This window comes from Akebia trifoliata, chromosome 15, assembly GCF_017979445.1.
Source record: "Akebia trifoliata isolate Shusen 1 chromosome 15, ASM1797944v1, whole genome shotgun sequence".
NCBI classification, from domain to species: domain Eukaryota; kingdom Viridiplantae; phylum Streptophyta; class Magnoliopsida; order Ranunculales; family Lardizabalaceae; genus Akebia; species Akebia trifoliata.
In genome coordinates, this window is record NC_141389.1 from 9609546 (window position 1) to 9680389 (window position 70844).

The 70844-nt window shown below is 35.8% G+C and overlaps 5 protein-coding genes across 62 annotated transcripts; 3 read left to right on the forward strand and 2 right to left on the reverse strand.

Moving 5' to 3' along the window:
• Positions 1 to 18699: 18699 nt before the first annotated feature.
• On the reverse strand, positions 18700 to 29248 carry LOC147384264 (uncharacterized). 8 transcript variants are annotated; one of them, XM_086426361.1, is made up of 9 exons: positions 28593 to 29248; positions 28341 to 28452; positions 26492 to 26644; positions 22946 to 22995; positions 22237 to 22539; positions 22025 to 22105; positions 20385 to 20525; positions 19947 to 20151; positions 18700 to 19215 (listed from the first exon to the last, which is right to left on the reverse strand). In XM_086426361.1, exons 5-9 carry the CDS (start codon positions 22285 to 22287, stop codon positions 19130 to 19132), a joined length of 564 nt encoding a protein of 187 aa, XP_086282487.1. In that variant the 5' UTR covers positions 22288 to 22539; positions 22946 to 22995; positions 26492 to 26644; positions 28341 to 28452; positions 28593 to 29248; the 3' UTR covers positions 18700 to 19129. The 8 variants fall into 8 exon arrangements, 2 of the variants coding, with proteins under 2 accessions (XP_086282487.1, XP_086282486.1); XR_015172958.1 differs by lacking the exons at positions 19947 to 20151; positions 20385 to 20525 and adding an exon at positions 19508 to 19642; XM_086426360.1 differs by lacking the exon at positions 22946 to 22995 and having other exon boundaries at positions 19947 to 20259.
• Positions 29249 to 35364: 6116 nt separating this feature from the next.
• Positions 35365 to 43354, forward strand: LOC147384265 (putative galactinol--sucrose galactosyltransferase 2). Of its 15 annotated transcripts, none has more exons than XM_086425874.1 (12): positions 35365 to 35876; positions 37199 to 37250; positions 37390 to 37422; positions 37562 to 37751; positions 39833 to 39858; positions 39932 to 39980; positions 40081 to 40172; positions 40418 to 40528; positions 40680 to 40802; positions 42053 to 42247; positions 42540 to 42865; positions 43014 to 43354. In XM_086425874.1, exons 2-6 carry the CDS (start codon positions 37235 to 37237, stop codon positions 39937 to 39939), a joined length of 273 nt encoding a protein of 90 aa, XP_086282000.1. In that variant the 5' UTR covers positions 35365 to 35876; positions 37199 to 37234; the 3' UTR covers positions 39940 to 39980; positions 40081 to 40172; positions 40418 to 40528; positions 40680 to 40802; positions 42053 to 42247; positions 42540 to 42865; positions 43014 to 43354. The 15 variants fall into 15 exon arrangements, 11 of the variants coding, with proteins under 11 accessions (XP_086282000.1, XP_086282003.1, XP_086282004.1 ...); XM_086425877.1 differs by adding an exon at positions 39321 to 39385 and having other exon boundaries at positions 35368 to 35876; positions 39833 to 39980; XM_086425878.1 differs by lacking the exon at positions 39833 to 39858 and adding an exon at positions 39321 to 39385 and having other exon boundaries at positions 35368 to 35876.
• Positions 43355 to 46531: 3177 nt separating this feature from the next.
• LOC147384266 (receptor kinase-like protein Xa21) lies at positions 46532 to 49847 on the forward strand. 2 transcript variants are annotated; one of them, XR_015172519.1, is made up of 2 exons: positions 46532 to 49340; positions 49437 to 49847. XR_015172519.1 is itself a non-coding variant. In XM_086425230.1 (2 exons), exons 1-2 carry the CDS (start codon positions 48932 to 48934, stop codon positions 49826 to 49828), a joined length of 801 nt encoding a protein of 266 aa, XP_086281356.1. In that variant the 5' UTR covers positions 46671 to 48931; the 3' UTR covers positions 49829 to 49843. The 2 variants fall into 2 exon arrangements, 1 of the variants encoding a protein (XP_086281356.1); XM_086425230.1 differs by having other exon boundaries at positions 46671 to 49340; positions 49437 to 49843.
• A 1034-nt stretch (positions 49848 to 50881) lies between these two features.
• Positions 50882 to 58896, reverse strand: LOC147384267 (70 kDa peptidyl-prolyl isomerase-like). 24 transcript variants are annotated; one of them, XM_086425232.1, is made up of 11 exons: positions 58383 to 58891; positions 58099 to 58168; positions 57364 to 57413; positions 57146 to 57232; positions 56142 to 56375; positions 54216 to 54372; positions 54000 to 54127; positions 53527 to 53647; positions 53368 to 53400; positions 52449 to 53136; positions 50882 to 51457 (listed from the first exon to the last, which is right to left on the reverse strand). In XM_086425232.1, the coding sequence occupies exon 10, from the start codon at positions 52883 to 52885 to the stop codon at positions 52454 to 52456; it is 432 nt and encodes a 143-aa protein (XP_086281358.1). In that variant the 5' UTR covers positions 52886 to 53136; positions 53368 to 53400; positions 53527 to 53647; positions 54000 to 54127; positions 54216 to 54372; positions 56142 to 56375; positions 57146 to 57232; positions 57364 to 57413; positions 58099 to 58168; positions 58383 to 58891; the 3' UTR covers positions 50882 to 51457; positions 52449 to 52453. The 24 variants fall into 24 exon arrangements, 23 of the variants coding, with proteins under 23 accessions (XP_086281358.1, XP_086281367.1, XP_086281372.1 ...); XM_086425241.1 differs by lacking the exon at positions 50882 to 51457 and having other exon boundaries at positions 51901 to 53136; positions 58383 to 58466; positions 58719 to 58891; XM_086425246.1 differs by lacking the exon at positions 50882 to 51457 and having other exon boundaries at positions 51901 to 53136; positions 58099 to 58177; positions 58383 to 58466; positions 58719 to 58891.
• A 2394-nt stretch (positions 58897 to 61290) lies between these two features.
• Positions 61291 to 66787, forward strand: LOC147384268 (uncharacterized). Of its 13 annotated transcripts, none has more exons than XM_086426661.1 (10): positions 61292 to 61868; positions 62355 to 62468; positions 62949 to 63146; positions 63493 to 63557; positions 63904 to 63963; positions 64076 to 64111; positions 64283 to 64323; positions 64822 to 64943; positions 65039 to 65098; positions 66304 to 66787. In XM_086426661.1, the coding sequence occupies exons 3-10, from the start codon at positions 63015 to 63017 to the stop codon at positions 66376 to 66378; spliced, it is 591 nt and encodes a 196-aa protein (XP_086282787.1). In that variant the 5' UTR covers positions 61292 to 61868; positions 62355 to 62468; positions 62949 to 63014; the 3' UTR covers positions 66379 to 66787. The 13 variants fall into 13 exon arrangements, 7 of the variants coding, with proteins under 7 accessions (XP_086282786.1, XP_086282787.1, XP_086282788.1 ...); XM_086426662.1 differs by lacking the exon at positions 66304 to 66787 and adding an exon at positions 65521 to 65670 and having other exon boundaries at positions 64280 to 64323; XM_086426659.1 differs by having other exon boundaries at positions 61293 to 61868; positions 63001 to 63146; positions 64280 to 64323.
• The last annotated feature ends 4057 nt before the right edge of the window (positions 66788 to 70844 follow it).

A 70844-nucleotide genomic window follows, 5' to 3' on the forward strand; every position in this document is an offset into this window, starting at 1 on the left:
ATCAGCTATTGTTGAGAAAGGTAAGAAAATCAGTTCTTCTAACATTGAATCTACTCAAGTTATCAGTCACGATCATCATGTAACATGAACAATAACGAAAACTGGTGGATCCAAACTAGTAGAGCCTCTCCAACATCACTCCAAGAAACGTGCCACAAAAATGACACTTGCAACAAAGAGTGGACATTGTAGAAGATGATTTGTCAGATTCTGGATCTAATTCAAAATCAAGCGAAGGATCGTCTAGATCTCTATCGATCACTTCTCCGTTGTAAACTCACACCTCTATCGAAGCAGTGATGACAGTTGGAGTGCTAACAATGGAAGAACAAGTTGCTTAGATAGCAGACACCATCAATAAATTGACAAAGGTGATGGAAGATAAAAACATCCAAATTGCAATCCTTGTCAACTGTTTGGAGCAGAAAGACAAGGAGAATAAATCAAATGATGGACCTTCGCATCCTCCAGGATTCACTCCTGAAGCGTATACGCTCCCGCACGAAGAAAAACGAGAAGACTATACTAACTCAAGTAAAGCTACGTGAGACCCACCATAAGGGTTTGTTGCCACACTTTCCGTTCAACAACTGCAAGCAATGATTACTGACATCATTCGTGCTTAGTATGGGGGCATGCCACAGTCCTCATTGGTTTACTCCAAACCCTACACTCAACGCATCGAACAAATACGTCTTCTAGCTGGATATCAATCGTCAAAATTCCAACAGTTCGAGGGAAAAACAATCCAAAATAGCATATTGCCTATTTCATCTAAACTTGCAATAATGCTGATACATTCGGTGACTTCATGGTGAAATAGTCCGTTCGCTCCCTCCGTGGCAATGCGTTCGATTGGTACACCGACTTGGAACCTAACTCAATAAATAGTTGGGATTAACTTGAAAGAGTGTTCATCGACCGCTTCTACAATACTAGAAGAACGGTGAGTATGGTGGAGCTCTCTACCATCAAACAAGTGAAGGATGAACCGGTCATCAAGTACATCGAGTATTGGAGAAATCTTTCCCTCAACTGCATGGATCGACTCTCTCAATCTTCTGTTATCGAGATGTGTGTTTAAGGGATGCACTGGCAACTCCTTTACATCCTAAAAGGAATTAAACCATACACTTTCGAAGAGCTAGCTACTCGAGCCCACGACATGGAGCAAAGTATAGTTGTGCATCAAACTTCACGACCAAGCAAGTCTCGAAGGCAAGAAAAGAAGGATGACAAGTCTTTTAAAACTAAAGAAGTATTGTCTACCACCACCAGCAAACCTGTCAAGATCACAGGTAAAAGAAGAGAATATCAGCTAAGAGCTGATTCAACACAAGAAAAAGGAAAAACTTGGAAAATTCTCAAAGAGCTTGAAGCGAAAGAGTACCCTTTTCCTGATGCTGATGTCTTGGGAATATTTGAAGAGCTGTTGAAATTAAAGCTCATTGAACTTCCAATACCCAAACGACCCGAGAAAGCAGGTTGCGACAATGACCCAAAGTATTGTCACTATCACAAGGTGATTAGTCACCCGATTGAAAAATACTTTATTTTTAAGGAAAAAATCATAGATTTAGTACGTCAAGGAAAAAATTGAACTTGACTGCGTCGAAAATGTTGATAATTCCAACATGACCTCTGTCACCTTTGGATCTTTTGATCTAATACTCTTGTCAAGTCAATATGCAACACAGTCTCCATCTTTCCAAATCCCAAAAGTTCTAACTCAACTACCACCACCCATGTCCATACATTCTGACATTGAAAAGGCCCATCCCACGTTGGGGGCAAGGCCAAATCAAAGAAAGATCGTTACATTTCCTGCTTCACCTCAACAAGGACCACAATCTCATTCGACTTCAAATTCAAAGTTGAACATCTCAAAGTTTGCTTCAATAGACGACGAGGGGTGGATAGTTGTTACTCATCGAAAAAGATGCTCTACACATGTGCCGACTCCTCCTACTCCAAAGCCAAAGGGAAAGAAGAAAGTCAAAACTAAGTACAGGGTTAAAGAAACAAAATAAAGCAACAAAAAATAAGACTTTCTGAGTTCCGCCCGCAGACGCCGATGACATCCTTTAGCAACCTCCTCGTGTGCCGGTTACTCTTCTAGAATTCTTACCCAAGAAGCTCTTGAAGAAAAAATACACGATTTCAATTTATTAAGTGGAAGCGGAAGTGCTAGAAGATGATATCGGTGATAAGTCCGAAGAACATCCTACTACTTCCAGTGATGAAAATCAGAAACTAGAGGAAGACAATATCACCTTGAAAATAGAAGATTCACAGGTCGACTTGAATTTCTCCAGTAAACTCCAAAAAGTGTAGCATATTTCAAAGCAAAGCTCAACTAAATCAAAATAGGAAGTTCAACTCGACATAGATCTACAATAAGACGGTATATGCATGGCCACAATCACCTTTACTGATGAGGATCTCCAATTGGGGTCTCAACCTCATAATAGGCCTCTTTACATCATAGGTTATGTGAAGGAGAATAAAGTTTAAAGTATCCTCCTGGATTGTGGTTCTGCAGTCAACATCATGCCAATTCGTACAGGAAACAAGTTGGCATCTCATCGGATCAACTTACTCGCAGTAAGCTGATGATTCAAGGCTTCAACTTAGGGGGTCAAAGAGCTATTGGTATGATAAGAGTCAAGCTCTCTATCGCAAATTTGGAGTTAACGGAGCTCTTCCACGTGATTGATTATAAAACTTCATATCACTTGCTTATTGATTGACCGTGGCTACATGAAACTAGAGTAGTACCATCCACGTTACATCAATGCTTCAAGTATTACCAAGATGGTGTGTAGAAACGTGTAGTAGACGAAGATCAATCGTTTGACAAGGTAAAAACGTATTTTGCTGATGCAAAATTTTATTTTGGAATCGACGTCATTCAAGAAGCACTTCTAGTTTCGATACCTCCTTCTAGTAAATAAAAACTTGACAAATGAAAGCATACTATGAATGATGCCGAGAAGATTTTTCATGGTCCTCATTTTCAAAAAGAACGAGTAAAAAAGCAAAAACTAGAAATTCAACGAATCAAGGTGAGTCAATCAATGGTGGACGCGTCATCTACAGTTGTTTTACCAACCCCAATGCTTCGTTACGTGCTACAATCTCGACGGAAGTCGGGACAATCACCTTTCGAAGAGATTTCTTCAAAGACCAAGCCTTCTGTCTCTAAAGTCGAATTGGAGATATTGAAAAAAGAGTTAACCATGCCTGTTACACTTTTCCAAAAATCTTAGATAGTAAAGACACCCGTGAAAAATGTTATCCCAATTACGTCAATCACGAAGAACCATGAAGACAATATTGCAAAAGTAGACTTTAAAAATTGGTTCGGTCCTAAGATTTCAAAATTATTCGAGATTGTCGATTATGAGAAAGGTGAACCTGTGCGATTAAGTGAACTACTACAAGCTGATCAAATTCATGGCTTAACTGCAATACAAGTCAAACTTGGTCGAGCTGGAAAAAAAGTTTCATTCACACGAGTAGAGCTAGGGTATATGCCGGAGGCTCCAATCAAAATTTTTAAGATGAAGACGGCTTCTTCACAACATACTACAATAGAAGTTATTGATGAGTCTGTAAAAGAAACACCAGCTCCACGGACATCGATCTTTGATCGATTGGGTGTTTTAGATGATTATCAAGATGTACAAATTCATAAACCTCGTGCGTCTATATTATCTAGACTTGGTTAGAATGTTAAAGTAAAAATGTGAAAAGAATCAAGACGCCGACCTAACGAAGAAATAAACATGTTGAGCATAAAGATAGTAGTGACTTGCATAGCACTATTCCATCTCCCATGAAACGACAAGCAGCTTTAGAGGTCTCTATATCAGATGCATTAGTTGTGAAACGACGCACCATCATCCTAACAAAGCAAACAAATGACAATCAAGATTTAACTATTGGAACAAATAATTCTGAAGATGTCGTTTCTATAAATCACATTACCATTGAGGAATTCCCTAAGGAGGATTCTACGTTGTCGGATGAAGAACTGAAAAATACTTCAACGATCTTTGAAGAAGACAGACAAGCCATTGTCGACTACTTGAAAGAAATAAATTTGGGGTCAATTGAAGAGCCGCGACCCACGTTCGTTAGCACTCTTCTAAACCAACATAAGAGTCCGAGTACTTCAAGTTGCTACAAGAATACACAAATATCTTTGCTTGAACTTATAAAGAAATGCCAGTACTTAACCCGAAAATCATTATTCATCAGCTCATAGTCAAACATGGAGTTCACCCAATAAAATAGGTACAACATCGTTTTCGACCAGAGTTGGTACCACATATTGAGGCAGAGATCAATAAGTTGATAGAAGCTAGCTTCATTCGAGAAGTAAAGTATCCAACCTGGATTTTCAACGTAGTTCCGGTAAGAAAGAAGAATGGACAAATTCAAGTGTGTGTAGATTTTCACGACTTGAATAATACTTGTCTAAAAGATGATTTTCTACTTTCAATCATAGAATTTAAGGTTGATGCAATTACAGGATATGAAGATTTGTCTTTCATAGATGGATCTTCTAACTATAATCAAATTCGAATGTTGTCAAAAGATGAGGAATTCACGACCTTCCGTACCCCAAGAGGTATATATTGTTATAAAGTTATGCCTTTTGGACTTAAGAACGCTGGTGCCACTTACCAAGATCGAATGTTACGTTGACGACCTAGTAGTAAAGTCCAAGAAAAGAGAAGATCACTTACAACATCTACGTGTGAAAGCGCCCTCGATCCGTGGGGTGTGCGGATCCACTTTTGACCCTTGAGGTTTGGGAGTCGCCACCTAGTTGTGAAGGTCTAGGAACCAAACTGACTCTAAAAAAGGTAAACTAATCTACGAAAGAGAAAAAGAGTCCGGGGATCACGTTACGGGGTTGGAAGGTGTTAGGCACCAACCCCGCCTGGCCAAAGTCGGTCTCTATTAACGTCCCAAATAAATCACATTGCTAAAAACCTAGATAAAAATAAAAATAAAAAATTTTATACCTTTCCAATAGCAAGGATTTTGTTCCCTCAGATCTGACAAAAATAGCTCCTTGTACCGTACTCCCTTACTTCGTTCTGTCTCCGGATTTGATTTCGGATCTTCAAGGCAAGGTATCTTCTTATTTTTGGATTTGAACTCTTCAAGTTTGTTGCGGATTTTGGGATATTTTTGGAAGGCTTTTAGGCATTCTTTAGGCTAAAATCGAAGGAGGGATGTTAGGTAAGGAGTTGGGGCTCCAAACTAGGGTTTATGGGAGGCTAAGGGGGCTTCTAGACCTACTTCTCTTAGGGTTTATGATTTGATACGAAAATAGGGTGTGAGCACCTCTATTTATAGATGTTTTTAGGGGTTGATTTGGATAGAGTTAGTATTTAATTAGAGTTCTTTTAATTAGAGTTGTGTTTTAGTTAGACTTGTTTTAGGTAGAATTGTGTTTTAATTAGAATTATTTTAGGTAGAATTGTTTTTAAGTTAGAACTTTATTAGATTGAGTTATTATTTAATTAGAACTCTATTATGACTTTTGGTCTTATTTGATTGACTTTTAATGTTTTGACTTTAGTCTTAATTGATTGACTTTTAATATCTTGACTTCAGTCTTGCTTAATTGACTTTAATTTTGACTTTAGTCTCACTTGATTGACTTTAATACCTTGACCTTAGTCTTTCTTGATTGACTTTTAATTTTGGGAGAACCCCCTTCTAAAATATCTTTAATTCTTTGGACCCCCAAATGGAGGGGTCCTTAAAGAAATATCTCACAAACCCTCAACAATTTTACTTGAAAACCCGATTGATCGATTTCTTCGGTTCAAAAATTTAAATTAATTTCATTAATGTTTCACTTTAATTATTTAATGTTTTATTTATTAATTTCGAATTTTTTAATTATGAAAATTATGAAATTACCGTTTTGCCCCCGGAGAGGACTTTTCACGTTTTAAGTCGGTTTTTAATGTTTTAGGATGTTTTAGAATCGATTTTTCGTAAAAAATTCAATGGAAATATTAGTTTGTGTCGTTTATGAAAATTTTTGTGTGAAATGATCACGAACTTTATGAGGGGCGTTTTCGTAATTTTGTCAAATTCTATTAAAATTGGTGAAATGATTTATTTGGTTCCGATTTGTTATTTTATGTGTTTGAGAGAGTTTTCCTAAGCGTAACGTAGGCTCTAGGGTTGTTTTGAGATTAGGGGTATTTTGGTAATTTGATCAATTTTTAGTGATTTTTATCGTGAAACTTCTTTTTGGTCTGCAAGATGATGATTTTTATGTTTCTGGAGTCGTATTTTCCTAGCGTAGCGTGGTTTCTAAGGTTTTGTCAATTCGAGATACCTCATCTGGATTTCTGAAACATATCAAGTAACAAAATAAAGCAATGGAATACACATCCATCATTGGGAATCATTGCGATCGGGTTGACGAGTTGATTAATTAGGCGGATGCAAAAATGGGGTGTCTACAGATGCCCCTCTTTGGCAGAGGGTTGAAGCAAATTAAATAGCAAATCTATTTCGGTAGATAGCGCGATATCCGAATGTCAAAGCTAGTGACTGTTCATTTTGCAGCCTGATTTAGCAATTCGTCGGGGTGTTCAGATCCTTGAGAATTAAACTCTCCCCGAACAAAAATGTTGTCAGGTCCTCAAGCGCGAGCTTTCACTGACAGTGTCAGATCCTTGAATTTTAAAGAATTCTCCTTAACTAAAAAGTGCAAGTGTGAGTGTGTGTACTATGTGAAACTGATTAAAAATGTGTCAGGTCCCAGAGATCATCTCTCACTGACAATAATGATTCAAAATTGAAATGTGCTTATGCAACGAAAGCAATCATGGCAAGGTTGAACAATAAAGTAATTGGAGTCATAACACTGTAGGAACTTCGTTAAATCCTATTTGAAATTCTTTTTTAGAGTTCGAAAAAGTATGAGTCTGTTTATCAGACTTGAGCCTATTGTAGCCAAGCTTCTCGGGCTAAAGAACTTAAACAACCCTGTTAATTCAATATGATTCAAACAAAGCTGGAGTCTCGTTTCTCGGACTCTGGCTAAGGTTTACAGGAACTTAAACAATCCTATTAAACATGGAGTCTTGTTTCTCGGACTCAAGCTAAGGTTTGTATGCACTACAAAAAGCCTATTCATTCTATGATTCAAAAAGTTGGAGTCTACCTTCTCGGACTCGAACCTAGGTTTGTAGGCACTTCAAAAAACCTACTCCTTCTATGATTCAAAAAGTTGGAGTCTTGTTTCTCGGATTCGAACTTAAGTTTGTAGGCACTTCAAAAAGCATATTCATTCTATGATTCAAGAAGTTGGAGTCTCATTTCTCGGACTCGAACTTAGGTTTATGGGCACTTCAAAAAGCCTATTCATTATATGATTCAAAAAGTTTGAGTCTCTTTTCTCGGACTTGAACTTAGGTTTATAGGCACTTCAAAAAGCCTATTCATTCTATGATTCAAAAAGTTGGAGTCTCGTTTCGTGGACTCGAACTCAGGTTTGTAGGCACTTCAAAAAGCCCACTCATTCTATGATTCAAAAAGTTGGAGTCTCGTTTCTCGGACTCGAACTTAGGTTTGTAGGTATTTCAAAAAGCCCACTCATTCTATGATTCAAAAAGTTGGAGTCTCGTTTCTCGGACTCGAACTTTGGTTTATAGGCACTTCAAAAAGCCTATTCATTCTATGATTCAAAAAGTTGGAGTCTCGTTTCTTGGACTCGAACTTAGGTTTATAGGCACTTCAAAAAACATATTCATTCTATGATTCAAAAAGTTGGAGTCTCGTTTCTTAGACTCGAACTTAGGTTTGTAGGCACTTCAAAAAGCCTATTCATTCTATGATTCAAAAAGTTGGAGTCTCGTTTCTCGGACTCGAACTTACTAAGTCACGTTTCTCGGGCTTAGATTTATAGGATTTAAACAATCCTATTAATTCATTCTATGATTCAAAATCGAGCTCAAAGTTTAAAAGATCAGGCCTTTATTGGCTTATCATGCTTCTGGATTCATAATTATCATTGGGCTTCGCCAGACTTTTAAGCTTTTGTAAGATTTTCTTTTTATCATGTGATTAAGAATAAAAACTTTGGAATTAAACTGACCTTCAAAAATGCCCCTAGTTTCAAGACTGACTTTAACTAGGACTTGACTACGAGACTGATGGAATGGATTACGCTTGAAAAATACGGACTCTGATGTATGACAGATAAAAGAACTGACATTCTCTTAAATTTAAGACTCTTAAGATTATCATATGTACAATAAAGAATTGATCATTATTTTTGAGAAATGCTTGAGCTGGACTTAAAAAATCTTGATAAATATTAGAATAGAATATCTTTCTCTTCGAAGTGGTCGATGATTCTACATCTTCCATTAGCGAACACTTGAACAAGTAAACATACTTTTGAAGATCCTACAATGTTCAAGATGACTTCTGATTTTTTTGACTTCAACATTGTCTTCATCGGATGTGAGCTTTTGGCTGAAACATGAATATTGTGGCTTGAATGGTTCTGCATTTTCTAATTTCTGCACAAACTTCCTTCTGAATTTTTCTTCTTGATGGGACCTTTCCTTCCATTTGATGATGCCCTAATTTTTGCCTAGATCGCCTCTTCAGGTTTTCAATCTAGCGGATTTCGTTTTTCTTTTTCTGATGATGTCTTGATTTTTGCCTAAGTCGTCTTTTCAGGTTTTCAACCTAGCAGGCTTTCTTTTTTATAGTTATGTCCTAAATTTTGCCTAAATCGCTTTTTCGGATTTTCGACTTATCGGGCTTTTTTTTTTCTTGATGATCTTGAATAACTAACTCGACAACTTCTTGGTTCCCTACACCTTAACCGAGTCAATAAGCATTCAGGAGGACTTAATAGGTGGGCTTAGGACATGGTTTAAAAAGAAAAGGTAAAAGGCTCGACTTCCCAAAATACCCCTAGTCTAATATTCTTTTTTTTTGTAATTATTTTCTGTAAATTCTTTTGACTCTTTTTTTTATGCCCCTAGTTTGGCATTCTTTTTTTTTTTTTTTTTTTTTTTTTTTTTTTTACTAATGCCCCTAATTTGGCATTATCTTCTTTTGAACATTTTAATATGGGATTTTCCTTTTGGATGATACTTTCCTTAAGAGAATATATTTTTTTCATGACCGGGCCTGAAGTAACTTCTCAGGTTGCCTACGTACCCCAAATATATTTATTTTTTCTTTTGGGATCAGGTCAAAACGTAGTTCATACTAAGATTCCCTCTCAAGGTTGGTCGGTATGGTTTAGAAAGAAGAGGCTATTGCTTTTATTTTTTCTTTTAAAAAGTTACGAGGAGCTAAAGAAGGTTGTCTTCTTCTTGGTAAGACAGGAAAATGGTTCGACCAATGAAGGCCTCCTTTTGTGAAATACTACTCGATTTGGTCAAGGTTTTAGAAACTCGATGTCTTGATTGCTCTATCGAGTAAGGTCTTCTTTTGAGAATGAGTAATCTTCAATCTTCTTTTGAGAATGAATAATCTTCAGTCTTTTTCTGATAAAGAGAAATCTTCGGTCATTTTTTACAAAGTTGAGTGTAATTGACTTCTTTGTATTTGACATTGACTCGTTCAATCCTTTCCAAATTTCGAAAAAAAATCTTATATTTTTTCGCGAATGAGAACTCTTCTTTCTTAAGTGAAAAACATGATGAATCCCTTATTTGCAGATCTTAACACCTTTGTTGATGGTTTCAACTACATAATTCTTGATAATCTTTGATTTTGAAGTTCACCCTCAACTTTAGGATTTGATCTATTTTGGTGCAATCTATTCATGTATTCTCACGAGACCATGCAGGAACGTTGTTGAATTTCTCAACTAAATTTCTTATTCTTTCATGTTCTTCTAGGAAAAATGTAGTACCCATTTGCACTTTTTAAGTGTACTCTTTAATTCAAATATTTATCGAGCTTGATTAGTGAGCTTTAAGTCAATCCTCATGTTAGATATTATGCTCAAATCATTATTACACGCATGATAATAAAAAACTTTCTATATTTTATTGGAATTGAAAAACATTGATTGACAAACTCGACTACTAGATTGAAACTCAAAGAAAACTCAGGGACAATTATCTACAAAGAGAGAAGGTCCTTCTGAGTGGATGGACTACTTGAACTTAACATTGGTACTTTGACTAGACGACTCTTTTGACGGATCCAAAATGACATAGATGAGGGTTTAAAACATTTGGGACCAATTATCATCCGATTGGAAGTAAACCAAGGTTAACCATTGTCTCTAGAGGTTTGACTCTTAACCACATGATTAAAGTTTCGATATAGAAGAGCCCAAGTTCGATGGAAAATATCGAATCCAAATGCACTATAAGTCTATGGTGACCAAGAAAGTGAGAAAGATTAGGCACGGGTCTATCCCTGATTGGGATTGAACCTTTGATCAGACAAATTAATTTGATCCTAAGATCGAATCTTTCTATACGAAGTGGTCTGAATCTTTAAAAGTGAAATCAATTAGTCCAACTGATTTGGTATTGATCAGTTTGATCCATTTGTCAATTGGGCCAACTGGTTTAATTGGTTCAAATTGATCGGTACATTTCACCGATTGGGTCGGACCGATATTGCGGGTTTTGTTTGATTATTCTGGATCGGTCTGCCCACCTACCTGTTGGTTGGATTGAATAAAGCAACCTGGGAACACCCATAGTCAGTTCGGGTCGTGACCTATAGGAAAGCTTCTAGACTCTAGGTTTACTACGTGCAATGCATTTTTATCTAGCCACCCTTGCCCAAGTACACCTATATACCTCTCGATACGTGGTGACTTGGTTTGATATACCGTATAGGTGATAATCTAAAACCTCAACTCACTTCTCTGAAGTCAAAAACAGCCAGTTTGATCTCCAGTTGAGAGGTGGCGCACAATGCTGAGCAAGGGCCCACTTAAATACCTCTCGTCTAGAATAGACATAGTCTATCCCCCTCGTACAGTAGGGTACATTGGGGCAAGATCTTGCTTAGGCACCGGTTTTGACCAAGAAGTGCAATTGATATGCTTAGATTATCTTTTACATACCTATGGGTACGAGTCAAGAGTTGTAGCTTTCATAAATGGTTTGGCATCTCACGAGGGGACCGACCACGTACTAGTATGACGTTGACAATCGGGACATGTGACTGTGTGGCTCTCAATAGGTAAAAAGCTCAGGTCGCTCCAGCCTGGGTGCATCAATATATCTCTCAGAATCACCTGATCAGACGGTATTAATGCCCTCAGTTTGATATATCCTAAGGTACGTAACTGGAGTTGTGGGTTTCATGAATGACGTCGCATCTCCGAAGAGACAGGGCCACGCACTAGTGCCACGTTGGCTAAATGGGACGTGTAAGTTAGTAAAGCAGTAAACGTGCATGTGGTGTGTGCAAAATAGGGTGGGGTGTGCCCGGGGCCTTTTTCAAACACATGGGCCCATGGGCTAGATTATGTCATCACATATGGATATCAAATGAATATTGATCAAGAAAATAATACAAAACCCATCACATCGAAATTAAGATGAAAGCAAACACATCACAAATATATCTGTAGAGATCATGACACATTATATGGGCATATAACACAAATAATAATTAATCTTATCCAACATTAAAAAGGCCCACAAATTTGTTGTCTATGGTCCAATCAAGGGTTACTTTTGGGTGATCCAAAATAAATCGAGATTCCAATAGATGTTACATTGATGATAGAATGACAATGGTTGAGATGAGCTCACTCTCAGGAACATTAATTGTGCTAACATGAGATAAATTCGGATTTTCTGTGAATTAAGAAAATACAATCCCAACTTGCATCGATGATATCTAAGGCTCCCGATAACGAAATCGAGTGAACTCAAGTTCTAAATTAATTTACCCGATGAGATCTACATTTTATTAAAGGTGCCTAGACTTAATTCTCACCAGAATGTTCTGTAAAAATGTTTTAACGTTGCTGTCCCAACCTTCATTCAGAAACAATTCCAGATTTACAGATTGAACTTGCATCGATGATATCTAAGGCTTCTGATAACGAAATTGAGTAAACTCAGGTTCTAAATTAAACTACTCGATGAGATTTACGTTTTACTAAGAGGTTCCCAGACTTAATTCTCACTAGAATATTCTGTGAAAACGTTTTAACATTGCTGTCCCAACCTTCATTCAGCAATAATTCCAGATTTATAGATTGAACTTGCATCGATGATATCTAAGGCTTTCGATAATGAAATTGAGTGAACTCAGGTTCTAAATTAATCTACTCGATGAGATCTACATTTTATTAAGAGGTTCTCAGACTTCATTCTCAATAAAATATTCTGTAAAAAAGCTTTAACATTGCTGTCCCAACTTTCATTCAACAACAATTCCAGATTTACAGATTGAACTTGCATCGATGATATCTAAGCCTTCCGATAACGAAATTGAGTGAACTCAAGTTCTAAATTAATCTACTCGATGAGATCTACGTTTTATTAAGAGGTTTCCAGACTTAATTCTCATTAAAATATTTTGTAAAAACGTTTGAACATTACTGTCCCAACCTTTATCATTCCATCATTTTCATATGTCAATTTGAATCTTTCATTATTTAAGGGTCATCAAAAAGTGATCCTTAATTGGAAAAAAATATACAATACCCAAAATCATCTACAATCAAGATAAAAAAAATAAATAAACAGAAAAAATAAATAAAATAAATCCAACTAAATAATAAAATAAAAAAAACTAGGTCATCTTGGCAATGCTCCCATACTTGGGGTTTTTCAAGTTTGATCCTCAATAGTCCCCAGCGGAGTCGCCACTGAAAGCGCCCTCGATCCGCGGGGTGTGCGGATCCGCTTTTGACCCTTGAGGTTCGGGAGTCGCCACCTAGTTGTTAAGGTCTAGGAACCAAACTGACTCTAAAAAAGGTAAACTAATCTACGAAAGAGAAAAAGAGTCCGGGGATCACGTTACGGGGTTGGAAGGTGTTAGGCACCAACCCCGCCCGGCCAAAGCCGGTCTCTACTAACGTCCCAAATAAATCACATTGCTAAAAACCTAGATAAAAATAAAAATAAAAAATTTTATACCTTTCCGATAGCAAGGATTTTGTTCCCTCAGATCTAACAAAAATAGCTCCTTGTACCGTACTCCCTTGCTTCGTTCTGTCTCCGGAGGTGATTTCGGATCTCCAAGGCAAGGTATCTCCTTATTTTTGGATCTGAACTCTTCAAGTTTATTGCGGATTTTGGGATATTTTTGGAAGGCTTTTAGGCATTCTTTAGGCTAAAATCGAAGGAAGGATGTTAGGTAAGGAGTTGGGACTCCAAAACTAGGGTTTATGGGAGGCTAAGGGGGCTTCTAGACCTACTTCTCTTAGGGTTTATGATTTGATACGAAAATAGGGTGTGAGCACCTCTATTTATAGATGTTTTTAGGGGTTGATTTGGATAGAGTTAGTATTTAATTAGAGTTCTTTTAATTAGAGTTGTGTTTTAGTTAGACTTGTTTTAGGTAGAATTGTGTTTTAATTAGAATTGTTTTAGGTAGAATTGTTTTTAAGTTAGAACTTTATTAGATTGAGTTATTATTTAATTAGAACTCTATTATGACTTTTGGTCTTATTTGATTGACTTTTAATGTTTTGACTTTAGTCTTAATTGATTGACTTTTAATATCTTGACTTCAGTCTTGCTTAATTGACTTTTAATTTTGACTTTAGTCTCATTTGATTGACTTTAATACCTTGACCTTAGTCTTGCTTGATTGACTTTTAATTTTGGGAGAACCCCCCTCTAAAATATCTTTAATTCTTTGGACCCCCAAATGGAGGGGTCCTTAAAGAAATATCTCACGAACCCTCAACAATTTTACTTGAAAACCCGATTCATTGGGAATCATTGCGATCGGGTTGACGAGTTGATTAATCAGGCGGATGCAAAAATGGGTGTCTACAACTTGATACCTTCAATAGATTACGACGATACCAGTTCAAGATGAATCTATTAAAATGTGCTTTTGAAGGTACCTCGACTAAATTTTTGGAATTTGTGGTTCGATATCGTGGTATTGAAATCGATCGAAATAAGACTGAAGCCATCCAAAATATATCGACACCAAAGAACATTCATGAACTCAAAAGTTTACAAGGTTGACTTGCTTACATTCGTAGATTCATCTCAAACTTAACTGAACATTGTCATCCTTCAGTCGATTGGTAAAGAAAGATACATCATTTGAATGGGATGAAACTTGTGAGAACGCTCTTAAAAGTATCAAAGAATATCTTCTCAAGCCTCTTGTACTTTCTGTACCAATGCCTGAAAAGTCATTGATTCTCTATATTAGTACGTAAGAAATGTCATTGGGAGCATTATTAGCTCAAGAAAATGATGAAGGAAAATAAGGTGCACTCTACTACTTGCGTCGAACTCTTGTTGGAGTAGAAGTAAACTATTCACCCATCGAGAAGACATGTTTAGCGCTCATCTTTACTACAAAGAAACTTCGGCATTACATGTTATCGCACACAATCGACTCACTGTGCGAGCTGATCCACTCAAGTACATCATGACAAGATTAATTTTGTCAGGAAGAATAGCTAAATGGACCCTCTCTTATCAAAATTTGAGATTATTTAAATCCCTCAAAAAACTGTAACCGGCTGAATGAGAATTATCTCACGACTTGCCTGACGAAGAAGTATTCTCTATTGATGTGCTTCCAGCTTGGAGAATGTTCTTTGACAACGCAGCTAGAAGAAATGGAACGAGGGCAGGTGTAATTTTTATCACCCCATAAAATAAGGTATTGCCATTCTCGTTTACCTTGACGAAACTATGTTCAAACAATATTACAGAATACCAATCTCTAATCATTGGTTTAGAACTCGGGTTAGAGATGAAGTTACACCAGCTCTATATGTATAGGGACTCGCAACTTGTTATTAACCAACTCTCAACAGAGTATGACGTTCGAAAATATAAGTTGATATCTTATCATTACTATGCTATACAACTTATAAGTCAGTTTGAAGACGTCATCATTAGGCATATATCAAGAGCTAAAAACAAGCAGGTTGACGCTTTAGCTAGTCTTGCTGCAAGTTTGGCTAAGCCAAAAGGAGAAACAATGAGTATCCCTATCTGTCATAGGTGGGTATTACCTCCTTTAATAGATGAAAATTGTGAACCACGCAAAGCAAACACCATTGAAATAGCTAAAGTCAAAGATTGAAGACAGTCGCTTATTGACTATCTACAACATGGGAAGTTGCCAGACGATTTAAAACACAAAATCGAAATACGCTGTAGGGCACCTCGATTTTTATATTTCTACGATAAGTTATATCGTCGCTCATTCGATGACAAATTAATGAGATGTCTCGGGGATGATGAAGTCCAAGATGTTTTAGAAGAAGTACACTTTGGGGTGTGCGGTTCGCATCAGTCAGGGTCGAAACTCCATCATAGTCTGAAGATGATGGGATTCTACTGGCCTACAATGGTAAAAGATTCTTTAGATTATGCAAAAAAGTGTAAAGCTTGCCAATTTCATGGGGATTACATCCATCAACCACCAGAGCCATTGCATCTTATAATCACATCTTAGCCCTTTGATGGATGGGGACTTGATGTCATTGGACCACTCATAAAATCTTCAAGGCAACATCTCTATATCCTCGTCGCAATAGATTATTTTTCTAAGTGGGCTGAAGCAGTTCCCTTTCGAGAGGTCAAGAAAGAAATGGTAGTTGACTTCATCAAAAATAATATCGTCTTCCGTTATGCATTCCATGATACATCATGACAGATAATGGGAAATTTTTTAGTAATACGTTGATAGATCAATTCTGCATGAAGTTTAACATTAAGTAGAGATATTCTACAATGTACAACGCTACAGCAAATGGACTCGCCGAAGCCTTCAGCAAAATTTTTTGTAAGCTTCTTAAAAATATTGTCTCAAAATTGAAAAAAAATTGGCATGCACGAATTGGGGAAGCACTATGGGCATACAGAACCTCATACCGCACCCCCACGCAAGCAACACCTTACTCATTGGTTTATGGAGTTGAAGCTGCTCTCCCTTTGAAACGTCAGATACCTTCACTAAGGATCTCGATCCAAGAAGGTCTAACTTACGACGAGAATGACAATTTATGTCTAGTTGAATTTGATGCATTTGACGAAAAGAGATTGGAGTACAATAACGACTAGAGTGTTACCAAGCCCGTCTATCACGTACATTCAATAAGAAAGTTCGATCACGTTCTTTTCAAGTTGGTGATTTAGTTATCGCCGTACAATAACCAATCATTATCTCATACTGTTCTGGAAAGAAGTTTGATCCAAAATGGGATGGACTTCACGTAGTGAAAGATGTATACACTAATGGTGTGTATCTGCTTGTAACACCGGAAGGGTTACGTCTTAGTCCAATCAATGGAAAATTCTTTAGACAATATTATGCCTAAAAGAATGTTGCTCCTCGGCACAAGCCTAAATTATTTGACAAGGCTCCTCAACACGAGCCTCAATGGTTTGACAAGACTTCTCGGCGTAAGCCTAAACTGTTTGACAATGCTCCTTAACACAAGCCTAAACTATTTGACAAGGCTCCTCAACACGAGCCTAAACTGTTTAACAATGCTCCTTGGCACAAGCCTAAACTATTTGACAACGCTCCTTAGCACTAGCCTAAACTGCTTGACAATGCTCCTCAACATGAGCCTAAACCGTTTGACAAGGCTCCTCGGCATGAGCCTAAATTGTTTGACAAGGCTCCTCAATACGAGCCTAAACCGTTTAACAAGGCTCCTCAACACGAGCCTAAACCGTTTGATAATGTTCCTTGGCACGAACCTAAAATATTTGATAATGCTTCTTAGCACGAGCCTAAATTATTTGATAATGCTCCTCGACACAAGCCTAAACTGTTTGACAATACTCATTATCATACGAGTTTAAACTACATGATACTCCTGACCCGTATGAGTTAAAACTGTGAACAATGCAAAAAAAAAAATTGAAAAAAACTCGTTAGATTAAAAATCTGAGCATTATCCATCTGAATTACGTTATGGTTTGATCCCATGTTGGGTACGTAGGCAGCTTGTAAAATTACTTCAGGTTCAACTACATCAATCTAAAAAAAAAACATCATGCTCAATAATAATCTGACGCTAGAGACTGGCAAACTGGCATGTATAAATATTTCGTCACATAGTTCTTTTAGTCAGTTGACGTTGTCTACTCCTAAGCATTACTGATGAACAGTTACTTTAGAGATTGGCCAACTGACTGGACAAATTGTTCATCGCATGGTTCTTTTACGTGTACAAATCTTGCATCATGTGATTCTTCTAGCCAGTTGATGTTGTTTACTCCTAAGCACTACTGATGAATAGTTACTTTAGAGATTGGCCAACTGACTGGATAAATTGTTCGTCGGATGATTCTTTTACGTGTACAAATCTTGCATCATGTAGTTCTTCTAGCCAGTTGATGTTTCTTAGACAATTGACATTGTCTACTCCTAAGCATTACTGATGAACAGTTGCTTTAGAGATTTGTCAACTAACTGGACAAATTGTTCGTCACATGATTCTTCTACATGTACAAATCTTACATCATGTGATTTTTCTAGCCAGTTGACATTGTCTACTCCTAAGCGCTATTAATGAATAGTTACTTTAAAGATTGGCCAACTGACTGGACAAATTGTTCGTCGCATGGTTCTTCTACGTGTGCAAATCTTGCATCATGTAATTCTTCTAAACAGTTGACGTTTGTCAGATAGTTGACGTTATCCACTCCTAAGCATTACTGATGAGCAGTTGCTTTAGAGATTGGCCAACTGACTGGACAAATTGTTCGTCGCATGGTTCTTCTGCTTGTACAAATCTTGCATTATGTGGTTCTTTTAGCCAGTTGATATTTGTCAGACAGTTGACGTTGTCCACTCCTAAGCATTACTTATGAACATTTGCTTTAGAGATTGGCCAACTGACTGGACAAATTGTTCGTCGCATGGTTCTTCTGCATGTGCCAATCTTGCGTCCCGTGATTTTTCTAGCCAGTTGACGTTGTCCACTCTAAGCACTACTGATGAATAGTTGCTTTAGAGATTGGCTAACTAGCTGTACAAATATATCGTCGCATGACTCTTCTACGTGTACATCTCTCATCACGCAACTCTTCTGACAAATCAACAATGTTCACCCCATGTATGATTAACAAATACAATCATTATAAAAATTAGCAGACAAGCATGGCTTCCTAATATTTTGATATATGCTTCCTATTACAAGGCATCATGTAAAAAAAAAAAAAAACAAACAATATACCAAGATGATCAAGTTAAAAAAAAAATTGGGTGATGATGGTGGTGCTGTCTCAAATGCTAAGAATTTTAACGTCCATGGGCAACAAATCAGGGAAGAAAGTTCAGATGCAAAGTTCAGTTGCAATACCCTCTCCTACGTCAAAAAACTTGTGTACCTCTACTGAAAAAAACTATTCTCACGATCCCATTGAAGTTCCTACCGCTTCGAAGGAATTTGTTGATCTGAATGATATGGAGACACTATCTGAGGAGTCAGTGGAAACTACGTCATCTCTTGATCATTTAGAAAAAAAAAAAGCTTTGGGTGTTATTAAATCTTTAAGAAAGAGATCTAGAGACAAGCCACTTCAAAGCTATGTTCCACAGAAAAGGGTCTCAATTCGAAGGTCTACAAGTACATCAATAGTTAACCCTGGTGGCTCAATCTCTAATGTAATGCAGGAAGAATCCATAAGCAGGAATAAACAAATCAGGAAATCCCCAGATACTTTGTTTGGCATGATCTGGAGTCACTTGGATATTCTGCTACTTTTGTTTCTAATGTCAGCATTGAAGACAATGGCTCTAAAATAGTTGCAACAAACTCCGATACAATTAGTTTGAACGAGGGTAACACACTAGAGTTTAGTTGTCACCATGACAACAGAGTTGTCGACACCATAAGCACCACAAACTAGATTTGAAGCAGTGATCTTTACGTGAAACAACTTAGAAGGAAATCAAAATCAGAACCAAATTAGTGCCTTTGAAACCTTATCCAAGGGATATGGTTGAAGTTGAGGCAACCTCTAAGCTCCTTGCAAAGATCAGCAGATCCTGCCCCTGCAAAAAAATAAGTAAAGATCATGAAAGAGATGAATGGGCCCTATAACAATGGTAAAAGAAAGGGGGGGAAATTCAAGTTGTGGGATACATAAGTACTGAAAAAAAAAATTAGAGAGGAAAGATTTCCAAACATCCTAATTACAGCAAAATAAAAAAAAATGAAATCAAGGAAAAGTATGGAGCTATAATGAATTGGTGGCAACATCACTTATTTTTTTATTTTTTCTTTTCTGAAAAAATAAAAAGAAGAGAAAGAGAGTAAAATCATGATCCAAAGAAGGTTACTCACACTATGTGAAAAAGGCCCATATTTGACTGTCTTAGCCCGTCAAATTTTGAGAAATTTGATGGACCATCCCTCAAATATTTTCTTGTAGAATTTTTTTTTTGACGGCCCTCGACTATCAAATTATTGGAGAATGAGCTTCAAAAAAAAATAAAAAAAGTCCATAAGAGTTTGACCGTCGAATTTGGAGGTTTAACAAACAATAGCACGGTCCTCTACTTCACCAATCACAATAAACGAAATAATAATAAAAAAATCAGAAAAATAAAAAACAAAAGAATAATCATAAAACAAACTCCAAATTAAACTAAACAACTCAAAATTCATATTATATATTGAAATTCCATACAGAGATATATATATTATATAATTGATAAGGCAAAATTTGACTGTACACTAGGTTTACAACTCTTATGTCATTAAGGAAAGCTAGGAAGGATACCATCTAAGGGGGATGTTATACACATCAACAACTTCTCACATACTTGTCGTAATTCTAACGAGTGACTCATTGAGGAAATACTCGACAGTACTGATCTTGTTTCCAGCAGCTCAACCGATATACTCTGCACGACCACATCTTCACTTGCTATGAGAGATGCCATTAGTTTCACAGCGAGAGATGCCATTAGTTTCACAGCTGCCATCTTTTCTTGCATGAAAAAATAGTTTACCGATGGTAAAACACCTGAGAAATAGGAGATCTCGATGTTGTGATGAGTATAACTCATCTTGGGTAGGCAATATTTTTTGAACTGTGAGTATGTGTGTTGCCATTCACATATCCAAGGTAGGTCCAATATAAATAATAACAAAGAAACTTAAGTTCTGTTGTAGATTGTAAGTCAAAGAAAACGTAAAAAGAAATGGATTCCAATACCTTTTCTACTCCTTTTTGAACAACTTTTACGGAAAGTTTGATTAGATAGAGTGAGTAAGGAAGAATTGCAGATTTGAGATGGTACATTGTTGAGAATAAAACTTGTATGAATGCAGCCCTTACCTCTGAGTCGGTCATCATCTGGGATCATTTAATACAAACACAAAATGTGATAATAAAATGAGCAATAGGAAACTATGGGTTTGAACATTTAGAAAGACTTTCTAGTGATGATGAAGACCTCTAATAACCAACAAACCTCAAAGAAAAAAAAAATTCCATAACAATTAAAATAAATGCACAACAGAATTCAAAACTTCAAATGCACACAAGCCAAATCTGTAATCGAGGAAAATAAATAATTGTTTACACTTCATAAGAAACATCTACTTCTTTTTATATACGTAAAGGGAACAATGAAACGATATGGCAACTGAGCAATGTATGCATCAAATGGAACTAAACCATAAAAAAAAGACATGAATCATTACAGATTAATAAGTACTCTCCATGAATATAGTGAGTGGCTATAGGCAATCTAGAGTAGGCCCGATCATTTGACAAGAACGCAAGAACAATGCACAAGTAAAAATACAGCACCTTTGTATCATCCAAATAAACCTGAAATGGTTGAGTTTCATACAAAATGGATCCCAAAAGGATCAATTGAGGGAGCCAACTTATACCCAAGACCCCTAGTCTAGTAAAACGCAAAATAAACTATCCCAAATTTTCTTACGTCCCCCCCCCCCCCCCTTGGTACTCTTGTGGCCTTATATTAGCTTCCAATAATTAATAAAAACCAAACCTCCCTCCTATGTTAAATATGCAAGTCAATATATACACATGTTACTGATATGGTGTCTCCTCCAAATGGGTATCCTACCTTTGATATGAGAAAATACGATTGAAATTATAGAGATGAAGAAGATTTATTAAATAGATGGGATGATTATATCACGTGTAATGTATTTTAACCATTGTAGAACAAAAAAAAAAAAAAATTCCAATTCCAATCCAATGGTGTTGACATTTTTTATACTAGAAGCAATTATATCTAGGTACTCCATCTAATTAATTAAATTAGAAAACTCACCGCCAAGGTCTGAAAAGCGATGACAGAGAAAAAAGATAGGATAACAAACAATACCAGCAGACAAATGCTTCATACCAGACATGAAAAACAGGACAAAAACTTCAAAAATCTGTCATAGAAGGCGAAGCATAGAAAAAGACAAAGACAAGTATTCTCTACCAATGATGTACATATGGCATATCAACCCACTACCTAGTATCACCTAATAAGCTAAAAAAGCAACCTGATCGGCTGGTCATCACCATCTGATCTATCACATTGTATTGGACATTCAGAAAAACATATCCAACAATCTAAGAATTAGTCACCTCAGCCTAGCCTTTATAAACCTAAAATATTAATCAGTTTGAACCACCAATCTTGACATAAGTATTACTTATCACAAAAAGATCTTGACACAAGTAGTTCTATTAAACACTGACCGTACAAGCACACGAACAAATCAATAATCTACATACAAAAAAGAAAATGGAATAACAAGAACACAAGATGGACAATTGAATTTTTTATATAGCATAATGAGAAGCCTTGCATAACACCTTACCATGTCTTTAAGCAAATATATAATCTGTAGGTCCTCATCCTCAAGTGGGCGAGAAATCCATACTAATGCAGAATATTGCTTCTGCATGAAATACACCGGGAATATAACACTAAGCCCATCCAAGGCCTAATTTTCTAGAACAAAGCTAAAAAGATAATATGGTAAATAGTAACATAATGATGGCATATTGACCATTAAGAAAAAAAGATAACCTGTTTCTCTGCCTCTCCTTCATGCATCAAGGTCCACCCTTGACTACCCATCTCCTTCAGGTTTCTTACTCTAACCTGATTGTATAAGAAATTCCTCTCTCCAATTCAGATGGAAAATTCAACACAACCTTCAGAAAAGTACATGAATGGGTGGTTTTTTACATAACAAGCCACTGAACTTACTAATTTGACTTTTGAGTTGTTTATCTACTTTTCCATTTCTTTGATAGACTCCTTAGATAGAACATGGTGTGCATTTTGTACTTCAACCAGGAAAGGCCAACTTGAACCCAACATTCACACCTAAACAAACAAGTTGTTCTTGATAAGAAGAGTATTCATCAAATCCATGCACACAGTAAATAAAAACAGGTCTTGTAGTACATCAATATGTTCTCTACCGGCAGCATGAAACTAGTAGTTGTCGCCTCGACATATAGGAAGAATGCTACTTCCTATTATTTACTACAGAATAAGTACCATGAGGTTGTTAGCTCATTACTTGCAATTCTGTATGCACATGCTTGTTTGGGATTACAGGAAATATAGAATAGAATAAACAACATGAATTTGACATAAAAGCTGGTGAATGTGTTTGTGGACTCCTTTACCAACCTAGTTTTTCCAATGAAGTAAGAAAATCACAGAGATTACACAGAAATCTACAGACTTTATGTAAATGTAAGTGTAAAATGACAAAGCAGCTTACAAAGGCTTTTAAAGCAAACTTGTAGGCAATCATTTCATATATACAGCACCCTGAAGAAACAAAGCATATGTTAAGTACCCAGCAAAAGAATTAAAAATCAATCGAGAACAGATAAATTATCCAATGCTTTACCTAAAGACCAAATGTCTGACTCAACCATAAAGACCAAATTGGGGGATTAACATGTTTACGGACACTGTCATAGTTTGTTGTAAGTAAAAAGAGTGGACATGGGATAGGATAGCTGATGTGATTGATCAACCTCAATTGGGACTTATTTACTGCTTATTATCACCTCTTAAAAGGTAACAAGCAAGAACATTTGTGCACGTAACATTTAGCAGACACATACAATATATAATATTTCGCCAAAGATTATATAATCGACAGGCAAGACTTACGATTTTTTATAGAACAAGCAATTTCATTGGTCGTATATGATCCTACCAACCAATCAATCACATTCATTTGATGGTCATGAGTCATGACCATCCAAAATAACAAGAACAATGGTACTATTATGATTAATCATTTGGTATGGATTTTTTAACTATGACCTATCCGAGAGGCAGCCAATCAATTGACATCATATATCATACCTACCCTATCTATATAGATCAAGATGCATTTATAAGAATTGTACTTTTGCACAAATTTTGCATTACAAATCTTAAAAATAAGACAACGACCACTTCTTCAACCATTATTAGAAAAACTTAATACAAAATTCCAAGTTCAGAGGCTAGTACATCACATCTTTTTCTTTTTCTTTTTTTCATTTCGACCCCTAAAACCATGTGAATGAATGGCACTTGATCACTTCCAAGATCTAGTGATTTCTAATGATCTCTAATGGGTAACAATTTCTAATGATTTCTTGGTTTTTATGAGCTGTTAAAAAGTATGTTTATTCTACACATTTCTTAAATTTCCTTTTCCTTTCTTTTAAACAATAACTTAGGAATTCCCTTGTCAGCATAAAACGTCTGCCGAATCCTTCTATCCTCCCTGATCCATTGTTTCAAATGGAGGAGTAGGTTCAGTCTCACCAACCCCAAAATGGTGGTGAGAAGGATAGGAGGAGAAGGATTATAGAAAAATTATGCACCGTCAACTCATTCAACTTACTAGAAGCGGAATTCCTTCTGTAGACACCCCAATTTGCATGAATCCGTTAGGAAAATCCAAATTTCCTCAAATTGATTCCGATTTAGAACTCAAGCTTCTCGACGGACCCGCATTGCCACTTGGCATCATTTTTCATGCATACATGCATCATGTCATATATATTTTACATGTTCAACCTTATCCTCAACCCAGTCTAATTCCATACAACCTCTATGATCCAATCCGGATTCATAACCGTTCTCCATTCACCGCTCCATCACCCATACCATAATCAAGGTCCATTTCCTAATCCAACCTAAGCCCAAGACAAAGCCTACCTTCTAACCCAAATTCAAGTCCATTCTTTTAGCCCACCCTTAAAGGCCATAGTCCATAACCCAAGTCCATAACCTAAGCCCAATACCAAGTCCATTCCAAGCCCATTATTTCACACCCCCTCAAAAGATGACACATGTTGACCTCTCATAAGCCCCCAATACCCAATGCATCATCTAATTGGAGGGTCAACTCCCCTTTTGTGAAAATTCAAGAATGCCCTTCTCAAAAGGTGTGGTCAAATCAAAAAGATACTTTGGTCTTCGGTAATAATCTATAAAGTTGAGAGAACTTCCAATCATACCCTCAAAAGGTGGGAATCTTCAAGTACATACATGGAGCTCTCCTATTAGTCCATTTCAAAAATATACTTCCACCCTTGCTTTATGAGTCATTTACAAATGAACCAAGGTCTACTTTTCACCTACCATTTCACCTTTACACATGTCATTCTCCTACTCATCCTCCCAAAAGTATTTTTGTTCTCCCATTGGTCCATTTCAAAAATATACTTCTACCCTTACTTTGTTTGTTATTTACAAATGAACCAAGGTCTACTTTTTACCTACCACTCTACCTTTACAGATGTCACTCCCTTATTCACCCTCCCAAAAGTACTTTTGTTCTCTCATCTCTATTTACCAAAAAACCAAAGATCAAAGAATGTTTTTAGGGTTTCTTCACAAATGTCATCTTTACCTTCATATAAATGAAAAATCCAAAAAGAAACAACATAAACCTCATGTCCATTTTCTTTATTTTTAGGGTTGGACCACTTTATCCCCAAAAGTTCTCCAAAAACTCTATAAATACCCTCATTTTCTATGAACAACCCATGCTCTCAAGCCCCCATCTCTCAACCTAAAACTCTACCAAAATCTCTACTCATCTCTTATCTCTCAACTTTCAACTCTACTCATCTCTCAACCTTCAACTCTCTCAACCCTCAACTACATCCTTCAACTCTCAAAGTTCACCACTCAAGCTCAAGTTCATTCAAGACTTCCAAGGGGACAAGGTGGGATAATAGTTGTTTACTTATTTTTTAACTTGCATTTTCTTATTCTATCCCTCTCTTTTTCTTTTTAAAAGCCTTTAGGATGTAATGAAAAACCCTCTTTCATCCCTAGTAGATTGAACCTCAACCTTGGGCATGGAATGCTTGAGGCGGTTTGATCGAAAGGATGGAGGTTGAAGCCCTTTTTTACCCACTTTCATCTCATGCATCATGATGTACACCACATGCACACACCACACATGATTAGCTATGATGAAGAATTGTGTAACTCTCTTGATGGAATTAAAACACTAAGTTTCTAGCTAAGCATGCATGCATTAAGGTTATAGATCTAAGAAAACTCCTTTTATGGAATTTCTCTAAAATCCTAAACCAACATCCCAACTCATGCAAAGTATGTTGACTCCATAGAATATCTTCTCTCATAGGATATTTCTTATGTCAACACTAACATCAAATCTTCTTTCAAAGAAGTACATACTCACCTTATGCACACACCACTCTATGCATCTCATGCATTTTTATTGTTACATCCTTTTCAAAAATGGTCAAATTCAAAAGATAACCACCTTAGGTGGAGAGAGTGGGGTGCTTAACACCTTTCCCATTCTCTAACCGAATCCCCTTACCTAGATCTTAGGTAGACCATACATTTTCCATGATTGAGAGTCACTACAATACCATAAAAATGATTTTCAAAATAATCGATTCGGGTGCCCATTCACACCCATTTCCAAAAAAGAATGGTGGCGACTCCAAACCACGTAGCATTGAGGTTCAAAGATGAACATTCTTATGTCTACTCCTTCATTTCCAAAGGCATAGGTTCCGACAGATTCATATGTGCATTGATTTTGATAGATTCAACATAAATGTTATAAATGAACAAAGGACCTTACGCATATCTCAAACTCATAAAAACCAAGTCTAGGTTTTGTTTGAACCTATTTGGACCCCTTACAGGTGGGGTTGGGCACATGACCCATCATCTCTATATGCACAATGGTTTGTTTTTAGGTACTCGTTCAGAAACTTCAGTTCAGATATACAAAAAAAAAAATTGTAAAAGAAGTTTCGAGAATTACCACAGGTTGACCAATTTTCCTTGCTTAACGCACTGCAGCAACAAGATCTATATTGGATTCTGTGAATAAGCTCGTGAAAAGTCCAGATTAACCTAATCTTGCTGTCTGGCCAATCCCATGCAAGAAATCTACGGATGAAGTGGCAAACTCCACCTTGAGTATAAGAAATAATTTCACATTGGTTAGTTCCTCTGAGAGTAGGCATAGAGTAAAACCGATATATTTGTCAAGACAAACAGCACAATTGAATTTAAAAAAAGAAAAGAAGTAATAAAACATATAGCCATAAATTATCTAATTCTTAATAAAAAAAACATTATCAATTTTGTGATATCGTCACTCATGCACACGTAAGGTTTATAAATTGCTTCCTATTGCTACAGAAGAAAAGATGACAATGGATTTTGTTCATATGCACATTTGCTTACTTAAAGCATAAAAAACAAGAAGAAAATGGGAAATAAGGGAGTCGAGAAGAAATATGAGGGACAGGGAGTAGAAAAAATATGGGAAAGAAATAGTAGCCCCTCTTACATGTCACAGGTTAATAAAGATGGTAACCCATAAGATCCTTATGCACTCAATATGGAATTCTACTAACCAAGTACGAAAAGTAACTTGGAGCTTATGGCAATGTTGAACAATGCGTTGAGGGCTTCAAGAAAACTGATGGCTACATAGTTCTCCCAATGCCCTTCAACCAGAAAGTGATAGAAGGTGCTTTTCTTTGCAAGTTCAAATGTTATCATCCTATTTAAATGTCTAAAAGAAACATAGTTATGGGAAATTGAAATCAGAAACATCTCCATGCATCAAATAATTTATAGAAACACATAATTGGGTTTAAATTGGTATGCTAGGAATTATTTTAAAATCGTATAAAATATTTTAGTAATCCCATTACCACCATCATTAGGTGAGTTAAAAAAGAAAACTTGCAAAATCAAAGAATCGTATCTCATGCAACACATGCCCCGATTACATCACAATCGTAATTAGAAGGAACATGCAGATTGAAAATTCTAAACGAACAACACTATTATAAAAGAATGTGGATTGAGATAGTAAAAAAAATCCATCTCAATATACTTTATTGAAGATTTGGTACTAAGAAAATTCCACATCTTTGATATAAGGCTTTGACGACGAATAAACCCCCCAACTTTTTAAAGAATGGAGAGAGACTTTGAGGGAAATCATGCTTTGAGCAGAATTCCCATTCCTTAATGATTGTAGCTCCATCCAGCACACTCACTCCTGAGGATTTTCAATGCCATAGAAGAGTCACTTCTAACTTAAATTAGCATGTAACTTTGATATTACTTGTGGGCATTTGGTTCAGATTTCCAACTTCACCAATAATTGATTTTAAAATCTGATGTCACTTTTGATTTGGATTATAAAAGCAATTATCTCATAATTAGAATTACATTTAGCTAAAATTACAAAATAATACAGCATCTTGTTTCTTGCATTTGTGAAAATGTGTTTATTATACTTTTATGTGTCACAACTACAAAATCAAGTTGAGAAAATGAGATTCTAATTCTAGAGTCTGAAATCAGCTTCTCAAAAACAATACAAGAAAAAAACAAGATCCTGAATTCTGAATATCTATTTACATAATCTAATTCTAAATATTTTTCCAGAAAATTACATGATTTGAACCAAATATAACTAGAAGTTTTCCCCCAAACTACTACTACACATTCAAGATGGAATCCAAAACACAATCATTCAATAAAAAAATCACAATGCTGCAATTAAAACACCAAATCAATATTTAAAAACCTACTTTTAAAATCAGATCTACGAATCCCCATCATAAAAACGAAAAAAAAAAATGAACCTTGATCAAGACAGATGAGAGAGCTGGAGAGAGGTGGGATTGTGAGGGACGTTGGACTGGATCAACAGATTTGGCTTCAACTTAGCTTTGAGATCATGAACCTTGATCTTTGCTGTTTAGATTCATAGAAAAAATGAAAATCATATCCAAGTAAATAATGATTAAAACCAATTCAGAGATCGAAGAGTTCGGGGAATCATAAACCCTAGATCTCATCTTCAATAAACTGAACAACATTATGAATCCACCAACCTAAGAAATCGAGAGATCACTTCAAGGCTCCAATTAACCCTAGATCTTATCTTCACTCCATCATTTTCAGTGTTGAGAGATCAGATACAGAGAGAGATCGATCAGATATAGAGAGAGATGTGATCAAGGAAGACAAAGAGAGAGAGAGAGAGAGATTCTTACAATCAGTAGAGATTCTCATGAACCAGAGAAAGAGTGAGAGAGGGAAAAAAATGCAGGAAATTTCTCAAAATCGGGAGAGCTTCTCACGAAGTAGAGAGAGGGGGAAAACGCAGAGAGAAATCAGAGCGAGAGAGAGAGAGAGAGAGGGAAAATGCAGAAAAACCAGAGTGAGAGAGGGAAAAAAATTGCGCAAATTTTGTCTAAATTTCGTGGGCCCGTATCCGTCAAATCTGTGTTTCTAAAATTCGTCGGGCCAAGCCCAACAATTTTTTTCTCTAATTTTCATGATTTTCACGTAGTGTCAACCGTGTAAGATCTTAGCTATGAGACCCTCATGGTGTTTGTGTGACGATCTTGTGTGCTCACATAGAATAAATAAATAAGGAAGAGGAAATAGAGTTCGAGTAGGAGGAGGTAACAAGCTGAAGTGATGAAGTTGGAGAAGGATTAGTGTTGCTGGGGAGGAGAGACGTGTGGAAGAAGATACATAAGGGAGCAAGCACTACAAAATATTAGATTTTTAGCCGGGGTCAAAAACCGTCGCAAATACGAAAAAACCGTCGCTATTATCAATAGTGATGGCCAAGTGTAACGCCACTATTGGTGGTGTGGCTAAAAGTCATATGAAGCCCTATAGTGGCGGTCAAAAACCGCCGCTAATTAATTGTATTACCGTCATTATAGATATAAACGACACCTATAGCGACGGTCGAAAACCGCCGCTAATGGATTGTATTACCATCGCTATAGATCTAAATGAGACGTATAGTGACGGTAAACAACTGCCGCTAATTGATTGCATTACTGTCACTATAGATATAAATGAGACATATAGTGACGGAAGTGACCGTCGCTAATTAATTTTTTTACCGTAGCTATAAATGAGACATATTGCAATCAGTCCTATGCCTCTCCTAAAACCAAATTAGCTCCCTAACACTCCTAACCCCACACACCAATATGTTTGATAAGTATATAGTTTATTTATGAAAAATTCGAAGCAGAGTGGATAGAGAATAGTTGAATATAAAAAAGTTACATTTGAAACCCATACAGAAAAAAAGCATCACCAAATCTATATAGGAAATTGAAACAGAAGCTTCCAGGAGGCATTCCCAGTCAAGTAATCTACGTAGCAAAAAAAAAAAAACAAAGAGAGAGAGAGAAGGATGGTTGCACCGAACCTAACCACCCAATTAAATTTGATACTTTGGGCATTGTAAGAAAAGTTGATGTGCTTAGAAATTCTCTATTTTTGTTTTAGAAAATAAGACATTATGCTGGAGTAACAAGTATTGAAATTAGAGTCGTGCTGGAGTAACATTGAAATTGATATTGTTTCGCACAGAACCATAGATGCTTCTCACCTCATATTTCAATGAAAAGTATTTATGGTTCTGTACACATCCATATCAGCAATGTGTGAAACTTTGCTTATCAGTCAACTCACTGCTAAGTTCACTGTTCACCAAGTACTCCTTTCTAGATCTAATTGGCATGCGTTGTTGGGTTCTTTCATTTTGCATTATTTGGGTATTGCCTCTTAATCTAATATACTTGTGTGGTGTGTGCTATGTGGTATGGTAGAAGTTTACATCAGATAAAGTAAATGTAGAAGTTCTATTGAAGTTATTTAGTTGGTCTTTACCTGTGTTGGTGGTGTTGTTTCATGTTTTATTTTGCTAGTTGTATTGAAGTAATTGTCTCTTTGGTTGGAATGTAGTAAATGTTGATCACAACCGTTGATCATATAGTAAATCTTTGGTGGCAGCATTCCAAATCGTCTTCGTCTTCATTTGAAGCTTAGTCCAAGTCTTCCACAATCGTACATTCTATTGTTAGGGATGCTGAGGATCTACTTTTTGTGATTATTCTTCCACGATCAAAATTACTATTGGTTGGGCAGCTTGAAGATTCATATGCTGCTTCCATTTCATTGACATATCTAATGTCAGTGGAGTACAAGGTAACATGATACCCATCCATTCCCTATAATAAGATCCAATTTCTATTGAATCTCTCTATGTAGAAGTAGCTCCTATACTATATATTCAGGCTTATTCTTTTATTTTTTAACTCAACCCACATTAGACATTTGTTTGTTGAAGCCCTTCTGCCATCTTTTCCTCCCATAAAAAGGTCTTGGGTTGTTCTGATAATATATTGCTTTCTAAGTAGTTAATCAACTCAACCTACCAAGTTCTCTATTTATTAATGCTATTTTGGGTTGATGGCATTAAGAAAGATTTTACATACTATTTTTTTGAGATACCTCCCTCAAATTAGGGCCTCCACAAATTGAACTACAGAAATACCCCTAAAATAAAATTACAAATTAACACAAATTAACAGAAAGATTTTATAGACTATTTTTTCTAGATATCACCCAAGCATGAGTGATTTAACACAAATTGTACCATAGAGGAACCATCACAACATGACCCACAAAACTATTCTCATCAATAAGCAAAAACAAAAACAAAAAAATGGCACACATTAATTTCAACTTAGGTTTCTACAGGATAACACAACCTTGGGACATTTTTTTAGTGTCTCCTACTAACAGGTAGAAATAAAATGAGCCACTTGAGAGTTCGTACCTGTAGCTTTGTGACCTGTGCCGAGAGGGTGGTTGTCTCTATCTGAAGTGTCTGCACCTTCCTTTCTAATTCACTGGTGTAACAGATCTTCCTTTCCTTTGATCTTGCCACAGACTGTCGATTTGCAAGAATCCTACAGTGAAAAATAGTATGTAAAGAACAAACAATAAATTTTCACTTGGCTTCACAACCACCAAGTTCAATCGGAAATTTTAAGTACAATCTTTCCATGTAATGTACTTGGCATAAACAAGATTTTTGAAAAGATATATTTCTCAATGCGTGGAATAACTTTATGAATGTGTTTGGTAAGGATTCTACCTGCTAATTGCTGATGCATATATGTTAATCCTTAGATGTTGGGTGAGAACGCAAGGGACTAAGATGGGAGCATAGGCATTGGGTGAGCAATGGCTTCCAACACTCAAATGCAAGTGTAGACACTTGGTGAGATAGCAACTTTGGCATTGAAAGAGGTGTTGGTGAGATAGACACTTGTGTAGAAAGTTGCTCATGTTGTTGCCTGATTCTTGAGCAGAAATATGCTCTTTTGTTGTCAAAATCGATAAGCCTTGGTTTTTTCAACATCATAGAAAGTGATTTCTCCAGCAAACCTTGCAAATGTCATGGCAGCAACATCATGTCGCCCCTGGACAATCCCCCCATATATAACTAATGATTCTGACGAACTGTCAGTAGATTCTTTGACTTCTCTTGCAGTAACATATACATGATCTTGTAGCACGATGGAATGGTTCGTTTGCAGCTTCTCACACAAAACAAAGAAAGTCTTGATAAATGGCAAGAGTCGCTATGTGCCAGAAGGAAGGGGTGGAAATAGAGAGGAGTCACCCACTACATGCTCCCCGGCAGTTGGATTTGATATAGGACAAGAAGATGAGCTCGACGGTGTTCTTCACTACAGGTTGTTTGGTATGCATAGGCCAAGTAATTCCCTAACACGCGGAGCTAAAGCATAGCATGGGGTGACACTATGTGTTAAAACACTAAATATGGATACGCCATGGTACCCTGACTTCATTAGGTCCCCAATATGCATCATTTGACCCCTAAGTCATCCACTATATAAAATAAGCTACAATTAAACATTACTTGTAACCATCAATATTGGATCCATTTAATCTATAGTGCCAACCAGAAGGCCATTTCTCCTTAAAAGATCAAAGCAATGCACGAGTAGATGACATTAGAAATAAAGCTTTAACAAGAAAGTCGAACCTTACCATTTGTCCACAAAACTAAATAAATTATTTTTCTGATTGGTAACACTGACTTTACAGCACAATAACAAGGACACAGCAAGGAAAGAAATTTCCTTCTACAATAAAACTACAAGTTTAAAATTCTAAGAAATGTTGTTATAATACAGGTAACATTGGACAATAAGTTTAAATTTGGACAAAAAGCATACAACACCAAATTCTTTGGAAGTTAAATGAGGGTAAAAAAAAAGGCTCTTTTCCAAATCAAAGATAATACCCAAACCTCACTATCTCATTATATTTTCTTTTCATTAACATAGGACATAACAAGAGAAAGAAAGATAATCAAAACAAGAACAAAACAGAACACACACCATTACTTCCCTCATAAAAAAATAATGTTTTTTAATGACTTTGTTTGTATTAATAGTAGGTCAGTCAATGGACGCTTGAAAATCCAAATCCAATTTGAATTTGTATTCGAAATTTTGGATATTATCAAAAAATTCTGGACATCAAATTCGAATTAATTCAGTGCTTGCTCATAGATATATGAAGAAACACTAGTTTAGAACAAATCCTGTATGAACAAATGAAACAAAATCTGAAAAGAAGTAACAAAACAAAAAAAATTGCTTACAGAATGAGAATATGTGGGGTGAAATGAAGTAATATTTTGGTTGATTTAAAACTATAAATCAAGAAACATCGAGTCACAAATGCTAAAAATAAAAAATCCCTCATAATCGAACAAAAAAAAAAAAACTCTCAAATCAATTATACAGAATCTGGAGTTTCAGGATTGTGCTTACTAATTAAGTAATCTTGTTTATCTGGATCTCTAAAACCAGCAAATTTTGCTTAGATTCAAGCAATATCTGTTGAAAATCTCCCCCAAATATTGTACATAGATGAAGGACAAAAGCTTAATCCTAAACCATAAATCCATCAAATTCGATGGGAGAAAGAAACCCTAAAAATCTTATTATAAGAATCATACCTCGTTCAGCCGAGCTCAAAGAGCTATGAAATCTGCGATTTGGATTCTCCAAACTTCAGAGAATGTGAAAATCTTCCATTGTTTTTCAACATTAAGATGTCGAGAGAGAGAGAGAGATAGAGAGAGACTGGTTAGAAGGGGAGTTTCCGCCATTAAATCAAAACCCTAGAAGTAAAGGAGATGAGAAGAGATTGTTACAGAGAGAGAGAGAGAGAGAGAGAGAGACTGTCTTCACGAAATTTCGTTGACAGGGTTTTTCACGAAAATCCGTTAGTTTTTTCGCGCGCAGTTTTAATTTTTAATTCTCCTTATCATAAAAACATACTCTATAGTGGCGCCTAGTTAGGCTATCGCAAAAAATGCGTCGCTAATAGCTTGCGTTTTTGTAGTGAAGGCTACTCTTACTAAGGGACGTTTGCTCCTTGGAGGACATCTAAATCCAACTTCAAGGCCTTGAAGCACACATGTACAATGTACAACCAAAGCACATTATTCATTAAAAATTAAAACAATTCTCTCTTGTGGCAATCAGGTCACACTTCTTGCCTCTCTGTTCCCACAGCTTCGCAAAAAACAAAACAAATAACCAAAGTTGGAATGGTGTGCCTGTTTCATTGTTCTCTCGGTTGTGCAAAAGTAACCAAAAACAGAAGAGAGAAAAGAATAAATAGAGAAAAGAAGAGGTGGTGTTGGAAAAGGATTGAAGAGAAGATGAGTTTGAGAAGAAGTGGGATTGTATAAGAACAGTTAGAGGAGTAATGGGTAAGAAGAAGAAAACAAGTAAAAGGAGTCTGTGTTGGAGGCGTGAGAAAAAAAAATCAGTAAAATAAAACAAAACTAATCTTACTAACTTAGTAAGATTCGAATTGTGCTAAAGCCCAACCTAGTACATGACTCGCCACTATTTACTACAGCCAAGCCCAAGACCAATGTAGTTGTTTTAAGGCCTGAAAACAATTCTTAATATATGGCTATTGGGCCTAATAACAACAAAGCATAAGAGCAATGAGGTGTAAAAGCCCATTGGGCTAGTCTGTGTGTTACTATTCCTATACTGTAGTGAAACCAAGAGAAGTTGTCTTTGCAAGATTCCAATCTTACTAAAGTTGTTGAGCTCACACATATGGCACACCCAACTTTGAAGGCTAAATAATTGGGCTTAAAGAAATCGTTGATGGGATTAACTTTTCTGTTATGGTATTAGCCCATGAGAAAGGAAGAAATAAAAAATGCAATCTTAAACTTGTGGACTTCAAAGGCTAATACATGGGCCACGTTAGTTTGCTTTTGTGAGCTTAATTGAAATTATCCAATGAAGTAGTCTTCAAGGTGTGAGCTTTGAAAGCCAATACATGGGCCACAGTGGTTTGCATTGGATGGAGTTTAAATGAGAAATATCATGACCAATGATTATCGTGCGTCACAATTAATTTTAGTTTGATGTTCATCAATAAGATCGTCACAATAAATACTCGTCCAAAATCTTTCGATGTTAAAACTAGGAGGGGTTCATAATCAAGCAGCCCAACAATTATTTCTAAGTGCTTTGAATGAAGTATTGATACTACCTTCTGGTACATGCATTTACCAAACGCGTGGATTTAATCTCATGTATCTCAACTATAAAAATGGTAAGTATACGGGGACTACACACTACGTCATATTGCGGTTATAGGGACTGTAGAAATGCGCTAAAAACGACTGCTAAAGGCTGTCGTTAATTACGACAGTTTTTAGCTGTCGTTTAAACGTCGTTTCATGTAATAAGTAAAAGTTGGGGTGCCGATAGTCATTTTAACAAAAAATTTCAGACAGAAACTCGACTTCCGCCATTGACGAACTCTCTTCTCTCACTTTCACTCTCTACTCATCTCTGTCTCTCCTTTCACTCTCACTCTTACTCGACTGCTCTTCTCTTTCGTTCTCTCTCAAATCCATCGCTCTTCTCGAATCTCTTTTCTCGGATCTTACTTCTCGAATCTCTCTCTCGGATCTCTCTTCTCGAATCTCTCTTCTCGAATCAACTCTCTAAGTCTTGATCAAGTGTTTCTCTATCTCACTCACTCAAAATCGATCAATTTTTTTTCATTTTGGAAAGTAAATCGATCGGATTTGTTTTTTGAAATAAATTGATCGAAAGATCTTCGCTCGATCTCTCACTCACAGAATCTGTGATTTTGAAGACGCAATCAAATTTTGATTTGCAAGTTTTAGGGCATAATCAATCGGCGTTTGATTGAAAGTTTTAGGGCTTTGTTCGAATTCCCTCCCTTTGCTTGGTTTGTGGTCGAATCTTCAGGTATGTTAAAGTTTTTGATTGAATCTAAGATTTTTCTTAATTAATTTAGGGTTTCAAATGCTTTGAAGTTTGCATTCAACATTTTAGATTATTCTTGTCTGATTTTGAAGGTTTTCCTTCATATTGTCTTTCCTTCAAATTAATGTGCACCAACTGTTTGTAAAAATTCCTAAGAGAATCAAATCCATTACACGTACGCTATGCTTTGAAATTTCATAGTAGAACATCTCCATAATTAACTATTTACTTTTCTTCTAGTGATATTTCTTGTTTATGAACCAAGTTATATTTATGTTACTCAGACTAAGACATCATCAAAACTTTAAATATATATATATATATATATATATAATTTTCATTGATGGAGATCCTGACTTGATAACGATTTCTTATTAAGTACCTCAGGTTTTTTTGTTCCAACAATTAATCTTGAGCAACCGAAAAATGCTACGGTCATTATAACTCAAAGTTATATATTGCAGGATCTGCAGTGTTGGGACCTGCACTCCTGTAGGATCATTTAATTGCCTTTTTATTCTGTTTAAAATTTTAAAATATTCATGATTTCTTTCTAATTAAGTTTATTTTAAGGAACCAATAAAATGCACAAGGAAAATTGCAGCCTATGGGTATGTTACACCAACAAGTGCGACTCAAAAAGCAGAACCTTCGAATTCAGGAGAGACTAAGACACATGAATCAAGAGTGGAACCCAACTACAATAAACCAAAATCTGAAAAAAAAAAAAAAAAACAAACTATCCTTATTGATAAATAATTAGTCAGTTTTTTATGTTGAACCCAATAAACAATCTAAGGTGGTCCCAACCTACTTGCATCAAATCAACTCCATCACCTGTAATTAAGCTATTCTTAATTTAACAACTATAATAGTGATTTTCAAGCAACCAAAACAGAATACAGGTCCAATTAGAAGAGACTCCAAAGCTGCGTATTATCCAGGCCTTTTTCGCCTTTCGTGATAGAAACACAAATGGAGTGGGAAATGCTGAAAACATAAGGGGTAAAAGATCAAAACATTTATCAAAGACATTAAAAATTAAATATATGAACAACTGCAGAAGTAAAGAAATAAATAAGAAAAAGTACTATGGGCATGTTCAACCTGTTAATAGTTCCATTGAAACCATATTCCATAGATTTGGAGTTGGGCTAATAGTTCTTGTTTCATCTATATTCAATTTTGTCCAAAAGCCATATCTTAAGCATGAATGTATCCACTTATTTGCTTGTTTTGGTAATTATGGTTGAGAGCTGAAACCTAGACCCAAGTTCCTCATGTTTGGGCTAAACTGGTGACAGGCTTGGACTGGATACTAAAGGGGCCCACCACATTTGATGCTCCCTCTGCTCTGTATGTGTCTTGTATCTTTCAATCAAAACACACCTCATTCATGTCTGGCACTGAAATATGAACTTGTGTCCAAGTGACATATAACGATGTTCCACATGCTCTCTTTAATTTTTTGCTACTGTCTTCTTCGCAATGACAGTCATGGACAGAGCTAAGGATTATTATATAATGGGTAGGGTATCTATAAACTTAGTATGTAACATCTTTCACAAATGTTATAATTTAATATCAAATTGAACCATTTCCTAATAATTAGAATAGGTTTTAAATTATATAAATATATCTAAGAATTTTGTCTTTTTGTTTTTCAGTCTATGTTGGTGGGCAAATTAGGAGTCGGTGTTTTAAAGAGAGTTTTTTGACATCCTTCGAGAGATTAACGGTTGAAGAATCATCAGAGCAAGTCCTCCCTCAAGAAATGGTTCAATCCTTATCCCTCAATTCGCAAGCTCAAGAAGATGCTACATCATCTACGGATTCAAATCCATCGAGGTTCAATGGGTAGGAAACTGTAAATAAAGAAATATATATATATATATATATATATATATATATATATATATATATATATATATATATATTGCTGAATCTCTCTTCGAAATCGCAATTTAAAGCACTTAAGATTTGTAACTTCGAAGTTCAATTCTTTGAGTTGGACCCCTAACATAATAGCAGAACGTGCCGCTTACCCATGCACTGACTTGGACTTAAGGGGGAGTGTTAGCCTATTGGAATTATTCCACATCGGACATGTGGGTTGGTTGCCATGGCTTCATGTATCTCTTGGACCACACCACTTTGTATCAATTGATTTTGAATGACCCCTGATCACTGATCAAAGTGTTGGAGAGGTAACTATAACTTTGTATTTGATACATAGTATTCTATTGTTAACTATTGATATTGCTTGTATTTGGATTCCCTTACATAGTATTCTGTATTTGTGTTGTCTATTGTTCACCTACACAACTAGCAAGAAATCTAGTGTGAGAGGCAGAACCAACACCAACTATTCAGATATCTCATGCTCAGCTGAAGAAAAGACACTTGTAATTGGTCTTGCAGCAAATTATGGGTGTGGGAAGAGCACTTTCATGAGGAGATTGACAAGTGTGTTTGGTGGTGCAGCAGAGCCACCCAAGGGTGGCAATCCAGATTCCAACACTTTGATCAGTGACACAACTACTGTGATTTCTTTTATTTTTATGATAAATTTTATGTTTTTTTCTCTCTTTTTATAATTGGTGGAATTTTTAAAGAGATTGTTGAATAGAGAATTTTGCTATTGGATTAAAGTCTTAGCCTTAGATTTACATCACATGTTGTTCTTTTTTGTTAATGACAGTGTTCTAGATATTTTTGATGATTCATGTTTGACAAATAGAACAAAAATCTTTTATTTATATTGAAGTGGTTTTCATTCTTTTATTTATAATGAGTGCAGCAATAGGGTTGTATGGCCCCGACGCTTATTATGACCATGAGGTAATTGTTTTAAGTTTCTGAAATTTAAATTCTGTCATCTTTGAGACCTGTACGAGCAGACTATTGCGAGCAGGGCCGCAGCTCCATTGGAAGCAGCTAAAGCCTAATAATGAACTTGGCAATCACCTCTATCACCATTCCCTTCAGTTTTTTTCACTGTCTCCATTGAGTGTATGTTTCTCACAACCATTCTATATGTATTTTATGTGGTAATTCTGTGGAGATTTGTAATCTATCTAGTCTAGAAGAACAAAAGAGAGATTAAATGCAGTTAATAATATTTATAAAAAAAACATCTATTGAAGAAGTGTTGTTGGAACCTTTGGATCAGTTGTCTTCCATCACCATTTGTCTTTATGAGCAAAGATCATAACCACCTTTGATGTCATTCTATTTTGCTCTATTTGTTTCTAGTGTCTGTTGCTGATGTTTTGGATGTTTGTATGTGATGTTGTGGAATTTTCCCAAATGGAAAATGGACATTAATTAATCGTTGACACCACTGTTGTAGGGATATTTTTTCTGAAATATGTGGCAGCGATGATTGTACCCAATACTGACTCTATCACTTTATTGTAATTGCAGGAAGATGTGAAGTTGCTGAAGCAAATGGGAGTGGATGTGTACAGATTCTCCATCTCTTGGAGCAGGTTACTGCCTAGTATGTTCTTCAACTAGTATCTTGTGTGATAAAATTCTTAAATTGTCATTTTTCCCTTAATTAAAATTCTTAAATTGCAAGATACATCATCATGTAATATTCTAACATAATCACTTGGCAAGGCATTACAATCGAGCAAAAGATAAAAAATCTTTTTCAATAGCATCTTAGACATGACATTATTCTCCATTAATGAATTTCTTTGACTTTTTGAATTTTAATTAAACTCTGGGGACTTGCCGCGTCTCTGATTTTTCAAAGCCAGTGTGTTGCACACCCAGTACTGGTGTCAGACGCTCACTCCGTGTCCATGTTCTTGTTACATAGAATGATTTTGTTCTTAGCTTTACTGATTAAAATGTTTCGCCTACTCAGAATCATTTCCTGATATTCATTTTTATTGGCTTGCTACAATGATATTCATTTCTGTCTTCAGTGGAGTACTTAACACATGGAATTTTGGTAATCTCCAAAAGAAAATCCTGGAATATGTAATCCAGAAGAGATATCATATGGGTTTCTCTCTGTCAAACAGGGCTGTAGAAAAACATGTGCAAACTTTTCTCCACCGAGAGAAGAAAAAGGTTAGTTAGAAGTCTCTCACGATTTAAAAAAAAAAAAAAATCATTCCTTCTCTTTTTGAATCCACATTTGGTGAATCCTATAATTTATATGTAATTGCAGTTGCCTTCATTTATTGATTGGTTTGGTTGGTGAACTTGGGATGCTTTCTACACTGATGTCACAGCTGAGGGTGTCCAAGAAGGCCTCAAGAGGTAAGAAAATAAGGACTCTCTCTGTCCCTGTATGGTGGGTAGTTAGAAGTTCCTTTCAGGGGTCATGGCTCAAAACACAAGTGGGTGAAAATTTTCCAGGGTTTGAACTTTTTTTCTTTTTTTTACTTCAGACCAAAGTAAATTGTTATGATAGAACAATAGATCGCAACCAAAGTTTTTTCACACATTGTGAATATGAGAGTAAATTTTACTAAACTAGAGTTTTTGATTGGATTGTTGGACAGTTTATTGGAGGGAGGGACTCCTCCACGTTTCTTGATCATTGATGATGGGTGGCAACAAATTGGTAATGAAGTCAAAGATTCCAAGGACTGTGTCGTTCAAGAAGGAGCACAGTATGATCTTTCTCTTACGAATGACAGAGAAATGCTAGCAATAAATTAATGCGTTAGATTGAACTGTGGCGGTATTCAATTTCTTTTTCTTTTCTCTCTGTTTAATTTGATCCTAAATTATGTGGTTTATTCTTTTGTTGGTCTTATACAGATTTGCCAGCAGACTTGTAGGAATAAAAGAAAATGAAAAGTTCCAAAAGAATGACAAGAACAATGACCAGTAACGAGGTCTTAAGCACGTCGTGGATGAAGCCAAGCAACATCACAACGTCAAGTAAGTATCAGCGATTCCCTCCAGATCCAACATACTCTTCCGTTCTTCAGATTTGCTATTCTTGCTTGATGAAACTTACTTTTTAGTGAATGGATGAGAGTAATAACCAATTAGCTATGGTTTGAAGCTCTTGTGATTTTAGCTATTGGCCTAGTGAATGTGGGTTAAATACACAAGTCATCTCGACCACTTTTATTAATATAATCCTTTACTTATTAAAAAAAAACAACATTTGGGCTTGAGTAGCAAATAACCGAGTTGCCTTTCAGATATTCATGTATTCCTCTTATCATGCAAGCTCTAATGATTGGGACTTGATGATAAGGTGTGAGGAAGAGGAAGCTTCTTCATCGATGTGGGATATTGTTTAATGCCACTCAGTGGGCTGGTAGTGGTGTCAAGTAGTGTTGCATTATGGTTGATATGCATCCATTGTTTGTATTTGGATGCCCGTTTTGCATTATCTATTTTGCTTGGCTTACCAAGTCCAAGCATGCTGTGCCACTTTGTGCAACAATTTTTATCTTTATCTTTTTCATATGCTTTTTATCAGCACTTTCAGTAACTTCCATTTCCTATTTTGGGCTTAGACCCATAGCTCAGTTGGTTTGACTCATTGCAAATTAACTTGGAGGTCATGGTTCAAGACCAACTTACCCATAAAAAAAATAAAAATAAAAATCAGTAAGCAAAAGAAGACCCGGCAATGCAAGGTTCGTGTTTTTTTTTAAAGGATATAATCTTTAGTGAAAATGGAAATATTTATCAGAAAAACAACCTTTGTATAATTTGTTGTCTTACTGATTCTATTTGCTTCTGCTTTGATCATGATATACCTTATAGCTTTCCTCGTTTTTTCAATTATTTGTCAGCTGCACATTTGAGGAAAAATAATAAAAAGTGAGACAGAAACATAACCTGAGTGATTCATGAGATGAGCTGCTGGATTCCTTTTGAAGGTCAAACAAGCATGACAATGGATTTTTCTACATGCCGGATTCCAAGCTGTTTCCTCATCTTTTTTTTTATATTATTTTTTTGTTATTCTAGGGATGCATGTTTGTGTCTTTTTTTTCCTTCAAATTATTAACTTTTACTGTTTCTGCCCATTTGGCTTTTGCTTTGACAATACTTTTTTTTTTCTTATATTATATTTATGGGGTTCTTTTTTTTTCTTTTCTTGGCTAATAATGTCTTCTAAAGCATCTTTGGACAGCTGATTCTAATTTTCATTGTTTATAAAAATGCAGATCAAGAGGGAGATAAAAATATTGCAGAACCTTTGTGGTGGCCCGAATATTGTGAAATTGTTGGATATTGTCAGGGATCAACAATCAAAGACCCCCAGCCTAATATTTGAATATGTGAACAACACTGATTTCAAAGTGCTTTATCCAACTCTTACGGACTATGATACCAGATATTACATCTATGAACTGTTGAAGGCAAGGTTATTATTCTCATAGCTAATTGGTTAAATACGCTAGCTATGGTTTGAAGCTCTTGTGATTTTAGTGTAATAATTCTAAAATATATGGGATTGGTTGAACAAATCCTGTTCCTCCATTCCATTCTATCTAAAGCAATATCAGTATTCATGTTAGGATCCTTATTTCATGTTAGGAAAATTCTTATATTTTCCTGTGCAGACATTATTTGCACTTAACTACATAACTGTTCTTGTGTATTTGTGCTAGCCAACTAGGGCCTGCTGATAATCAACTCTAATATCTGCAGGTGTTCTTATTTCAAAAGGCTGCTCTTTACAAGTGTAACATGGCTGGAAAGCCTATAGTGGTTACTCATGTTGTGGACAGTATGACTGATAATTTGCGACCAACTCGTGCTAAGGTAACTGATGTGGCTAATGCTGTGTTGGATTATGCCTGAACACGTCTGGTTAATGATGCTAAGGCTGCAAAGAAAGGTGGTGAAAGGCAGTTCAATGGTCTGATTGATGTCTACAGGAAGACAATAAAATCCGATGGCATTGCTGGGCTTTACCGTGGATTTAACATCTCATGTGTTGGGATTATTGTGTACCGTGGGCTCTACTTTGGAATGTATGATTCTCTAAAACCAGTTTTGTTGGTTGGTGATATGCAGTTCAGTAGAAACAGAGAAGAAATATTAGTATTTTGATTTTTGTAATTAGTGGCTGTATATGTTTACAGTTTGGACAATGTGTGCTATTGTGTTTGGTGATTGCAGGATAGCTTCCAAACAAGTTTTCTATTGGGATGGGGATCACAATTGGGGCTGGGCTGGCCTCATACCCTATTGATACAGTGCGTCAAAGGATGATGACAACATTTGGAGAGGCGGTCAAGTAGAAGAGTTCATTGGATGCATTCTCTCAGATTCTCAAGAATGAAGGGGCCAAGTCCCTCTTTATGGGTGCTGGTGCAAACATCTTGCGTGCAGTTGCAGGTGCTGGTGTGCTATTTCAAAATTATTCTTTGTGATTTTTAGTTTGAACTGAATGTGGGCGTTGATTTGAAACAGGAGTGGGAGATCATTAATGATTTTTAGTTAGATTTATGAAAGTTAAAGACGAGGGGCATTTGGGTCTTTTTATATTGTTAGTTGGGGTCTAGGTCATCAATGTCAAAACAAAGGGGTATCTTCAATATTCAGCAACATGTGAGGGGAGCAGGCGTAATAATTTTTTTTTTTAAAAAGATACCCTATAGCGACGGTTGCCGACCCTCGCTATATCCCTATTTTACCGTCGCTATATCCCTATTTTACTGTCGTTTTTTCCAACTGTCTTGGACAGTCGTTTTTAAAAAATCACTCCTTTTAAAACGACTCTTTTTGCGACTTTAGGGGCAGTCGTTTTTGGCGCATTATGACGTAGTGACACATCTTCATGTGGGTTAAATTGTTCTCGAGGATCACCCATCATTTAGTGAAAGACATTCTACTACAAGGATCCAAAGACACGTGGCAAATCCCTCTAAACTAGAAGCCTTCACGTGTCAGCCGACATAATCAAGGATATCTCGTCCTCAACCTCACATTCGACGATGCATCCTTGAGGGGGCATTTGTAAGCACAAAATTTTTGAGGAGGCCTTTACAAATTTTATAAATAAAAATCCCTAATTTTATTAATGGGTCTCAATTCCAAATTGAGTTCATTAAATGGGAACGTGCCTCTTACAAACCTGGATTTTGGGTTTTCACAGATAAAACCCATGATCTAAACAAAACCAAGTGATCCACATAAATATTGGGCCTTATACCCAAAGAAATGAGTCTGGCCCAATAATAATCCACAAAATCCTTAAAATTGGATTTAGACAAATTTAGCCTTTTAAACAAATCAATTAAACCTCTTTAAGTTGGGGTATAATTGAAAAACTAAATTATCTTTAAGTCTATAAATACAAGAGCCTCTCTCATTGAAAGGGGATCTAGATCACTTTCTCTCAGAAGACAAAAGCTCTCCTTCTAGAAAAGAAGAAGCTCTCAAGCCCTCATCCAGAGATAAAGCAAAAGTTCTTCAGAAATTTAGTGCCTGTGTGGATTGACTTTTCTAAGTACTTCTGACTTTTGCGGGGAGTCAGAAGCACTTTAAAGGTGTTTGAATAAATAACTCTTGGAAATAACTGCTTTACTGTGGAGTCATTTTAGTGCTTTTTCACGGAGTACCGATGGTGCTACTTCTCTAAACTACTCTTGCACGAAGCCACAAAGCATTGTCAAAATGACAGGATTGGGACAAGTATGCCCCTCATAAATTTTGAAAATTACAAACCTACCCTCAAAAAGGCAATTGGAATAATATTATATTACTATCCATTGATATGGTAGTAGCCTTTTGGTATAACATTTGGGACAAGTATACCCCTCATAAATTTTGAAAATTACAAGCATACCCTCAAAAATGCAATTGTAGTAATATTATATTACTATCCATTGATGTGGTGGTCATTTTTTTGGTGTAGCATTTGGAATAAGTATGCCCCTCATAAGCATATCTTCAAAAATGCAATTAAATAATATTTTATTATTATCCATTGATGTGGTGGTAGTCTTTTAGTGTAGCATCTGAATTTAGATTTCTAACTCCCCTAATTGCTCACTCAATGATTTATCCACAAGCATTACAACCATGGTTGAAATTTTCTCATTGCAAGATTGATGTGAACAATTACACATAAATTTACTATCCATTGATGTGGTGAAAGCTTTTTCATATTTTTAGTGGTTGTATATATTTGCTCACAATATCTTCTACTTATTTATAATTGTTGGGTGTTTATATTAGTTTTTATAGATAAAAACAATAACTTTTATTTCTTTTGAAGAATAATTTCTTGAGTTATAATGTTTAAAATAGTAACTGATACTTATAATAACATTTTGATCATTTTAACAGAATCCAAAATAGTTTCCAAACACAAAACTCTATCAAAAGTACTTCTGACAGTACTTTTCAAAACCTGCATCCAAACACACAACAGTTATCCACATACTCCAGACAGTACTTCAAAAAGTACTTACGAAAGTACTTATGTTCTAAGTACTTCTGGCTCCTGTATCCACACGGGCCCTTAGATTCCGATTAAAGAGAAGATCAAGCATAAAACCCTTCTCTGGAAGTCAAAGAAACCTTTTCAACCAATAAAGCGCGAAGCCCGGAGAGAAACAAATCTATAAAAGCCTCTATAGAAGATCAGGTACAAAGCAAAGCCATCACCCAAGCAACTTTCTCAGTCGATAAAGCGTGAAGCCCGGAGAGAAGAAAAACTACATACATCACCATCATATTTTTGTACTTGACTGTTAATCAGAGGAAACACTAAGATCTGTATTTCCTTTTTCATCAAAAAATCAATAAAATAATTTATGATCATATTTCACGAATCTCGAGGTAGATTTGTTGAAATTTATTATCGACAAGCATTGTTCAAGAGATGAGCATTGAAGTCAAGTCATAAGATAAAAAAGTAAAGTCAAGTCATAAGATAAGAAACCACCGTCCAAGAGGTGAGCACTGAAGTCAAGTCATAAAATAAGAAAGCGAAAAGTGAAGTCAAGTCAGAAGATAAGGAATCACTGTCCAAGAAGTGAGCACTAAAGTCAAGTCATGAGATAAGAAAGTGAAAAGTGAAGTCAAGTCATAAGATAAGGAATCACTGTCCAACAGGTGAACACTAAAGTGAAGTCATAAGATAAGAAAGTGATGTCAAGTCATAACCATGGTTTCACTAGAATTACCTTTCACTTAAGAGTCGTGATAAATTAACGTGCTTTTGGCACACGCACTTGACACACTTTTGATGTTGATACAAAGGGTAAGGATCCACAACGGTGTGTCATACTTAACAAAGGTCAAGTGGCATCCCATTTCATGCCACGTGATATTTGTGGGACCGACGTTCCAAATGGATATGTGGTCCATCCCTTAGTGAACTGGTGATGTGCATCCATTGATATTAGCATTGTCTTAGGAATGATTTTGAATAGTTGGATTGGAACTCTTTTTCAAGAGATTAGATCCAGTGGATACAAGTTATCAAACACTATGATTTTTGGTACATAGGTTCACCAAGGGATGGACCACATATCCATACGGTCAGTGGGTCCCACAAATACCACGTGGCATGAAATGGGGTGCCACCTGACCTTTGTTAGGTACGGCACATTGTTCTGTATCCCTACTCTTTGTATCCACGCCAAAGTTCATCAAGTGCCAGGGCCAAAAACGCATTAATTTATCATGACTCCTCACGGCACTTGACCAAATGCACCTTAATTTATCACGACTCCTCACTTATTTCCAATGTATGCATTTTTCAGCCAGGCACTCACTCTTTTGTCTATAAATGTAAGTCACCATGCAATTGCAAACCCACAAGAGAGCTTACATTTTTAATAATGATGATAAGTGCATTTAGTTTCTTTTTTCTGTATTCGATCATTTTCTTGCCCATTGGTTTACCAATAGGATCAGGCATCATCCTAAAAGGGAATGAAACCGATCGACTTGCCTTGATTGCGTTCAAGGATCTTATATCTGACGATCCTCAGGGAGTTATGACCTCTTGGAATGATTCTCTCCATTTTTGTGAATGGCAAGGTATTACATGCAGTCATCGACATCAAAGGGTGTTAATATTGAAACTCGATTCCCAAAGGTTAGTAGGGTCCGTAAGTCCGTATATTGGGAACCTTTCTTTCCTAAGGTCCATAAATCTTGAAAACAACAACTTCCAAGGAGAAATACCCCAAGTAGTTGGCCATTTGTTCAGGTTACAAGAATTCAATATGAGCAATAATTCTTTTGTTGGCAAAATACCAATCAATGTGTCCCATTGCTCTGACCTCAGAATCCTTCGTTTAGGCAAAAACAAGTTTGTTGGGAATATACCCATTGAGTTTGGCTCTCTATCCAAGCTCATTGGATTGTCTCTTATTTACAACAATCTAACCGGTTTGATTCCAACTTCCTTTGGTAATCTTTCATCTATTAACATTCTTTCTCTAGCATTTAATAGTATAGAAGGAGGTATTCCAAGTTCCCTTTGCCAACTAAAAAATCTAGAGTTTCTTTCACTTGGTCCAAATATTTTGTCTGGTGTGTTTCCTCCCTGTCTTTATAATATCTCTTCTTTAGAAATTATTTCTATAACAAATAACCAGCTAATTGGGAGTCTTCCACTTGAGATAGGCCTCAATCTTCCGAATATCCGTAAATTTCTTATTGGAGGAAATCTTTTTTTCGGATCCATTCCTATATCATTGTTCAATGCTTCAAGACTCGAGAAACTTGATATCGGTGGTAACAATTTTTCTGGAAATGTCCCTCTTGAGGTTGGAAACCTAAAGGTTGTTCAATATCTAGTTTTAAATTCCAATCATCTTGGAAGTGGAAAAGTTGATGATTTGAAATTCCTCAATTCATTGACCAACTGCTCCAATCTAAACGGTTTGGAATTCAGTCTCAATAATTTTGGAGGTAAACTACCTAACTCTATAGCCAATCTATCAACCCAACTCACTAAACTATATCTAGCAAAAAACCAAATATTCGGAATCATTCCATCTGAAATTGGGAATCTCATTAACTTAATTAAATTGGATATGCATGCTAACTTTCTCTATGGCAGTATTCCCAAGGAAATTGGGAAGCTTCAGAAGCTGCAAGAATTAGATTTAAGTGCAAATATATTTTCAGGTTATATTCCTAATTCCTTAGGCAACATCACTCAAATATCTTATCTTGATTTATCGCATAATTCCTTAGTAGGAAACATCATTCCAAATTTTGAGAATTCTAAATTTTTACAGATTTTGGAACTTTCTAAAAATAATCTTATTGGAACTATTCCCAAATGGGTCATTGGTTCATCCTCACAATTAATTTACCTTAATTTAGCTTATAATTCATTTACTGGGTCAATACCTTTGGAAGTGGGTAGCATGCAAAATCTTGCAGAGCTAAATCTTTCTGAGAACAATATGTCTGGAGAAATTCCTAGCACACTTGGTAGTTGTTTGAGCATGGAACACCTTTACTTGCAAGGTAATTTCTTTCAAGGACCCATTCCCTCATCTATTAGCGCTTTGAAGGCTATTCAAGAAGTAGATCTTTCACGAAATAACTTATCTGGAAAAATTCCTAAAGATCTTGACAACCTTCCCTTCTTGGAAAAATTGAATCTGTCCGTAAATGATTTTGAGGGTGAGGTACCAATAAAGTGAGTCTTTCAAAATATAAGCGCATTTACTCTCTTTGGAAATAGTAAACTTTGTGGGGGGGTACCAAAACTTCAGTTACCTCCATGCCTCATTCAGAAATCTAAGCAAAGACGAATATCTCTTGCTTTCAAGATAACAATTGGTGCAATTCTATTTACAATTGTGGGTGTATCTATTGTTGTTCTATATTGGAGGAGAAAGCCAAGAACGAAATCTCTTTCCAATAATTTCTTGGGTGATTGGTATGAAAGAGTTTCTTATAATGAACTCCATAAAGCAACAGAGGGATTTTCTTCAGCAAACTTAATTGGAATTGGAAATTTTGGCTCTGTGTATAAAGGAGTTCTTCATCCAGATGAAAAATTTATTGCAGTGAAGGTATTCAACCTTAATGTACAAGGAGGTTCAAGGAGTTTTATGAACGAGTGTAAAGCTTTAAGAAATGTTCGACATCGAAATTTACTCAAGATCATAACTGCATGCTCAAGTGTCGACATTAGCGGTAATGATTTCAAAGCTCTCGTTTTTGAGTTCATGAGTAATGGGAGTCTTGAAGACTTGTTGCACCCAAGTGAAAATAGGAGGCATTCGAACTTTCATCAGAGACTAAGCATAACGATTGACATTGCTTCTGCATTGGATTATCTTCATAATCATGGCCAAACACCAATTATTCATTGTGATCTAAAGCCAAGCAATATTCTTCTTGATGATGACATGACAGCCCACGTGGCTGACTTTGGTTTGGTAAAGATTCTTTCTCAGAGCAGCGAAATTGAAACCAATCCAGTACTTATACAAGGTTCTGTTGGGTATATTCCTCCAGGTATTTATCAATCTTTTTAAGTTCATCTGGTAATTTTAATTGGTCCAATAACATGTTAATTTTTTAAAAATTGATTAAATAATGCGTGAATTGCAGAGTATGGCATGGGTGCTGAGATCTCTAAGCAAGGAGATGTATACAGCTATGGAATACTTGTGTTGGAGATGTTCACGGGAAAGAGGCCGACGGATGAAATTTTTAGGGATGGTCTAAGCCTTCATGAGTTTTCAAAAATGGCACTGACTGGGCGAGTGATGGAAGTAGTGGATCCACGTTTACTTTCAGAAGATCATAATCAAGTTACCAATGATTTCGAAATTCAAAGATACAATGCAACAGATAAAATGCAAGAATGCTTGATTTCCATATTTAAAATTGGAGTTCTATGTTCTACAGAGTCATTGGGTGACCGAATGGAAATCAAAGATGTTCTCACTGAGTTGCATATGATTAAGAAAATGTTTCATGAAGGCATAATCCACTCATAGATTTAGGTTCAGTTTTCCTTGTCTTTTTTTTTTTTTTTTTTAATTTTGTACTTGTTTAGAACTATTTGGGCATGTCATTGTACATTTTTGTATGTAGTACTTCCTATTGCCTTTCCTTTACTTACTAAAATAGAAAATTAATCAGATCAAGACATTTTACTTTTTCATACTCCCTGTCTTTATACGAGCAAGATCCAAATAAGGGGGTTTCATCTGTATGGAACTTTAGAAATTTATTTTTCGCTGATTGAAATTCCCAATCTTTCTGCAACTTCCATGATTTGCTGAGTTTTACCCCCAATTAATGATTTTCAAAAAAACAATTCCATGTGATATTTTACTAGGATTTGAAACACCAGCACTCTTTTTTGTAGAAATTTTTTCTCAAAAATCCCACTATTTTGTTTTTTCCTCATATGCCAAACAGTCGAAGACACCAAAGGTTAAAAACAAAGGACCAAGAGTTTCATGAGATTTAGATTAAATCCCAATCTTATCCAACTCTTCCATTACAAATCCAACCCCGAGCAACTAATCGATTTCCAAATCCAACTAGAATAAGAAGAATTAAAAAATAAGTGTTCAACAGATTCACATTCTGACCAAGAGATATAGTAACAAAAATCCAAATAAAACAACTCGAGGAGCGATTTCATCAGATTATCCAATCGTAAGTTTATTTTGCAAAGTTAACCATGCGCAACACGCACACTTGTTATATCTAAATTTGCGCCAAATAAACATAGGCCAATCCAACGAAGGACAACCTGCCATGAGATTTCTCCTAGACTGATTTAAAAATAAACATACCTGAAGAAGTTCCAAATTGAACTTGAAGTCTAAAGAGAACTGTAGAATCTTAGAACGAAGCTGCTCCATCTTCACAGTACACGTTTTTTTCTTTTTTGAAGGGATAAAATATCTGAATGCAAAGCCTCAACTGCTGAAGAGTTTAAATTGCTTCCAAATTGAAACACCATTCTCTGTCCAAACACTTCCACCAGCTGTTTATCCAACAACCAAGGATCAGTCCAAAATTTAGCAACTCTCCCATTGTCGATTAAATTTCTAGTTTTATTTTTTTCCACTAAATGAGCAAATGATGTATTAATAGAAGAATTACCAGGGCCTTGCCCTTAATTTACAACTCTGACAATAGGAAAATCCAACCTATCACCCTAGAAACATTTTTTTTTACAATGATTGGCAAGCTATTAACATCATTAAACCCAAAGGACTCTGAAGATTAAAGGGAAAAATTTACAAGCACATTGATAGTAAAATTCATCTCTCACCAAGCATGTTGCACTTCCCAAGTAATTAGAGAAAGAACAGTTTTATTTGATGAAGTCCTATTTCCAAACGCCAAGGAATCGTTCCTCCACGTAAAGCATTTACCAATAGCATAGAATATGTTTCAATTAGCAAACTATTGTATCTCTTAAATTCTGTTGAAAGCGCTCGAAATTCTGCCCAATTATTTGAGCCCACTCTGAACCACCAAAGAATTCTACCTTCATTTGTTTGAGCAGGAGTGCTCTGTGCAAGTCTATGCACACATACATTTAAATGGTTGAGATCTCTAAGGGTACAAGTGTCAGAATCTGAAACAATTAAGGAGTTTCGATTCTACAAAGCAAAGAAAATAGGATTATCAGACTCAAAATTATATTTTAAATTATTTAGAACAAAGTAATTATTGTTATTTAAGAATAACACTACGTCATAACCACCATAAAACGACGGCCCAAGACCATCGTTTTTGAACAAAATGACTACCATCACAGTCGTCCGAGGCGTCGTTTAAAAAGGAGTCGCGTTTAGAATACGACTACTTGTAGAAGTCGAAAAAAACGACGGTTATAGACCGTCAAAAAAAAGACAGCCTAAGACCGTCATAAAAAACGGCTGTTTAGACAGTTGTAAAAATTGACTGTTTTAGATAGTCGTAAAAAATGACAGTCTTAAGCCGTCGTTTTTATGGATTTATAATAAAAAAAAATTACTTAACAAAGAAATCAACCCAGAATCTGTAACACCTGCAACAAAGAAATATGAATTGATTGTAGGCATGGCTCATAATGTTTTGAGACTATATATAAATAATGGAAATAGAAAACCTATGATAATTTTGATCAAACCTAATCATAGGTCAAGGGAGGTGATTCTATTTTTTTAAGAATGTGGGGAGGCTTGTATAATTTACAATATTAACAAAAGAAATTAACTACTTATAATGACATTCTTAGGGATTGCCCACGAATATATCTTTAAGAAAATTGAACTGATCGCTAGGAAACCTGCATTTATCCTCCCCATCTATGTTTGTTAAACCTCATTTGAGGCTAAAAAAGAACTAAATCTTTCAGCTTATTAATACCCAACAAAGCAAACCAACAACCCAAGAAAAAGATTGAAGTATTTTAAACCACATCCTCTCTAAACCTGAAATTATACAAGACCCCCATTTCCCTACAAAGCCCACCTCTTCTCTCTCTTCTCAAAAGAAGAAAAAAAAAAAAGGGACTCAGAAGAACAATCACCCTTGACCCATGACCCATCTCTCAAAAATAAATAAAGCAAGAAAAAAAAACAGTTATTAAAAAAAAAAAAAACTCACAAATCTCAATGATCCACCACATCTACACTGGCAGAGCAGGATAACAATCTGTGAAAGATTGCATACAAAGCAGAGCAAACAGACTCTTTAACATAATAAAACTCATTGATGAAGTAATGGGTGTAGGGGTCATTAGCGAGGTGAGGCGGTGGAGGCACGTAGGTGACGACTGGTGGCGGTGGCCTTGCATGCAACATGGGATGGAATCTCTCATTCCCATTTGCATGTTGTTGATTCATCATCATGGCTGCCAAGTACTGTTGTTGTTGTTGTTGTTGATATGGGTTACCACCGGAAAGGTATCCACCAGCACCACCTGCTGCTGCCGTGGCCGCTGGTAAACGTTGGACTGCCGGAATATTACCCATCTGACCCAAACTACCAAGACCACTAATACCATGAGTGGCACCAGCATTATTGAACCCACCATAATTCATGCTGTTTATTAAATGACCTACATCATTCTTCCCACCACCACCTCCTCCCCCCTTCTTCCCCACATTTGCATTATTATTGTTTCCACCACCACCACCAGGGCCATCCCCTTCAAGCCCTTGAATTGGAGTAGATTCAGATTCAGATCCTTGAAACCTTTCATCTGTTGTAGTTGTTGCTGAAGTAGTTGTTGCTGTTGCTGTTGCTGTTGTTGTTGACCACCACCCTTGAATGAGGCACTGAAAAACTTCTTCTATGGAAATAAAAAATGAAAAAGAATGAGTAATAAATAAAGAAACAGGTGTTTGACACTTTTGACTCATAGTTCAGTAGACATATTGAAATGCAACTTTGAGGTCTGTTAGTGGGGTTCAAGTCCTGCTTACTCACCAAAATAGAAAAAGATAGAAAAAAGAAAAAGAAAGTTGTTGAGAAGATGGTAAGCCCATATACATATAATTATCCATCGAACATCACTCCCTACCTACATGGGCTCTGCCTCCTTGATTGTTGATGTCTGCAGATTTTGATCAAAAGAAAACAACAAATAGACCATGTGAGAGGTTTGAATAACACAATTAGACAACAACAATGATGCCAAATCTAAATATCTAACTGAATAAGATTTAGCAACTCAAATTACCTTTGCCTCGAATTGTTGTAACATGCTCATCTTGGCAAATATATTATCATAGAACTTGGCGTCCTTCTTGTTGTATTCCTTGATCTTCTCCTTCAACACCTTGTACTCCAGCTTCACATCCCTGAATGAATCCACTCACCACAGTAAACCCAATAGCATTAGCATGGGAGATAGTATGCAACAAGTAAAGATGAAATATAAAAACTCCATGTCACTCAGCAGATAGCATCACGTTTGTGAATCCAACTCTCTACCTACAACTGTATTAGTATTTTCATCCATCCATTCAGTGTGTATAAATATTATTAATCAAACCAATGCACATTACCATGCATTACCATGAGTCCATGATTTGTCAAAGCTGATTTGATGACATGAAGCCTGCCTCAGAACTCATCACACTTTTCAAAACAATATAGGAACAGAGCTTCTATTGGCACATTTAAACACAAAACTTGACAACAAGCACGTACCTGTTATCAGGATCAATTTCAAGAGCCTTCTTTATATCTATCTCAGCAAGATCCAAATCAGCCAGCTGTATATGTGCTTGAGCCCGTCTGTAAAGTGCTTTCACATTACTGCCCTCACTCTCTAATACCTGGGGCATATCCATAGCATTCCACATGTCAACAAAATCATCAATTAGAACCGATAAACTGCGTGAAAGGCACTTCACAAGGAATTACTAGGAAATGGATTCAAACTCAATGATCTTTGTGCACAGCTTCTCCGCTTGTTTGTAGTCCTTAAGTTTCAGCTTGCAAGCGGCATTGTTGAGGTTGCAAGCTACCTTTAATGCCTTTGCCTGTTTCTTCTCTTCTTCACTGAAGTTAGAATCGTACTCTGATTGCCATGTGGCAGAAAGTAATTAGGTCAATGATGACATGGCAGAAAATCTACGGAACATTGATGAGTTATGGCATTGTTGATTGGATCTGTTACACCTTTATGATCATTTTTAGTGAAATTTAAGGGTGGGGGAGGACTTGTACTTTATTGAGTGTTTTAATATTAAAGCAGTTTAGATTTTTGATTTGTTTCCACAGTGCAAGACTGCTGTAACTTTCCAAGTCCACTAAATTCATAGTAACTTGAAGGAACCAATTCTAGGAAACAAGCTTTTTCATTTTTTTTCTCACAACTTTGCATTGCATTTAGACTTCTTATGGAAGAGACCCCAATAGTGTAGATGACATCACAAAGCATGACAAAAGCAACTATAATTGATTAATGAGCAAAATGTGTGATATTTCTCCAAATATTTCTTAGTGAGTGAGAGAATGTCCTATCACAGAACATTCCAAATATTTTGAACCTTGTCAAGTTCAGTCAGCAATCACATTGATCTTGTAGACATCCCCATATTATGTGAAAGAGTATGATAGAGGAAATCAACTAAAGATTTTGGCAAACCTAACAATATATTAATGTTTGATCAAGCACCAATAAAAAATGAAATTAAGCCATAAATCAAGTAGAGGTTTATGTATAACTATGAGGCCAAGATAACTATATATATATATAACAAGATCTCAATCATGAAATCAGGATTTATGGAATCAAAATTATAACTAAATACAGTAAAGAAAATGTGAAATTCATCTTGTAAGAATTTTAATTCCCCAAAGTTAAAGTGTAGAGAGACATGGAGATTCTCTGTCCTAATTTGTCTATTTAGAGATAGATAAAGTCTTGGAGACAACGATTGTCACCAAAGAAATATTCAGGTGAGCTTGAAGTGAGATCCCGAAGCCTTGATAGTTGGTGCTTCGTTTATAGATTTTTCCTACATGACAAATGTCTTAATCACAAAGTTTATGAGATCTAAATCAACATCAGAACTATAAAAGTCCAAATTCACAATATTACTACTAAATTGCAACTCAAGAAACAAATCCAAAATAGTATGGTCTCCAAAAAAGGAGAAGAAAGAATCAAAATACTACAAAGAAAAGTTACAAATCCACTAAAGAAAAGCATCATTGCATTTAACAATAAAAATTTCTAACCCAATATTTTTAGGCTTTTCATTATTAAAAGATAATTAATGTCCATTTGCTCACCCTTCTCATTGAACCAAATACATTATAAAAATAAAAATAAAAAACAATTTTTTTTTATCACCCAATAATTAAGCTATGTAAATTGTTTAGCTAAACTGATCATGTTCCTCCCTTCAAATATGTTCAAAGCCACGTCTTTGTTATTGTGAATCTTCTTCTCACTACTTTATAGCCGTCCTGTATGATGCTTCTAACTGAAATTGCAATCAACCTTAATAAAATGTGTCCAAACCATTTCTATCAATTTTCTCTTAATTTATTGTCTTTTTAATGGTTACAACCATGGCTAGCAATTATTCAACTTTTTGTTCTATAGCATACCAAAAGTGAACCAAATATTCATAAGCAATTGTTCAACTTTTTGTTCTATAGTGTACCAAAAGTGAACCAAATCACAATTAAACAGAGGTGGGACAAAAATAGTTACAAATCTTGCAATTATGGTGTCAAATATAAAAATAATTCTTACAAGTTGAGCCCAATTAAAATGCTTTCCTGTCAAAAAGAAGAATGTCATCTCATACCTCAAGGTGTAAGAGAGATGGGTACCTTCCGGATATACTCAAAAAGTTCTAGGACTGCAGAGTTCAGCAGGTTGTAACGATTGCCAATAGCAACAAAAGCCTCAACAATTGGTTTTAGAAGGTTGTTCTTGACAATGTGAAGTAGAAGCTGATCATCACCAACAGGTTGTCCCCTGCCATTAACCTCAACTCATTTCTTTGGGATATGTTGATTTACATTCCACAAAAACTCAAGACATGTGTCTCCCTGCTTATATTTCTAATAGGACCCAGTATAAAACCATGCAATAGATATTAATTAAAATCCATCACTCAAATATCATGCACAACATATTACTATGATTAAAATACAACAATTAGAAGAACATTAGTAATTGAATTTCCTACGAAGTTACATAAAAATGTGGGATGTCATTTGTAGCATTGCTTTGCCTTAGTGGTTGTTGTTGTTGCTCTATTTTTTGTTTGATTTTTAGGAGGGCCATCTCAACCTTCCCCTTTGTTCTATTTCTTTTCTTTATCTTATCTATTAAAAAAAAGAATAATTTACCAAAACGGTAGAGTTTTTGAAATTATTTACCAAAACGGTAAAAATAGTAAAATGTATTTTTTTTACCGAAAATACCCTTTTTTGTTTTACATATGTATTTATAATTTTAACCTTAAAAAAATGAAAATCCAACTAAAAAGATTCACTCTCTTTCGGTAATCCAACAATCATATGTATTTACAATTTTTTTTTTGCCGAAATCAATTTTATTTTCGTAATTTCAGTCAAAAAAATAAAAAGGGTATTTTCGATAAAAAAAAATACATTTTACTGTTTTTACCGTTTTGGTAAAAAAAATTAATTCCGAACCGTTTTGGTAAATAAATGAAAAGTTGTGCATGTTTTGGTAAATCTGCCTAAAAAAAATGCACCCACATGTAGAGAGACTAATAAACCAATAGAAATCAGGAACCATTGAAGGATTTTCTTCAATTAAGGAAAAGAGCATTGAAAACACGAAATTAATATCGAGAAATTACCTTGACATGTTGACATGTCCATTGCAAAACTGGTAGAGCAATAACTTAATCAAAGTGTCAAGATGCTGGCTTCCTATGACTAATCCACTTGTAAAAGGAAATATATAAGAGATCAGGGATTGCAGAAACCCACATCACAAAGTCCATTGGGACAACTTGTATCAAATGGGAGACACAAAAAAGGACATGTGAGAGAGAGAGAGAGAGGGGCAAGTTACCTTAGTTCCAGGTAGAATATATATAGTTCTTCCTAGTAGAAGGCAATTACCTACATAAAACATAGTGAATTGAATTTTGAAAACTGCATCAACATCATTTATACTCTATACAAATATTGGGTGAACAATGACATTTGCTTATTTGGGAATCAATCTCATATCAACCACCACTCATTTGCTTGCTTTATGTGTTAAGTAAAATACAAAGCAATTCAAGTTTGCACTGCAATAAAGGACCACAAGTCTCCTAAACTCAAATAGAGAAAAAGAAAAAAAATTCAAGAAACAAAAAGTGATCAATTGGATTTTTTTTTTCCGGTCAAGAGGATCATATCTTAATCTCCTAACAAACCAAGAGCTTTCACTCAAAATAACCAAACTTACAATAACAATTAACAAGGATAATAACTTTCTTATTCTAAAAATGATTTCATTTAATCCATACCTTCAATTATAAAATCAATATGTGTGTGTGTGTGCACGTGTGTCCATTAAAGAAGACTAACAAGGGAAGAAAAAATTATATATTTTTATCTCCAACAACTCTTTTTATTCTCTTTTATCCATGAAACCAAGTAGATTATACACTTTGATGAAACCTATAACAAAAGTCCAATCTACAATGTACATGGCTATGAATTCTCAAGAATCTGACCATCTACCAACATTTGAAAACCAATTTCACAGAAACAAAAAACAAAAACAAATTGATTGCTTAAAAAGATCAATAAATACCTGAAAACACTAAAAGATGTTCATTGCCCAATAAAAATTAATCAAAGACCCAACTTTCCACCTCGTATACCTTCAAAACCTCAACAAAACATAATAATCTCACAATTTCAGATCCAAACCCTCATAATCCTCATAGAATCCACCATTAGAACATCAAAATAATACAAAATGAATCACTGAAAGAATCGAAGATAGATTTAATCATAAGACGCACTAGTAAACCAACAAATCATCATCGATTTACAGTCGATTCTCTTCAAATCAAAATTTACAGTCGATCATACCTTGAAGAGTGAGAACACCTTAACAGAAACCCAACTTCCAATCTAAGAGAGATCGAAACCTAAAGAGTTGAAATCCGATTTCTCCTGAAAGATATCGAAACCCTTGAGAACTGAATCCTTTTGCTTCTGAGAGAAAATCTGAAAGAGATCGACTGAACATAAATCCTAATTTTTTAGTTTTTTTCATTTTTGACTTGTGATCTCTGCGAACTCTAGATCTGGGAAGCTGTGGAGAGAGAGAAAGTGTGTGTGTGTGTGTGTGCGCACGCGCACGCAAACCCTAGATCTAATTAAGATTTGTAGATTTGAGACAAATATGGAAGCTAGTTCACAAACCCTAGATCTGAAATGCAGTGGAGGGAGAGTGTGTGCGAGAGCTTGAGTGTGATCGAGAGTTTTTAAGAGAAAGAGAGAGAGAGAGAGAGAGAGAGAGAGAGTGCGAGAGAGCGATAAAGCGAGGATGAGAGACAGAGAGTGTCGTTTTTCTCTCTCTTAGATTGGCGAAGAAAGGGTTAGAGTGGCTATTGGCACCAACTTTTATTTATTACTATCCGTGATTATGTAGAAACGATAGTTAAAAATTGTTGTAATTAACGACAGCTTTTAGCAGTCGTTTTTAGCGCAATTATGACATGACGTCGTAAAAAATACAATATGATGTAGTTGTCGACAATAAATTTCTACGGATCTACCTCGAGATCCGTGAAATATGATCGCAAATTATTTTATTGATTTTTGATGAAAAGTAGGTACAGATCTCAGTGTTTCCTCTGATTAACAGTCAAGTACAAAAATAATAGTGATGATGACGTATGTAACTTTTCTTCTTTCCGAGCTTCGCGCTTTATCGGCTGAGAAGGATGCTTTGACGTTGACTTTGCTTTGTGCTTGATCTTCTGTAGAGGCTTCTGTAGATTTTCTTCTCTCCGAGCTTCGCGGTTTATCGGTTGAGAAGGTTTCTTTTGGCTTCCGGAGAAGGGCTTTATGCTTGATCTTCTCTTTAGTCGGAGTCCGGATCTCTGAAGAACTTTTGCTTTGTCTCTAGAGGAGGGCTTGAGAGCTTCTTCTTCTCTAGAGGGAAAGCTTCTATCTTCTGAGAGAAAGTGATCCGGATCCCTTCTCCATGAGAGAGGTTCTTGTATTTATAGACTTAAAATAATTTAGCTTTCCAATTATACCCCAACTTAAACAGGCTTAATTGATTTGTTTAAGAAGGTAAATTTGTCCAAATCCCATTTAAGGATTCTATGGATTATTATTGGGCCAAATTTATTTATTTGGGTATAAGGCCCAATATTTGAGATGGATCACTTGGATTTGATGGATCATGGACTTTATTTGTGAAAACCCAAGACCCAGGTTTGTAAGAGGCACATTCTCATTTAATGGACTCAATTTTGATTTGAGGCCCACTAATAAAATTAGGGATATTTGTTTATAACAATTTGTAAATGCCTCCTTGAAATTTTGATGCCTACAAATGCCCCTCAAGGGTGTTTTGTCGGAAGTATATCAGACGATAATGTACCCTTGATTCTTTTGATGAGGGTGCCACTATTGACAAATATAGATATATTTGATACCTCCATTTTTCCATTGAGAACTTGGGTTCACTTCCGTAGCTATTAATTATATTTACTTTGTATAGGATTTGAACTTGAAAATTATGAGTATCAAAATTTGAAGAACATTGTGAGCATGCATCGTTCAAAGATTTGCTATAGATTTAAGTATGGGCCTTGGAAATTGGAATTCTTTTCGGCCCATGAGTTTGGAATGAAAGTGATGATTTATGGACCTCACGATATCCAATTTCATAAAGTAGTGTCTCTGAGGTGCATGGGATAAATAATCCGAATATTCAAACTCAGAAATTGTGTTCTTGCTTTGCAACTTAGTACCTTTGAGATGTATGGGATCAAACCCCCATTTTCTCGTTTCCTTCGATCAATAACACCCTTGCCCATAAAGTCTTGGTGTATTGAGATGTATGGGGTCAATCCCTCATCTCATCATTTTCTTGAACCCAACCACATTAACACTATTATAATGTTACATATATGGTTTGTGTATGCGAGATGTATGGAATCAAAACCCCATTATTCCCCACCTCAATGTGGTGTTAAATTGCCCAACGTGGTAATCTATGTGAGAGCCACACTACAACATTTTTGATCTATAGCAGCGGTTTATAACGGTGGATAATTTTATCCGCCTCTATAAGTACATTTGTTGCGGTGGAAAATTTTATCCGCCTCTATAGGTGCTTTTTTTGCAGCGGATACTTGTATCCGCCGCTATAGGGACCTACGCATACGCACCAAAAATTCACCTTGCTTATTTAGTACGTATAGCAGCGGAAAACTATATCCGCCACTAAAATTTTCATTTTTTTTAATGAAAAAAGTTTGGTTTAGAGAGTTCTCTTTATCAATTTTTTTTTTTAAATTGAATATAGCAGCGGATTAATGTATCCGCCACTAAAAAAAATCAAAATTTTTTTTTTTTTTTTTTTTTTCCTATTTATTGAGTTTTCTTTATCATTTTTTTTTAAAATTGAATATAGCAGAGGATTAATGTATCCACCACTAAAAAACATCAATTTTTTTTTTTTGGTTTATTAAGTTTTTTTTTATCAATTTTTTTTTTAAATTGAATATAGCAGCGGATTATTGTATCCGTCACTAAAAAAAATCAAAATTTTTTATATAAAACCTTTGGCTTAGTGAATTGTCTTTATCAAATTTTTTTTTTTTTTAATTTAATGTAGTAGCGGATTATTGTGTTCGCCCCTATAGGACCTTTACATAACCCACTATTGTACATTATGTTGCAGCGGATCATTTTATCCGCCACTATAAGACCCTTGCATAACCCCCTTTCGTATTTTGTTACAGCGGATATTTTATCCGCCGGTAAAAAATACTACTAAAAAGAAAAATTGAGTCGCCCGCGAAATCATTTCCCTCTTCCCTCTCATTTCCGCCTCATTCTTTCATCTCTTTTAGTATCTCTCTCTCTCTCTCACTGCAAATACAGAGATTATCAATGGCGATTTTCTTCGGCAAATTTGCGAAGCGCCACGGAAAGAGCAAGGTTGGGGGCGATTTTAAAGAAAGCTACTTATAAGAGACAAAAACAACGACGATCTGTGAGAATCGCCTCCAAAGAGAAGGAAGCATTGGCGATTTTCTGATGAAACGCCTCCAAAGAGACGTATTGTAGAGGTGGTTTCACGAAAACATTGAGAATCTCAATCTATTTTGGTGCCAAGCTTTTGTGGTTCGATTTTTGGGCATGATTTTCTTGTTGGGAACCCTAGAGATTCTCGATCTCTCTCTCTTCCTCTGTCTCAGACTCTCTCTCTCTTTGATTTTTGGGGCCATTTTCCTTCTCTCACTCTTTGATTCTCCTTCCTGCAAACCCATCTTTCTCTCCCACACCTTGATTCCACTTTAAATCCTCAAATAACATTAAATATTACAGGTATGTTTTAGACCCTCAATGATTTTTCAAATTTTCTGATTTCTCTATATTTTTTTGATATAAATGTTATAATTCTATACTTAGATTAATTGATTTTATCGGGTTAATTTGATATGAAGATGCGTGCCTTAAACATTGGATTTGTAGCTCCAGATGGGATTGAATGTTATAAGAAATTTTGAAAAATGATGATGATTATGGTTAACTTGAATGTAGAAAAATTTATTGCTTATTTTAATTGTAGAATTTTTTTAATTGCTTAATTCAATTAAATGTTGTGCCGACAGAGTTATTATGAAGTTTTTGTTTCATTCTCCCTGAAATAGGATTGACTGGTGACATAGTGTTCATGTTGTTGCCGCCTATAGTTGGGATAAGGTTTTGTGAAAATAATGATGATTGTGGTTATAACTTGAATGTAATTATACGTATTGCTTCTTTTTGTTGGAATTATTCTTCTTGTATTAACGACGAAAAAAAATTCAGGCGAAGAAGGCAACTGTTGAGGACTTAACAAGTTTTGTGGATGGCTTGCTATCACTTGCCCGCTACCCAGAGATTTTGTTACCCTCACTGTCCTGTCTGTTAGGAGAAAATAAGGTGTGTTTTAAACTTTTGAAAAAAAAAATATTTATTTTTATCATCTTGAGAGGAATCTAATTGACATCATGAAGCATAACATTCTGAATGGAACATGAACAAGTATGTGGAAGAACGCCACAAACTTGTAAAATATAAAACTAATGAGTTAAACTAAGTCACCATAATTGAGCCATATTGGGCAATGAAAACTTGTTCTAATTTGACATTTGGACTTGTATTTTTAGCATAATATTGTTTTTGATACAGCCACACCATGTGATTCTATGAGGTTCATGCCCATCAACAAGAATGGCTCAACTACCATATCACCTCTAGAGCATGCCAAGCTCTCCCCACCCAAACCATAATTTTTGTGGATTGAATGAGCTCAACCATCCAATCTAATCGTACTTGTGGATGGTTTAATGGAAGAAAGACCAAAATTTGAGCTGATTGGATCCACTATTGTAGATTAAACTCATTTAATTGACCTTTCAGGAGGTCTCAGAACCTGCAGTTGAAGCTTTTGTAAATCTTTCACAAAATTCAGAACTATCAGCAAATATGGTCGCCCTTGGAATAATTAAAACAGCCATGGAGATGCTATATAAGAAGGACTCTAGCATTACTCGGTTGTTGGTTATGCTCCTAGTTAATCTAACACAATTGAATGCAGGCGTCACTTCCCTACTTCAGGTATTGCCTTTGATTATACTGCTACTGTTTATGTTTTTCTTTATGTTAGAAGTACATTTAATTAAATTACGTAAGTTTTGTTGTTTAGAAACAACTTTATAGAAGAGAAGCTTGGGACTGAGTATGCTTTTGTTCTATCATTAGTAGGGTTGTTCTCATTCTGATTAGGAATAGTTTGGATTGTGATTTTTCATTCTATAGAATGGAGATGAGAACATGCAAGGATTGTATGTTATAAAGCTTGTGAGATCATTTTGGGACTGAGTATGCTTTTGTTCTATCATTTTGGGACTGACGATGACAATAATCTTTATTAGCTTGCTTATCTTGTGCCTACTATTTTCAGCACTTCATATGGCTGTTGGTAATGGGCATCTTGATATTGTGGAGTATCTTGTCAGAAATGGAGTGGTGAGGATTTCTCTTTGCTTCTATTACTGGGTGCCTCACTGTTGGTATCAATGTTACCCGAATACTACATATTTGCTGACCCTTATCCATATCGAATACTTCAATTTTTAAGCGTGCTTGTCTTTTACACCTTGTATTGGTTCCATATCCTTTCTGTTTTTGGGTAAAAAAGTCTCTGGCTTCCATAGTCTTTTGCAATTTTTATTTTTCCTATATGAATTATGTTTTACTTCTTTTTGATGAATTATTATATTGGCTGATGTGAGATTTATGGGAGCTTTGGTTCTTAAAGACAAACTTTGGATGTGCTACATCAAAGAAGACTAAAATTTAGCAATGAAAACAGGCCATGCTATCCCCTGGCCAATGATTTTTCAGGGGCAGTTGGTTGTCAACAGCGGAATGTGTAAGAATACTCCTTTAAATTGGGGCTTCTTTATAGTTTCTATCTTCATATGCTTAATTATCTTCTTTCTAATTCGATGCTTTTTTTTTTTACTTTGGATTATTTTCTTCAGAAACTTATTTGGAAGTTCTTCGTTGGGGAACAACTCGTAAGTCACTAATACATCTTTTTATTGTGACATTGCATCATAATAAATTTCTTAGATTATCAAAATTGTTTATGAAAATCATCTTCAGTTCATGTCTTTGTTATATATAAGCATATGCAATCTAGTCGCATAATGCTGACATGCTTACGACCTTTTATATTGATCAAGAAGTGGAGTGGTTCCATGCTTGAGGAGCTTTTGTTGTCCACGAAGTAAGCCTATGTTTTTTTTTTTTTTAATTTCTTTTTTGGGGATTCACATTTGTTTGGAGATTAGTTTCTATTTTTCCTTCAGTTATATTATAAATGTCATCTATTTATATTATTAACGTGTAGTGGTTCCTGTATTTTCTCTCCTATCAAAAAAGCAAATTAGCTTCTCTTGATAATAAAAAAAATTGACATGCTTTCGAATTAGATGCCAATAACAGATCGCAAACAGAACGTGAGAATCGTGTTAATAGCTTTCCTCTAGATAATTTGTTTATTGTTCACTTAGATGCATTACTTGCTTATACTATTAGACTTGTGGATCTGGTTAACGTGCCTAGAGGTGGTGCATTGGATCTATGCAGGTCAGCACGCTTGACACACCTTGTATGGTTGTGCTACACGTTAAAGTCATGAATGTATTGCTGCATTTCCTTTCAAAAGTAATATATATATTTTTTTCCTTTACCCTTCTAATATTGTGTGCCCAATGCCTCATAGTTGAGGGTCATTCCATCTATATTGGGAGTTTACCTTTGAATGCGACAGTTGAACAAGTTGAGGAGGTGTTCAAGAAATTTGGGCATATTAAGCCAGGTGGCATTCAAGTCAGAATTAATAAGGTATGTTTCACATATGCTTTTGTGGTATTCCACTATAGTTTAAATATCATGATTTGTTATTTGTGATTTTTATGTGCTTATTGGTACAACAACAGGGATTCTGTTTTGGCTTTATTGAATTTGAATCGTTGAGTTCGAAGCAAAGTGCAATTCATGTATATATTCTGCACTTGATTCTTTTTTTTTTTTTTTTTTTGCTACTACTTAAGTTGAGTGCATTTCTGGTTGGTTTTGGGATATTATGATATGATAAAATCTACTTTGGCATTGTTGAGCTTTGCCTTGTGGTAACAAACTTGATGATGTGCCCATCAGCCCACCAAAACTGGGGAGTTGACATTCAGATATCTTGTCCAAATAAATGGACTTCTTCAACTAACCCGAAGAACTGGTCTATTCTTTACCTGGATTATAACTTTTAGAACACTATATAATCAAAAATAAACTTGAAGGCAATGCATAAGACTAGTAAACAAACATCTAAATTGAATGAGACAAAAATCAAGTATCAAAAAGTACAAAAACTACACTGAAATGGAACAAACCAACCTTCCTGACAAACTTTTGTTGCTACTAGGAGATGATGCTTCAGGTGCTGGAGCAGGTGTTGTTGTCCCAATAGACTGTTGCACCAGGGCAGTAGTAGGTGCCACCTGTACAGTCTTAGTAGGTACATTGTCAGTATCTCCTCTGCATCATGGTTAGTGAGACATGCAACTCAATCTGCCACTATGAGTGCATCCAAAATATCTAAGAGTAGAACAAAGCATTAAGAATAGAATTTGAACAAGGTAGCAATATCAAAGACGAGCAAGAGTAGCTAATACAAAGATAAAGTTGTATCCCTCTCCATATACCAAACTTGGAAAATTTTCCAGATTTGACATCTGTCTTTGAATTGAAAGGTGAGTATTTGAAGTTTTTCTTACTAGTGTTCTCTGATTTATGGTTTGTAAGATGTTGCGTAGTTGATGGTCTGGTTTGATTGCCTCATAAGGCAACCTTTCGTGTAAGAAACAGAAATAATTTTTTTTCTGATCCTGATGCTAGGGTATGTTGCTCATCTATTCCTTTACTTCATTTTTATTTAACTATTTTATGTTATTTTAAGAAATCCCCTTAACCCCCCAAACCCCCCTTCTCCCTCTCTTAGAATGTTAATAATTGTGATACAAGCCATTCATTCTTCATTGTTTTACACATCTAGTTTAATTGAAATCTGTTACAGGCCATTATTTGTGCTGGAAATTTTAAGAAGAATGAAATCATTAGTGTATTCTATTAATGGTTCTTTCATTTTGTTATTGTGGCTTCCATAGATGGGTTAGTTGATATCATGAGTGATCACTTATGTTTTCAGTTTCTTCGGAGGTCTTCAGTTGGGGAAGTGGTGCAAACTATCAACTCGGTTTTATTCAGAGGACAGGGATTGTAGAAGTAGAAGGTGGATTGTCTTGCGGGAAATCACCTAGGTTTGTGCACCATCATCATCTTTATGTCTTTCATCCATCATCATAACATGCAAATAACATTGGGTCGTCTCATCATTTGAATATGCATTAAAACTCACACACATAGAAACAACATTTGTACTTGTGCAGTACACGTCCATACGTGCCTTGGGTATTGTAGTTTGAAGGAGTTGATTTATATATTAATGATGTAGATAATGATGATAAGATAGGTATTTAAACATGTGCAGTTCTTTGGTGATTTACTTATGTATTAGTGCAGGATTAATAAAAGTTAGTGTGGCAATAGCAGCTTTCTTATATTATTTATTTTAAAGTTTTCAATCTGTACAGGTTGGAGGACACAGGTTAAATGTGTATATATATATATATATATATATGAAAAAAAAATTACAATAGTGGATACAAATTCCGTCTTTATATATTGTTTTTAAAGAATATATAATAATTTTTTTTTTAAAAAAAAGTGTATAGCAGCGGATTTTAATATCCGCCGCTACATGTGTTATATTTTTTTAAAAAAAATGACCTATTGCAGCGGATTTTAATATCCGCCGCTATATGTGTTATATTTTTTTAAAAAAAATTGACCTATTGCAGCGGATCTTTATATCCGCCACTATATGTATTATATTCTATTTATTACAAAAATTGACCTATTGCAGCGGATATTAATATCCGCCGCTATATGTATTATATTCTATTTGTTAAAAATTCGACCTATTGCAGCGGATATTAATATCCGCCGCTAAAGGTACTACTTGCAACAGCGGAATACATTATCCGCTGCTATAGTTAGCGACGGAGGATACAACGACGGATCTTTGGTTCCGCTGCTCATCGCCGCAATAGCTTTTACCGGCGGAAAAATTACCTTGTAGCGGCGGAAAAATCCGCCGCTGTAGATAAAAAATGTTGTAGTGCCAACACCCTTAGTAAGAATTAGCAACTTATTTGGGGTGAGGGTAGTCTTACTCATGAAGAGTATGAATGAAACTTATTTTTTTGAATCTCTTTCAATCCGTCTCCAAACACCTACAGCGTGCTCAAGGACTCTTTCTTCAACAAACTGATCCAATCGGTTCGATGAAGCTCTTTCAATCCATCTCAAACACCAACAATCGAATCTAAGAAGGACTCTCCTCCTATAAACAGTACACACGACTGCTGGTTAATGGCTGATTTTTGAAGGGAAGTTGCACCAACATATTGGTTTTTGGAGTGCTGCATGCCTGCTGTTAATATCTGATTCTTGAAGGGATGTTACAGCAACATATTGGTTCTTGGAATGCTACATACCTACAGGTACCCTTCTCTCCTTCTCCTTCTTCTTCTTTCAATATATATATATTTTAGTGCATAAACAGGGGCTGCGACCTCTACCCACAAAACAAACCATTGTTGGGTTCGTTTGAATCTAATCTAGGAAGGGAGAGATTAAGAAACGTTCGTGGATCATTAGTTGAGTACAAAGTTTCAATGATGAAGAAAAGATCGAAACTGGGTTCTTTAAAAAATAATTTGGTTGCCAAAATAGGGGCATACGACTTGATCTTGCGTTCTACCCTATGGTGCTGCTGCTGTGGAGGTAAACTTCTCTCCTTCTCTTCTTCATCTTGCTGTCCAAACGCAGAACATGCTCAACAGGTATATCTTCTCTCATCTTCGTCTGCTACTAAGGCAACATTGTTGCAAGGATAAACGTAAGTAGACAGGTAACCTTCTTATCTTTTTTTTTCTTTTAATTCTAACTTTCCACCACGTTTTCTTTTAGGCGTTGAAACGGACAATATGTTAGCCAAAGCAGACTAGCTTGGTAAAACAGGGAACTATTATTCATCTGAATAGCTATATTTGAAGCTCAAGTGAAAACTGTGGAGCCAACCCAAGCCATGTCTTGCTTTCCTCCAACATAGTAGGAGCTGCAGCAGAGTTGCTTAGTTGGTATGGTATTCTTGCACCAATCCTATCTTTTCTCTTTGCCATGAACCGATGAAGAGAAGCTTTTTTTGCAATCGGAAGATCTGAAACACTAACTTCAAGAGGCCTTTGAAGATGACTCTATTGGGTTGAATTGATTCTAAAATCAAAAACCAAATTCATACCCGAGGCAGCAACATTACTAGAATTGAGTTGTTCAGTTTGAAAAGTCGAAGTGAAGCTGCTTCTACTGCTTGCAAAGAGCATTATTTCTTGTGCCTTCTTTGCTGCAAAGTTGTTGAACACAAGTACTTTTCTAGCATACAATATCGTCACTTGGGTGGATTTTGGATCCATTTCATATATGAAATTAGCCTTCTTTGGAACGTCTTCCACATAGATAGATTGATCAAAATTGGAATTTTAAGGAAACAAATCCATGGCCTTCAAGACTGCAGCATTTCGGTCTGATACTTGTCCTGCTCTTTCCGTGTTCAGTGTCTATTTTGACTGAGGTGCCACACCTCTCTTCTTTAATATTGCAGCATCTTCAGTAACACTAGTTCATGGATGCAAATCAAGATGGCATTGAGGGTGGAGCAAAAGTAGAGAAGATTGCAATGCTCAATCGTAATCATCATCATTCGACAATTATTAGTTGAGTGATGGTAACGAGCAAAAAGAATGAAAAGAGGTTCCAAGCAGTTGAAGCTGATGCAGCCACAATGCGCTTTTTCTTATTCACCTTCCACTTTTTTTTATAACTAAAATAGAGGCTATGTATGCCCCCACACAGCCACACATACTCATGCTCACACACTCTCACACACAACACTCTCTTTCTTCTCGACTATTTTTTTTTTTACAGTGAGTTTATTGAACACTTGTCAGGTGATCCATTCATGATGTAGACAACTCTTCACAGTTGGGCGATCCTTTACAAGTATCCACTTTATCTGATTTATCAATGGCATCATGAAGAAGCTCAGGTTGTAGTGCTTGAGCGGTGATACCATCACCCATGCTTGACTTCTTCTTGGAAGCATACCCATTAGATGCAGACCAGACTCTATGTCAACATCCTCACCCTCACAGGGAACCTTCTTAAAGACCATTGTGTAAGAAGGCGCAACATCATGCTTATCAACCTGAAGACTCAAACACATAGGCTCTCCACATTGTGCATCAGCAGCACAACCATCTCCAGTCTTCTCACCAACATCAAATGGGGATGCCTCATTGATGCATTCCTAGGACAATTGTTTGCTAGGAATACGATTTGCTTCAAGACAAGAATGATCAATGCATGCATTCTTACTTAAAACTTGGTGAGAAGATCGAATTTCACCATTCTCCTTAGCATCAAAGTTTACACGTTGGGCAATAGTTTCATCTGGAATAGCACAAGCATTCACTAATATTAGAGGCTCCGAAGTATCTTCAACAGCAGCAGAAATAATAGCTCCCGCATCGGAGCTGAATCTTTCTTGATTATGGAATAATTTTGTTTCTTTTGACAGGTTTGGAGGATTATCAATCTCCAAAGAAGGATATATATATATATATATATATATATATATATATATTTTTTTTTTTTACGAGGGAAGCTTCTATAGGGGTTGTGCATGCAAATCAGATTGGCATTCATAGAGTTGTAGTGGATGGTGATAAAATTGGTGATCAACAACACAAACTATTGGTATCGATTGTGATGCAAGGAAATTACCAACTTTGATCTTGACAACTAATAGTTTCAGTCTTCTTTATTGACGACTAATAGTTTCAGTCTTCTTTATCGCATCTCAACAACTAACACCTTCGATTCTTGTTATTGCTTCTTGACATCTTAAAGCTTTAACTCTTTATTATTGCTAAAAGGTAATCTCTCAAACTTACATTTTTTTTACCCTTTTGTTCTTGTATACAATGATTTGCAACAGGGTGCATTGATCAAGAAATTAGGAAGCCATGCTCGTCCATTAATTTTTATAATGACTATATTTGTCAATCATGTGTGAGGCGAACATTGTTGACTTATCAGGAAAGTTGCATGATGAGAAATATGTACGAGCAGAAGAACCATGCGACGATATATTTGTACAATCAGTTGGCCAATCTCTAAAGCAATTGTTTATCAGTAATGCTTAGGAGTGGATGGCGTCAACTGGTTAAAAGAATCCCAGTACGCAAGCTTTATGAACGTAGAAGATCCATGCGACGAACTATTTGTCCAGCTGGTTGGCTAACCTCTAAAGCAATTATTTATCAGTAATGCTTAGGAGTGGATGATGTCAACTAGCTGACAAACGTCAACTGGCTAAAAGAATTCGAGTACGCAAGCTTTATGAACGTAGAAGATCCATGCTACGAACTATTTGTCCAGCTGGTTGACTAACCTCTAAAGCAACTGTTTATCAGTAATGCTTAGGAGTGGATGACGTCAACTGGCTGACAAACGTCAATTGGCTAAAAGAATCGCGGTACGCAAGTTTTATGCACATAGAAGATC

Excerpts from the sequence above, each read along its gene's own strand:
- LOC147384264 (XM_086426360.1), bottom strand. The coding sequence starts at position 22,287 with ATGGGTAGTCAAGGGTGGACCTTGATGCATGAAGGAGAGGCAGAGAAA. Across the intron at positions 22,106-22,236 it reads AAGGAGAGGCAGAGAAACAG|AAGCAATATTCTGCATTAGT; the intron begins GTTATCTTTTTT and ends TATTTCATGCAG. Across the intron at positions 20,526-22,024 it reads TATATTTGCTTAAAGACATG|ATGATGACCGACTCAGAGGT; the intron begins GTAAGGTGTTAT and ends AAATGATCCCAG.
- LOC147384265 (XM_086425870.1), top strand. Across the intron at positions 37,423-37,561 it reads TAAGGATTATTATATAATGG|TCTATGTTGGTGGGCAAATT; the intron begins GTAGGGTATCTA and ends TTTGTTTTTCAG. Across the intron at positions 39,981-40,080 it reads TCCACCGAGAGAAGAAAAAG|TTGCCTTCATTTATTGATTG; the intron begins GTTAGTTAGAAG and ends ATGTAATTGCAG.
- LOC147384266 (XM_086425230.1), top strand. The coding sequence starts at position 48,932 with ATGAACGAGTGTAAAGCTTTAAGAAATGTTCGACATCGAAATTTACTC. Across the intron at positions 49,341-49,436 it reads TGTTGGGTATATTCCTCCAG|AGTATGGCATGGGTGCTGAG; the intron begins GTATTTATCAAT and ends CGTGAATTGCAG.
- LOC147384267 (XM_086425232.1), bottom strand. The coding sequence starts at position 52,885 with ATGAATTATGGTGGGTTCAATAATGCTGGTGCCACTCATGGTATTAGT.
- LOC147384268 (XM_086426660.1), top strand. The coding sequence starts at position 63,015 with ATGGTCGCCCTTGGAATAATTAAAACAGCCATGGAGATGCTATATAAG. Across the intron at positions 63,964-64,075 it reads GGTTGTCAACAGCGGAATGT|AAACTTATTTGGAAGTTCTT; the intron begins GTAAGAATACTC and ends TATTTTCTTCAG. Across the intron at positions 64,112-64,279 it reads TCTTCGTTGGGGAACAACTC|AAGTGGAGTGGTTCCATGCT; the intron begins GTAAGTCACTAA and ends ATATTGATCAAG.